Raw genomic sequence first — 66,434 nt, 5'->3', positions numbered from 1 at the left:
ACCTAGGGCGGCTCTGTTGGTTAAGCATCTGACTTTGGCTCAGTTCATGATCTCACTGTTCATGAATTCAAGCCCGAGTCAGGCTCTGTGCTGACAGTTTGGAGCCTGAGTTGTTGGATTCTGTGTCTCCCTCTCTCTGCCCCTCCTGCTTGCTCTCTCTCTCTCTAAGATAAACACTAAAAAAAAAAAAAAAATCCTCTCTCTCCCCCTCCCTCTGCCCCTCTCCCCCAATCACTTTCTCTCAAAAAAATAATAATTCTATTTCATCCTACTTTATTCTAGTCTATGTTTTTAATGTTTATTTATGTTTGAGAGGGAGGGGGCAACCAGGGAGGGGCAGAGAGAGAGGGAGACACAGAAACAGAAGCAGGCTCCAGGCTCTGAGCTGTCAGCACAGATCTCTATGTTGAGCCCAAACCCACGAATCGTGAGATCATGACCTAAGCCAAAGTTGGGCACTTAACCGACTGAGCCACCCAGGCACCCCTCTAGTGTATTTTAAACTTCAACCATCATCATTTTCCCTTCTTTGCTCCAATGTATCTCATCTAATATATTTCAACATACATATACAAGCCAAACTCAAATTGGTATACTTGAACCCGTAATATGTATTTTTATGCCCTCTTATTGTGTATGCATATACATTCCAGACAAACTCTTACTAATTTTATCACATTGGGCCAGTCTTAAAATGGAGAGACTGCTTCCTATATTATACTGTTTCACACATATATTCTAGAAAGGTCATAAATGAGAAAGTTTGTATTCATTTTTGGAATCATGAGATTGATATTTAGACTCCTTATTGGATGAATTTAACCTCACAAAATCCTTGGTCTTACACAACTTTATGATTTTTCCTCTGATTATATACAAGATTAATTTTGGAATAAATGTTTGACACCTAGAAGAGCTGTCTATGAGAAGATCTGAGTTGGGGGACATGAATTCAATGCCAAATCTGTTACTTAAATCACAGAAATCCAAGAGTAGAGTTTCCAGACCGCAGTTAAATCTTGCGTTGTGGGATCATGTACCAGGGCCGGAGTTGACCATAATGCTCTCTGTGGCTGCTGCAACACAATGGAATTGGACTAGAGTACTGGAATGAACTCAGCACTGTTTCCACCCAAAATTAAAAGGCTTTTAAGGGTTAATGTGTGGAGGGGCGCCTGGGTGGCTCAGTCAGTTAAGTGTCCAACTTCAGCTCAGCTCATGATCTCGGGGTTCTCGAGTCCAAGCCCATGTGAGGCTCTGTGCTGACAGCTCAGAGGCTGGAGCTGTTCCAGACTCTGTTGTCTCCCTCTCTCTCTGCCCCTCCCCTCCTCATGCTCTGCCTCTCGCTCGCTCTCAAAATTAAACATTAAAAAAAAAAAAAAAAAAGAGTTCATGAGTGGAGAGTCCTGACATGTGCAGCTGGAGGCAACGTGGCCAACGGATCAAAGCAGACAACAATTTGGAAATCTGTCTACCTACCCTGTAATTGTGAAGAGACACTCCATCCTGCCGCTTTTAACATACGTGTATCTTATCTCCACTTTAGTACCAAAAGTTCCTCAAAACCGGTATTTACCCATTTCATTTTTGTATCTGCCCTGAATCGATTCTATGCAGAACATACAACAGGTAGCTGAAGTAGCATCTGAGAAAAGGAGTCGTGATACACTAGCATTTAACACTGAGCACACTGTGGTTGCCTCCCTAGTACCCACTGTACTAAACGAGACCCATGTGAGGAAGGAGGTGTGACATGTATAATGGACGAGTCAGTTGAAACCTAAATATTCAAAGTCATGTACAAGGTCGAGGCCAGCGTTAGTCTCCGACCCCTCTGATCTGCCGTGTGAGGACCCCGGGACTGCTTAGGCTCAAATCTCCTTGCTTGTGATGCTAATAGGACCAGTGCTAATCTATAGCTAAGAAGGCTGTAATAATGATCCAGAAGAAGATAACACACGTAAAATGCTTAGCTATTCCCATATATTAGCACCTAATGAATGTGGGACATGCAATAAGCACCAATAAATGTTATTTAATGTTTTTGTTGCATCTACATTTAAAGTACTTTTGTATTTTGAAATGATGCCTATAATAAAAGATAAAACAATGGAAAAAGTAATACTCATTGTGAAAACTATGGCTCAAACTTCATTCCGTAAAACAAATGCTTTTTAAATGTAGTGGCCTGTAATAAAGTGAAAAGGAATTAGATAAATTAGAACAATTTATTCCTTTACTCATATTTCCAATCTCCAACTCTATTGCGCATCGTATCACTGCAGAGTTTAATGTAATAATAAAAATAATGGAATACTCATAAAGTGACACATTAATAGTCCTATCTGATTACTAGAGAGACCAAGCTTTTTGGAAATTTCCTTTTCAGTTTTCTCAACCATTACTGCATTCCACAGTCTCGGTTAATCACTCTGTACAAGGAGAAGAAACGCAACCACGGGCGTGTAGGAACCATTCCTCTATTCAAGGCGCATTCAAGTATTTATTCACTTGACTCCTCAAATAGCATTTTTCCTATCCTGACTTGGTTCATAAGGTCTAAAGGCCTTAGATCTGAAATCCTAAGGCCTATCCTTATAACTGCACACTTATCATCTGCATAATGCTAAGGCAATGGCTCTGTTTCCATATTTGTAAAATAAGATGCAGATCAGAATATACTTCAGGTCTAGATGCAAAGTCAAATGAGGAGGTGCTGTAAAAGGTCAACTTCTAGTCCCATAGTAGTTATTTGTATGCATGCATATATACAGTACAGATTGTGAAAATTTAGAATGTATGATCGACTCCTACTTCTCTGCATCTCACGTATATTTGCACAAAATACTAGTAAAATTGGGTTTAATGAACTAACGTGACAAGCAATAAAGGAAAATAGTTGGAACTAGAAGAAGAGAACTGGGCTCATGGTTGTTTGTTTTTGAAACAAGATTTTGGAAACCAGGAGCGTTCTGACGGACTAATAATTTTTAATAGCTTGTTTTATTTAATAGAAAAATAACAATAGCTGGTATTTGTGGACACTGTAATGAGATTCATGTGTTATGTGCATAATCTAATTTATTATCAAAATAATCCAGTGCAATGTACAATACCATGAAACCCATAATCATGAGCCCATATCAGGTTTAATAGCTAAGGTTCAGAGTGTTTAATTTTTTAATTTTTTAAAATATTTATCTTTGAGAGAGAGACAGACAGAGAGGGAGAGACAGAGAGAGACAGCGCACCGGCAAGGGAGGGGCAGAGAGAGAGGGAGACACAGAATCTGAAGCAGGCTCCGGGCTCTGAGCTGTCAGCACAGAGCCCAGCACAGGGCTCGAACCCACAAACCGTGAGATTGTGACCTGAGCCGAAACTGGACGCTTGACTGACTGAGCCACCCAGGCGCCCCTCAGAGTGTTTATTTAAATTGCCCAAAAGTGCACTTGATAAACTTTCACTTCAAACGTTGGGCTCTGTGGCTACAAAATCCATCCTTATAACTATTATGATTTCCCACATAAGTAACTATTTCTTGCCAAGTGACAAGGTGTACTATTGGGTGATCCTAACAGCTTTCTGAATAACACTTTCTCCAGCTCAGTCAGGAAATTTAGGTGTGTTACAAACACAGCTCTTTCTCTGGACTAGTGAACTCATTACACAAAATGACCCCAGACGATGTCTGGACATCTCTAATTCTCCTGTCTTATTCTTTCACCTTCTACTTCTGAACCAACATCTCCATCAGTTGTCATGTCGGTCGTGAGAATGCATTTCCATAAACACATTGAATAGAACCTTACTATGCCCAATAGAACCTTACTATGCCATTGTCTCCCTCATGGTAGTTACAAGGCACCAGAGAATAGAGAGAAGGAAAACTATTACTTTTTTTTTTTTCCTGTAAAACATGTGTGTGTTTCTTTTGAAGAAGGCATATGTCTTGTATTACTAAAATTAATTGGCAGGTTTACTGAAAAGCAGAACCAACAGATGTGTGTAAACATTATAAATCACATTAAAAGTGTTCAAATCAACCTGTTTATTTCATATCATAGCATTACAAGTCAAACTCCCCATAAAGCTGTCCAAATTGTATCTACATTCACACATACTTCATAATCCGACACTCAAACAGAAAGAGTCGTGTTTCTGGGACTTCAAAGACATTAAAAGGTAAACAACTGATAAAAAAAAATAGGCTATGTTTCACAAAGGGCTGTTGGCTTGAATATTTTTCATGTTTTGCTGGAACAAGACAGGATATTAAATATTCCAACTTTCATGCATTTCAGATGACCTAGCCCAGAATCAACTGAGAAGGCATTTGATCAGTCCACGTGCAAGTGATAGTTCTTATCTTACAAGATTATTGGATTCAAGCAGAAGGACACTCTGAGAAAGCCCCAAACTCATACACCACGAACGACAGTGGGCACCTCGAACATGTATGGTGAGGATATCAGTACAGACTCCGTCAGAAAGGAATGTACAATACCATGGGGTATTGGTCCTGGGGCGCCTGGGTGGCTCAGTCACTTAAGCATCCAACTTTGGCTCAGGTTACGATCTCCCAGTTCATGACTTTGAGCTCCACATCAGGCTCTGTGCTGACAGCTCAGAGCCTGGAACCTGCTTTGGATTCTGTCTCTCTCTCTCTTTCCCTCTCCCCCATTTGTGCACTAGCTCGCACGCGCACTCTCGCTCTCTCTCTCTCTCTCTCTCTCTCTCAAAAATAAGCATTAAAATAAAAGAAAGGAAGGGCTCCATCAGAGATTCTTTTTGACTCTTTCTAGGACATGACACACAGCTAATCCATCTAGGAACTGCTAAAATAAAATTGTTTAGGTGACTGGACTTATTCTTTAAAAGAACTTAATGGATTGATTTTTCCAATTACCTAATATTCTCTAGAGAAATGCATTGTCTGCTTCTGCTTTCAGCCATGGTTGTGATGCACCCATACCATGTTTCCGAGCCCCCACATGCACCCTGATCACCATCCGTGTGTGTGTGTGTGTGTGCACACACAGACACACACACACGCTAAAGCATACAATCTCTACCATGCAGCTAAGGAAAAATTAGGGTCAGTGCCATCTGGTTAATAACTGCCTAGTTTCTGTGTCTCTCTTCCTAAAATGGAGACTTTTCCACTGAGTGGATACCAAGTAATATTAAAATAAAACCTAGGGGTGCCTGGGTGGTTCAGTCGGTTAAGTGTCTGACTCTTAATTTCAGCTCAGGTCACGATCTCATGGTTCGTGAGATTGAGTTCTACATCGGATTCTGTGCTGACAGTGTGGATCCTGCTTGGGATATATTCTCTCTCTCTCTCTCCCTCCCTCCCCCCCCCCCCCCCCCCCCCCCCCCCCCCCCCCCCCCCCACTCATGGGCATGTGCACATGCACTCTGTCTCTCAAAACACATAAGCATTAAAAAAATAAATAATAAAACACGATAGTATCAGAAGAAGCATAGTTTTCTCTAAATGGTACTTTGATCAAAGACCTGGGATGTCAAAAGCAAATCAAGCATAATGCAGCAGAGTTTTCATTTACCTCAGATTCTCTTCATCAACAAAGCTTTATGGTAATTTTCATAGTACCGACTTATACGCATGAAGCAAATGGAAACAAAGATGTTTCAGTTGTGAGTGAAAATAACAAAGGTGCTAAATCGTTCTCATTTGAGACATCACAAGCACAGTGCTTATTTTTGGATGACTTTCTAACAGGCTCTGGAATCATTCTTACAGTAAACAGAAATTTTAAAAATATCTTAAGATGTGTTTCCTTCATCTTCAGTCCTATCCCTGCGCGCCAACAGCAAAGCATCTGGACGAAAGTAAAAATAATCAGCAAGCTAATTAGAAGGGGTGTCCATCCATAGGAAGCTTGCCAACAGGAAGTGCATCTATTGATTCAATCATGAGACATCAAACCATCAAAATCTCAAAGTGAAGTCAAATCATGTCACCCTCCCGGTTTCTTGCTGTATTCCGATAAATTCAAATGCCTTACCTGGTTCTAAACGCCCCTGTCACACGGACCTCCTCTCCACCACCTAAGCCCCCCCTCCCTTCACTGGCACTGGCCACAGGGGCCTGACCTGTCCTTCATATACGCCCACTTCCTTTTCCCCTGGAGCAGAAGGTCCCCTGCTCCTTTCCAGGCTGGGAACTCTCCCACAGAGTTGTTAAATAAGGGAAGTAAAAACTAGTAAATTCTGGAGCCCCTGGGTGGCTAAGACGGTCAAACCATCAGCGTCCAACTCTTGACTTCGGCTCAGTCATGATCTCACGGTTGGTGAGTTTGAGCCCCACGTTGGGCTCTGCGCGGACAGCCTGGAGCCTGCTTGGGATTCTCCCTCTGTCTCTGCCCTTCCCCCTGCTCGTGTTCTCTCTCTCTCTCTCCCTCAAAATAAATAAATAAACTTTCAAGAAAATAGTAAATTTGTAGTCTGTGGCTAATAATTCAAGCCCACTCAAGACGTTTAAATCAGTTTATAGTTCATGTTCTTTACAGTCTCTTCCTGCTTCAGCTTCTCCTTCTTAATCTTTAAAATTCTCTGGATTTGTCTGGAGCGCATATTATTTCAGGTTAGCTAAGAAGAACATGATCAAATCAAGGTTAAAATAATCCTCTTGTGATTGCTATTCAATTTCTGTTACTATCGGTGATCAATATCCGGGGGGGGGGGAGGGAGAGGTCACTTTATACAGATGAATCTTTTATCCAAAAACAGTATTTCTCCTGATTTATCCGTTTTCACTTACATTTTTCAGGAAAGGTCCTTTGTTTATATGCCATTTGCTTATCACAAAACCACCACTTTATTTTTTAGAAATTTTCTTAAGAAATCAACATCTCTCTGATTTGTCCTTTAATGTTCCTTTAATATGAAAAGTGCCATTTTCATTTTTAACTAAATCATCAATTGTTGAATGAATCAGTTCTGTTCTTCCCCATTGTAATTAATTGCAATTATTATTTTTTTACTAAATTTTTTCTTTTAAAAAAAATTTTTTAACGTTTTTATTCATTTTTGAGACAGAGAGAGACAGAGCATGAATGGGGGAGGGTCAGAGAGAGGGAGACACAGAATCTGAAACAGGCTCCGGGCTCTGAGCTGTCAGCACAGGGGCCCGATGCGGGGCTTGAACTCACAGACCGCGAGATCGTGACCTGAGCCGAAGTCGGCGCTCAACCGACTGAGCCACCCAGGCGCCCCTATTTTTTCTTTTGAGATAGAGTTATTTTCTAAGTCCTTTATGTGAATACAAATATATTTTATTTTGAATCTTATTCATTTTAATTTTTTTTTGAGAGAGAGTGCAGGTTTGTGAGAGAGGGGAGGGACAGAAAGAGGGAGGGAGGGAGAGGGTGAGGGTGAGGGTGAGGGTGAGGGTGAGGGTGAGGGAGAGGGAGAGGGAGAGGGAGAGGGAGAGGGAGAGGGAGAGGGAGAGAGGGAGAGGGGGAGAGGGAGAGGGGGAGAGGGAGAGGGGGGAGAGGGAGAGGGAGAGGGAGAGGGAGAGGGAGAGGGAGAGAGAGACCTTAAGCAGGCTGCATGCTCAGCACAGAGCCGGAAGTGGGACTTGATCCCATGACAGTGAGAGCATGACCTGAGCTGATATCAAAAGTTGGACATTCAACCAAGTGAACAACCCAGGCACCCCTAATATTATCTTTAAAATAGAGATAGTTCTGGGGGTGCCTGGGTGGCTCACTCGGTTGAGCTTCCAACTCACTTCATGATCTCATAGTTCGTGGGTTTGAGCCCCACATCAGGCTCTGCACTGACAGCTCAGAGCCTAGAGCCTGCTTCAGATTCTGTGTCTCCCTTTCTCTCTGCCCCTCCCCTGCTCTTTTTTTGCTCTCTCAACAATCAATAAACATTTCAAGTATCTGAGGGTAAAAGGATATACTGTGACAACTTCTCGAATGGTTCAGAAATAACGTTCCTTTTATTATTCTAGCTAATTTTAGATCATTGACAAAATTAAAGATTTTACCAGCCAAAAAGAAAGTTACTCTCTCGGGTGGTTAAAACATTTCTTGGGGTCCCACGTAATATACATGAGCAAATTGCTTGGGTGCTAATCCCATTAAAATACACTTATGAAAATACTGCAAATTACTTTAGATGGTATCATAAGATTTTAGATGAGCACATTTCCCTTCTCTGAGTTTTAGTGTCCTCTTTTACAAAGCCATAGAATATTCCATCAATCATTTGTTCACATATAAAATCATATACTCCTCTGACATCCTAAATCCATAGGCAGAGACAATTATTAGGACTCCCAAAGGGAACCGGCTGATCTATGCCTTAAAGACACCTCGAGAGGAAGAATGAATATGTGTGCAAATAAAGGGAGAGAAGCAGGAAATATCAGATGCTTGGCGGACAAAATAATTAGTCTGAGACATCCCAAGTTGTCAAGGGCTATTTTTAGTGAGAGGCAAGTGGAGACTGGTGGACAGGCATTGTTTATGCAGAATGTACAGACCGCTAACAGGAAACTGTTTTAGTCCTGGGACGACATTTTTTTCCTGCTGGGGGTAGGCTTGTCCCGATCACTGCTGCCACAGAGCAGTTCGAGCCCGTGATGGTAACCAGGTAACGGCTCTTACAGGGAAAAGCCAGAGTAAATTTTCAATCCCGCAATGGAAGAACCAGAAGACGCTGATCATTATGCTGGAAATGTAAGTAGATCACAACAGGATATCTGAGCCCTAGACATCAGAACACAGAGTCTATCAGTTCAGAAAGACCTCATAGTTGCAAAAAAATTTTTTTGACAAATTCAGAGAGGAATTTCACTTGCCATGTTTAATTTTTAAAATCTAATAAAGAACATGTGTTAAATAGATTAAACTCAGGAAATGTATGTATATGAGCTTTTTCAGCTCACTGTAATGATGTTTCATTATTATTACACAAATACTAAATGATTTGACATTAACTGGTAAAACCACTACGGGAGCATACATTAAAAATGCTTTTGTGTAGATGGTGAGATACTCAAGAAGATTGCCACAAAACAAGAATATGGTAAAAACTAGAATTTACATGCATATATGTACAAATATACATGACATATGTATCTATATTTATATATACATTATAGTATATGCTTAGGGTTATATGAATCTATATATGTTTAATACATAATAAAAACATACATAATTTAAAGGATGTACCTATAAATGTAGAATATATTGACCAAAAGAACTCTAAAGGTTTTTACATCCAATTTCCTAAAAAGGATCACTTTTCATTTAGAAGTCACTAATATTCACATCAATGTGAATTTTAAATATTTAGAAACTAAAGCAAGTATTTTTGAATTTGTATGCAAACCTTACCCCATTTACTCAGCTGATGTTTTGGGGAAATATACATTTTGGGAGAAATCAGAATTCTTCGATGGGGAAAAAATGTTATTTTGTTCTGATTAGATATTTATCCTGGGGAAATTTAAGTGAAGAGGTTAAGAAATTTGAGTAAGGTTATATGATTGAAATTTCAATTTTCCTCACATCTTTTTATGCTGTCCAGTAACAGGCTCCTTCACAAAGCCAAAGATTCTCTTTATTTGCTAAGGTTGGAATGTTCAAGTAGTAAAGTATATTATTTTGCAACTACAATCAATAGAAACTCGAATCTAGTTCAAAAAATAATGTATGACAAAGAAACAGACGCAGTCCTAAGAGAGTTCAAATCAACTTGTCATTTTATAACTTTAGCAATAACTTAAGTGACCTTAATCGCCCTAATAAATAAAACTAAAAGACACAAAACAATATTACTTTGTCTTCTTAGAATCTGCCTAAAGTGATGTACCACACTGTTTTTTTCCAAGTGTCCATCAAAAGTTCCGATGAAACACAAAAGCAAAAATGGAACTACTATCTGAAGTTTGAAATGAATCCTGGGGCTAAGCTTACTCTGCCTTTCTCCAGGATGGAGGACATTCATTAAAATAAACAAACCCTGCCCCTTATGTAGAGTCAGAAGAGTTTATATCATTCCAAATTAAAAGTAACGAGGACTCCACTGCCTCGCTGAGTTTCTTGAAAGTAATGGAGCATTTGGAGAAAACCTTTGGAAACCAAAGTCATTTTATTGTAGAGTCTGCAGACTGAAACTATAAGCTGAGCTCTGGTCTGTACCTTCATGATGAAGTCTTTAGCTCATGGAGAAAGAACGCCCCATGCCTTTCCAAGAGGTCTGTTCTCTGCACCGATATTTCTTCAGAAAGATGATGTGAATATTGCTGGCTATCTACAAATAATAATCTCTTCTTTTTTTTTCCTTTTTTTTTTTTTTTTTACAACTCCAGAAGTAATTGTTGAAACTTTTAGCTAACTCTTATCAATGGGGGTGGGGGATAGTAAATGCCACATTTAGAGGATAAAATTCTAAGAATACATTTAATTGCTGTTAAAGACATAAAAATCATAGACTATTGCTTTAAGAAAAATAACTAGTATTTCCACAAGTAAGTTATGCAAGTAATGCTGAGGTCTACAATATTCTGAATAATTATTTTGGTTTAATTAATTTGAATATAAAAAAAATGAATCTTTCACTGGTGGCCACAAAAAAGCATCAAGCTCTTAAATCTTCTACCAGTTACTGGAGTCCAGCTTAAAAAAATACAAGAAGTGCAATACTCATTTCAGCAGAGAGTAGAGGTTTTGGGAAAATTTTGGCAACAATAAAGTCCCATTTTTTTGGCTGCCATTTAACAAAAAAGGATGATGTCTTAGGCTCAAACCTTCCCGGGAAGCTAGCAGAGAAGAGGGGGGCTAGAATCCACCCCCCCAGATGGTGCCCTGGAGCTAAATCTGTATTTAACCACAGAGTAAAGCTGTGTGACTGTGGGTAGCAGCTTCGAGGGCACGTTTAAGTGAGACAGACAACACTTTCAGGAGCTGCAGGAGAGGAGAAGCAACCCCTTTAAGGAGAGATCTTTGTTTGATGTTGTCATTCCATTATCACATTTAGCTCTTTGACCTTACACACTCCTGCACCTACATTTCAGCAAAAACACAATGTGGGGGCGCTTGGATGGCTCAGTCGGTTAAGCGGCCAACTTCGGCTCAGGTCATGATCTCGCGGTCTGTGAGTTCGAGCCCTGCGTCCGGCTCTGTGCTGACAGCTCGGAGCCTGAAGCCTGTTTCGGATTCAGTGTCTCCCTCTCTCTCTGACCCTCCCCCATTCATGCTCTGTCTCTCTCTGTCTCAAAAATAAATAAACCTTAAAAAAAATTAAAAACACAGTGTGGAAATCAGAGAGAGTAAAACATTTGGAGGATTTGAAGTGACACAGAGGTCACCATTTTCCACATTATTTCTACAGCATACTGCATGCAAAAATCCCGTATTAGATTAACTTGGAAAAGACCACATTCCACATCCTTCTCACACATTAAAGGTGCTAAGACATGTATAGTAAAGAAGCCTTTTAAACCACTTTCAAATTCTACTATTTCTCTCTTTTTTTAACCACAGTACTTTTTTATAGGACTTTAATACCACCTCACAGAACTGCTCTCCATATGGAACAATGTCTGATCACCATAGATAGTAGTTTCTTTATAAGGTTCTGCATTCATTCTTTTGACTATAATTCTACCACTTTCTAATATTTTTTCTCATAACTTTTATTTATTTTTTTAAATTTTTTTAACGTTTTTTATTTATTTTTGAGACAAGGAGAGACAGAGCATGAACGGGGGAGGGGTAGACAGAGAGGGAGACACAGAATCGGAAGCAGGCTCCAGGCTCCGAGCCATCAGCACAGAGCCCGATGCGGGGCTCGAACCCACGGACCGCGAGATCCTGACCTGAGCCAAAGTTGGACGCTCAACCGACTGAGCCACCCAGGCGCCTCTCTCATAACTTTTAAATGCAATGGACAGTTCTTTAAAAATGAAATAGTATCACAATACTCCTTGACAAAGAATCATAGTAGGCCAAGATTTCATAATAAAATTATTTGAAACATAATGACTCTCAATTACAGTTCAGGTGGAAAAAACCAGGTAATGATTTTATGTTTTATTTACATGACTGTCCTTAATTGCACTGAATATTGAAAAATCTCATTTGTTATGTAGAATTCCAAAGAAACAATCTGGAGTTTCATTAAAGTAAAAAGCAGAAAGGGAAAACAAACAAACAAGCAAAAAAGCAAGAACAAGAAACTATGCCGAGTTTTTCGTTCTACATTGTTTGTTCATAACATTTGACATAATCTCCTATAGTGCCCCCATACTGAGAGTCTCGTGATGCACTTTTTAAAGATGCTGAGGCTATCGTAGCAGGTCTAAAGTGAATTAATCCTTATGGTAATGACTTAAGTAGATCAGGCACTCATTGGTGCATATCTCTGACAGTTAAGCTACAAAGGGTGTAATTACTAAAACAAATATAACTTCATTTCAAATGACAGCTTCAAGTGTTGAACTTTTTATTTCCCTACTTCTATGAAAAGTAACTAGGATTTAAATATAAGGAGTAGTTACACTATTTGTCGTATTTGCCACGCAGACTAATTCACTCATTCAGGATTTTTGTCAATTACTTTTACTACCTGTTTCCTAGGAATACGAAGCAACACAAACAAAATTTAACTCTTAAAATTCTTGCTTCACTTTCTCACTTAATTACCTAATTTGGTTATTACTCCTCTAATGGTGATTCAAGTTCTTAACTTGAAAAAAGGGACCTAGAGAAGCAGACTCACAATGGCAATCTATGTCGCCCACTAGGGGGCGGTGCCAGTGCATGCCAGAGACATCACGCCAGTGCCCAGAGTCCAGCTGGCGTGCTTGCAGTGTGATCCTAAAACATGAAAACAATTGACGGCATTACCCTCTCCATCCTTCAGAGTATTATGTTTTAAAATGACTCATAAGAGTACGGATACATATTTTTCATTGTATATTACCCCTGAAAAAGCACAGCTGCTAACATCTGAATGCATGTGACAGGTAAAAAAATAAATAAATGTCTTAATTTTTCTTGCATTCACATTAACTCCAAAGGAAACTATGCAGATAAAACCATCAAGCTATCCTTCCCTCCATATAAATGGACCCCTTGCATGTGATCACAATACTTTTTAACCATCAAAACAGCTCAGCTTCATAACCAGGAATGGTAAACAGACTCCTCGGGGGTCTACAGGAACACTATACCACTAACAAAAAAAAAAAAACAAAAAGAGCTTGTGAGAATTCACTTAACTTTCATAGAACCTGGAAGAAAACATGCTATTCTTAGGGTAACTATAATATATTAATATCAGGAATATCTTAAGCAAATCTCAATTCTAAAACAATCTGTGCATGAAAAATGTCTATGTCATATTTAGACTGGCATGCTCTAAGACTAGAAACGTTCAGAAAGTTGTATTAGCATTTGGAATTACCTGCCTGTTTCAGCGGAGAAGAAAGTGGTTCAAGGTGGACTTGAGGGACTTGAGAAGAAATCATTGATAAAACACAGAATAGAATGCATCAATCAATCAATCCATCAGTCAATAAGTAAACTAAACCGAAGATTTATTTTATGGAACATGCTTATAGGGCTATGTATTTATACACGTCTATAGTGTAAGGTTTGAAAATATGTTTAGGTAATAAAAATGAATAAATAAAAACATAAAGCCAAGAGGTACATACAAAAACACCACTACACACACACACACACACACACACACACACACACACACACACACACAGGCTAGATACTGGAAGAAGTAATCTCTTGTCCAATGTAGCTGTTATCCACTAATAACATATATGTCTTAATATTATTGATAAATACATGTTTAAATATAACAATGAAGCATCCTTTGGATAAGAGATGCTATTAATAGCATAAGCAGATAAGTAAATGCAATCTTACAGTTACATAACACAATGAAGATAAACTGGGGTACCAAATAAAATCTTCCCGAACAAAATTTATTTTATGTACCATGCAAAGGTAAATGTGAAATAGTCAACCACCTTCAAAATCAAAGGAATTATGTATGACGTGTCATAAGACAGTCAGATTTAGCAAATACAAATCTCGATCAACATTTGGAGACATATTTTTCCTAAAAAAAAAAAAAGTTGCTTACCTAAAATTTAAAATTAGGTACTATCAACAAGAAGAGAATGTGTGTTTTATATTACAGTTAACAGTAGTGTTTTGTAACATCTGGTGACTTACATACTAACATATATTGGCAAGCTGTGCTCACTGCGATGTTTATCTGTGAGAATCTTTTAGCCCAGGGTCATTTTCCCAGGGCTAATGTCATGTGACTCTGATTTTCTTTTTAATCTTGAATTTAATTTTAGAGTGCAATTAGGTTCAACTTATACCAGTGATTACCTGATAGAAATTCCCTTCCTGACTCAATATTATTAGCATCAGGAAACCTCGTCACCATGGACAAAACCAGCCATTTTCCAACATCTTTTACACTTGCAAGTATTTTCTTAACTAAAATCAACCTTTCTGAATTTAGCTCAGTGGTTTCAGTTTACCTCTTTGGCTGTATACTTGTTATACTGGACAAATACAGTTTAAAACATACTTGTTTTTAATCTCTCATCTTTTCTGTACTAGTTTTTTTTTAAATATAAATGATAGAAAACTAGCAAACTCTCAATATCTGTTTAAATTATACATGGAAATATACTGAATATTGTAACCACCAGCCCATGATGTTGAAAGGTGAATCTGCTAGCATATTCTCACAAGATAACACACATCTCGTTACTATCTCCCCGAAACCAGCCAGTAGGTGATCTAAAGGATAAGCAGTCATTATTGTTATGTCTCTTAGAAAGAAAACTTAAGTCAACTAATGTGTAAACTTTTATTATGTGCCCAATACTATACTAAGCATTAAAATGAACCACTAATCTATATGCACAGTCTAGAAATAGAATGTACATATACTAAACATAAACACGTAGACCATGTATATTTTGATTCTAAACTATCATCATCAATTGTTTTATTTTTGCTATATACTGCCCCTATGCTAAGTATTGTGTCCAATTTAATTAAAATAATAACACTATTAGATGGGTGTTTTTTCAATCATTATGCCTGATAAGAAAACTTAAGAGGTGGATAACCTGCCCAACGTTACAGAAACGGGGTGCAGATAAGCTAGGAAGTGAAAGCAGGTCCTCAGACTCCATGGTTCCCAACACTGAAACCATTTATTTGTAAGTGTAAGTGCATGCTGAGATCAAGCCTGAAGTTTTAGCCCCCACTGGTATGGATTTGGTAGTGAAAAAGGATAATATTCTATAAATTAAGGAGTAATTAACAAAAGGCGTATTTCTTGCAGTATTCAGTAACGTGAAACCCACAGCCCATTTAAGATTCCACCTTCCAGAAGAGATGGGGGGGAGGGTACAAAAAAATAAATAAATAAGTTATAGCAAGGTGTGGAAGAGTCACATCTGAAATGTTTCTGCTGACATTTTCCTAAGGAGGAAACAGTGGTTGTTGAACTCTTTGTAGCTGAGATAAGGATGTTCTGTACTTTACAAAATGACCTTCATTATTTACAGAGAAATGGAGTTCTTGGTAATACGTGTTCTTGCAGTATGATAGGTATAATTCAAACAATCAACATTACTCTCAGAAGAAGAACAAGCTGATACAAGAAAAGAAAGTAGCAAGAAACGACCAGAGGTGTCGCCCCGTCATTCGCAACAAACGGTTTTACAGAGAGGAAGAACCAGAAGGGATGCTACAGGATTTTTATTTACGGGCTATGCTTATACCAAGTCTGAATATTATTTCACACGGAGATGGGATTAACTATGTACCAAGAATGGCTTGAGTAACTCATTTCAACCTCACAGAAACCAGAGGAAACAGCATCCTAACCCCCATTGCCAGATGAAGAAATTGAGATGCACAGAGTTTGAGCAATTTGCTGAAGGCCATGGTGTCTTCCCCTTCGCAGAAGACTTGCCATACATGGTCATCCATTAATTGTGAAGTAAACTTACGTATGGCTTCCTCCTACTCCAAATGTATGAACACAAAACATACACAAGTGGAAAATGTTTTCGACAACTGCAGGGATTTGGGGAAACACAATACAGATTAGAGAAATTGGTTTTATCATAAGCAATTACCAAAAAAAAAAAAAAAAATCTGAATAAGTATGTCATTGGAAAACGAAGAATTTTAATTGTAAAATATTAAAGGGATGTCCCATCCCTTGGTGAATTATTACAACAATATATTAATCATCTGAAACCATATGTATCAATGACAATAGGCACCAACTTTTGAAGGACGGATGTATTGAGGTGTTCTGTTCATTACATTACAACAGGTAAAAATGAGAAGCCTTCCTACTTCTATCCCCTGCTAACATTAATTCTATGTAACAGAACCATGTCCTCGATATCTACAATATTTATTTGCTTATTGTGAGAAATTTTGTCTATGTGAAAAGTTGCTTTTGCAGCTGAAGTAGTAGGAAGCGAAAACAGGGAAAACAAAGCTGATAGCTTAAAGAAACAGTTGATGATAATCTATCAACTTTCTTTACTGACTCATAGAAGTGGGTATATGTAAATCCCTTTAGGAGTAAAACCTGAATGAAATGTAAACCAAATACCAAAGATAATCATTTTCCTCAAATATTCTGCAATGACTTTCCAGGTAGCATTCACATTCCTCAATTTATAATACTCACCAGTGTTTGCTGTCCTTAATGACTTATGACAGGCAAGAAACACAGACTCAATATGATTTCCTAGAAATTAATTTACTATATGCCTAATGAATACTAAGAGTGTTTACATAGAAACTACAATGATGAATAAAGAGGGTTTTTTTTTATCTCATTAGAAACTATATTACATATGCTTTTATTCAACATATTTTTTTTTTCAAATAAGAAAGTTTCATATGTAAGGATTCAGGCTATTTCCCAATCATGAGTGTTAGTGTCTCTGAACAACATTTGTACATCTTTCAAAAAAGTTAATATAATTAAATGAAAATTTCATTTAGATATCAAATACCTATTTGAGGAACATTTAAACAACAGGTTGCTTCAAAGGTATAATTCCTACCCATGTTTTTTGTTCAATTATTACTGTGCTATTTGATCTACAACTTTAAAGGATCCTCCCTCTGTAAATGTAATAATAAATCGAGATCTAGAAAAACGATTGTAAGACAAGGAGAGCAAACTTCATGGCAACTCCTAAAAAAGAAACTAACTCCTTCCACCTTCTGTATGATGTATCTGTAAAATAGAAAACCTGAAGTCTCTTGAGTTGAGAGTTAGGAAACGTTTACTAACCATCACTTCTACATAATTTGTTTTATTTATGACTCAATGCTTGGTATTAAACATGTGCTTATAGGTTACTCCTTTCAATCACTGAAATCCACCACTAATATTTAATAAATATCACTACTCTACAGCCACACAAAATAAGGCAACAGGCTACTGCAAATTCTCAGTCTTAGCCACCAAGATCAGGATAACCAGATTGTGAATTGGTACATTTACTAGTACCTTTTGATATTTTCAAATCTGAAAAGTAAACTTTAGCTCTTATTTCTGAAGTTTCATTTTGATTCCCAGGGTTTCTGCTGTTAAAAATATATATGTAATATACAGTAACAGCGTGTACACACACACACACACATACTCTCTATAGTTTTTCTGTTGGTTTTCACACTGTATTCCACTGACCAGGACATACAGAATAATTTTAAATATTCATTAAATGTACTTTGACCATCTTTTGAGTAGATCTACATTTTTCTTAGAACTACTTTTATAACTATTTATGTCTCTAGATTTATCAATATTAAATAGCATGTACATTTGTAGTATGTAAACACTATAATATGGTTTATATCCATTTTCACATATTCGATTTACCAATGACCTCTCTTATTCAATTGTTCTTACAGACTTTTAATTTTAGTTGTTTTAAATTTTAATATAATTTCATAAGGCAGGAAATTTTATCATGGTCATCTTCATTGTGGAGTAAATTGCTATCATTATAAATTATTTCAAAAGCACACTTAAACCTATATGTTTTTCTAATTTTTCTCAATAGTTTGGATTGCCAATTCAATGATTATTTTCAACATTTTTTTTTCTCTTCATGCCAAAATTGCGATGTTTTTATTTTTTATTTTAAAAATGAAAAAAAATGTCCTTGGAAATTCACTTAAAATTATCTGACTTAACTATGAATATCTTAATCATGTACTCTGCATTTCGGTTTTGCTCGCTTATTTTACAGAGTGTTTATTTCTGCACTTCTCATGTCAGAAGCCAGACATTTATTTTCTCCTGTAATAAATTCTACTAAAAATTAGGATGTTTTGCATCCTGGGTACAACGTCCATATTTTCTCTTGCTGAAGGGTATTTTTAAAGCTCTATCATGAGTATCTAGTGTTAACATCAATCTGCTCTATTTCCTACACAAAGATAGATGGATTCTCTGCAGTCCATCTGGCTGTTTGGGAAAATTTAAGTTTTAAGCAGGAATCGTTTTTATTTTTCAAAGCTCAGAACAAAAGGTCCACTACCTACTAATGCTTTATCTGGTATGGCTCTGCTAAACAGAAGAGTGATCTCCTTCTGGTGTGTGTTTAATCTGCATATGTACCAGGAAATTTAATATTTGATAATGTGAAACAGTTTGTCATTTTCTCTTTGAAATACAATCAATCCATGAAATGGTTTTTTTCTTAATGTAAAATGGGCATTCGCAGAGGATATAAAAAGAGGAAATCCCAGGAGCCCTGGGTAAGTGTTGAATCACAAGCACTAACTGATAACTTGTCAGGAATTCTGCAAAGTTACCTTGGTAACTTGAAATCAGCCACGGTGAGGGTATTTACACCACCACGTATACCAGTCAGATCTACAAGTCACAGCCAGCCCTCGTGACTATGTCCACTCACAAAGCCCGAAGAGAGTAAGGGTTTTGTCATCAGACAAAATTAAGCTAAAAGGACACTAAAGACATGGTTAAATAAACAGAACTAGACATGATTAATTGTTCAAACATGAACATACATCCCACATTTTTTTTAAAAGACTTCTCAACTGAAGTGCAACAAGCCCAAGTACAACAGAAACAGACCGATTCTCTCCAAAAGAGAGAGAACTCTTGAGTTTTCTCCCATTATCAAATTGATCTCCAAGACTGGTATTTATTCATGAATTCCCCTGGTGAAGTATGAATTTAGCTCATTATGGATAACCCATCAATTTACCTGACCCCATCGAATCATGGAGTACATTTGGTAACGAAGAGAGGGTAAAAACACATAGAGCAATCTCTAGTCCTTAAGACAGACTAACTCCTTTCAGACGTAGCAAGTGCCTACTGTCTGCCTTTGCAATGAACGCTGTCAGCCTCATTAGCTCAAGTTCAAACCCTGGAAAGGTATCCTTTATCAGATATACTAGGCCACCTCCCAGAGGTGAATCTAAAGGGATTTTCTCTTAGAGACTGTAGCCCATTAGCAGCATACTTTCTCTCTGCATGAATTAAAAGGCATGGAGATCACTCTGACTGTTGATTAAACACAGACCTAATGATGAGTGTTGGTTCCTTGAAGGGTGCAACTGCCCAGCTGCAGGCTGCTGATGGATGATTAGATAAAAGTGAAGCCATGAGTTGAAAGACAAATTGAAACATTGATAATAGGCTTATCAGGACATATTATTAGATCATACATGAGAAGATTTTATAATATTGGAGTAAGACCAGATAAACTATGGATTTTAACCACTAATACCCACGGGGTGGAGAAAAGCTAATGTTTCACAGTAATGTGGAAAACATAAATCTGCTTTCTGATAGTCTTTCTGTTTGCTTAGTAAATGCAATATACTTCTAGGAAAATTATCCAAGGTCAAGACCATAAGCATGCATATGCTCATTTTGGCATTATTTATATTCAAGTGAAATACTTAAATATTACTACTGGTTACGGATATATTAAATTTTCTAAGTATTCTCATAATTTTCTAACCAAATAGACAATTCTAAAGAGTATGTAGCAAACAAAATATAAGGTAAAACATGTAATAAAAAGGCAGAACACAAGTCAGTAAACATGGCATAGTGTAGCTATGTAAAATACATACAGAGTTTCGGTGTTGCAAATAGCTGTGATGGTTTTTCTTCTAAAAATAGGCTTTACTGTTGTACATTGCATTTCTTTAGCAAAATAACCTGGCAATCAAACTTTATACCGTATAGCTAAAGTTTAATTTTCAGTAGTTTTAAAATTAATATACCAAAATATGTAAAGCATTATAGTTGGCTAAGTTTCCTATTGAAATGACAATTAAATTTTCAGTAATGAGAAATCATGAGCAGTCTATAGGTCCAGGGCTAAAATATTACTTCTTTTCAAATTCCACTGAAAAGAACTTAGTCACATATTCATACACATATGGAAGGCATGTCTGGAAATGTTGCCATGTGCCCAGCTATCATCGCATCATTAGGAAAGAGGAGGAAATGAGTTTCAGAAGGTAGACAGCAGTCCCTACTTTGATAACGTCCCCATGTTCAAGTGCTGCGTGGAAATAGCAGATGGAGGCAGCAGAATCCTTGGAGTGGACAGACTATGATGGCCGGTGGATTAATCAACAACCAACAAACAGAGACCTCTGATGTTTTGGTGCTAATACTCCAGAACCCTCACTCACCACCATGTGGAGTGAATGAGATTGAATTTTCCATGCACTCAAGATCATAGTGAGCACCATTCAGATTTAAGTTAAATTAAAAAAAAGGGTGTTATTCATGGAATACCTGTGTTTATAGGCTACTTCATAGAGTTTATCAGAGAATCTGTAACTTGCACAAGTAGTTTTGTCTTTGGAATATTTGTTTTGCAAATTTCTTAAGTGTTTACACATTTGCTTATTAATAGATTAACTTCCTAATTTCTTCACAGGGTCCAATTTCACCCAATAAAACACTCCTCTTACCGTGATCTGATTCCTATGCAATTCTAAAATATGCCCAAAGCTTCACAAGGGATTGTGACTGTAAATGCTTCACATCATTTTTTCAAATCCATTGCTTGAATATCTGGAGATAGGCTTTCAGTCATAGGAAGTAACAGAAAGAAGGAAAATCAGTATTTACAAAAGTATCTTACTGGAATGAGTAGAGAGTTTATCAGCCACCCCATTCTACTACAAAAACAATGTCTCTCTACCCCAAACAGTGAGAAGGTATGAGGCTGATGAACAAAATCTTAAAACACTTCTCACAGTCTAGTAAATACATGCCTTCCCTTGTCTTCAGCTTTCCAGATTAAATTTACTATTCAAATGTGTAGAATTCTTAAAGTTACTCCCAACTCCATTCATTAATAAACACATTAAGGGAAATAATTATTTCCAAATATAAAAGTAAAAAAAAATAGCAACAAGTTGTGTTTTACATATTTTTGATATTTATTATACTTTCTTTTCCTATTTTACAAGTTTATATATATAATGTAATGAATGGAAATTTCACCAAAATCAAGCAAGCAGGTAAAAAAATAAGCACTTTCACGTCAGTTGTCAAGAGATAAGCACCGTGAGGGGCGCCCGGGGGGCTCAGTTAAGCATCTGACTCTTGATTTCAGCTCAGGTCATGATCTCACGGTTCCTGAGTTTGAGCCCCACATCTGGCTCTTTGCTGACAGCATGGAGCCTGCTTGGGATTCTCTGTCCCCTTCTGTTTTCCCCCGCTCATGCACACATGCTCATTCTCTTTCTCAAAATAAATAATCTCAAAAAACTTAAAAATAAGCACTGTGAACCTTTGTAGCTGTTCTTTCATGTATTTAAGGTATGCATATACGCATACATATTTTACTCAATATATTCATTGTACAATAGTGATCACTACTTTTTCATGCATCCATTTTATAGCATCAATGTTCTGCTATTAAATATTTTCACTACAAATTTTGGTGACTGGCTGCGCACCACATTCCAAGATATTTCCAAAAACTACTTCATTCCTTAAGAAACCAGTAGGATCTAGAGGACAAGGACTTTGTTTCTTCTGTCCTGGCTCCACCTCCTTCCGTAATTGTGAATTACACTTTCTAATGGAATGCAACCACAGTAATAGTATTGGGACCTACTTCATAAGGGTGTGGGAGGCTCTAAGGAGACAGTGTATTCTGGAACAGTGTCTGGCACACTGTGAACATTCAGTAGATGACGACTATTATTGTTAAGAACCGACAGAGAAAAGCTGAGCTGCATCAGTGCGTGCGCTGGAATGAAGGCTGATGGCATCGTCGCGTATTTGCCCCACGTAAGGCCCACGTAACTGGGCTCTTAGGCTCGGGCTTGCTTGCAACCTGTTCTGATTCTATGACAATTGCATGAATCTATTTTTCCGCACTTTGTGTGCTCAGGGTAACTACTCTTCTGTAAGGTTTAGAATATTTGTATTTATCAACAGACCCTCCATTAAACAAGAGAACTTAATAGAGTTTCTGTCCCTTCAAAGCAAAAACAGCCTAACCAAAATATAAGCCTTACCTAAAGAGTTTAGTAAGGATTTGACCTCATTCACTTGAAGAACATGCATGCTCGTATTAGCATACGAGAATGATTTAGAAAACAAAATGAACTGCATGTACAGAATTCACAAGCTACCGTTAGAAATTCTGCTCGAATTGTGACCATGCTGTTGCAGGTGCTGCTTCACATTTAATTAATGCAACCCACTCCATACCATCCCGATCTCACAAAACACGGTTTCCTTTTCTTACGGCGATTAGATTGTAAATTTAGATGGGTTCACTTTTTTTTTAATGTGATAATAAAATGCGGTAATGCGATAATAAAATTAATGTCAAACATAGTCTTTTCATTACTAAAATGGTTTCATGAAATAAACTGCTTTCTGGGGCACCTGGGTGGCTCAGTCATTTAAGCATCTGACTCTTGATCTTGACTCACAGTGCATGAGATCAAGCCCTGTGTTAAGATCTGCACGGATAATTCAGAGTATGGTTGGGATTCTGTCTCTCTCCCTCTCTGTCCTCACCCAGCTCACATGTGTACTCTCTGTCTCTCTCAGGATAAGTGAAACTTAAGAAAAATTAAAAACAAAACTGTTGTTTCTAAGAAGCAACATTTTAAATTTTCTTGTTTCTACTGAAATTAAAAAAAAAAAAGCCATGCACATTGACATTTTTTTTCTTCCCTGGCAATGTTTTTCTTCATTTGCAGTTTTTTCTTCAAATATATGTCTGAAGACTCAGGAAAGTAGCATGGGTGGGTTAATAGCTTATTAAAGCTAGAACAAAAATAAGAATTATATATTTTACATTTAGTCTAGTGGAGAAAGTATATTTTAACCATATAACTTTTAAATAAAGATGGGTTGGTTTTAAAAACACAAATGAGCAAAACAAATTATTCTTCTCAATTTAGCACAAGCCAGCTTATTTGAAGGGGAAACTCAAGCTAATGAGTACTTGGCATTTCATCATTCTATGAACCATTCGTTTCATTTTTTTCAAATTTACGGATTTAAGTATTTATATATTTATTTAGAAACTGAGTGCACATGTGGGAGCAGGGAGGGGCAGAGAGACAGGGAGAGAGAGAGTCCCAAGCAGGCTCCACGCTTTACACGAACCATGAGATCACGAGCTGAGCCAAAAATCAAGAGTTGGATGCTTAACTGACTGAACTCTTCAGGTGCCCTTAATCTTCATTTCATTTTATCTTTTGCTATTTTATATTTAACTCAACCTGGAGTCCAGGAATATTATCTGAAGCTAGTTCTTTCTCAGCTAGCTATTGCACTGTTACCTGTGTTTCACAGCACGCTTACGTCCTGCATGTAATAAGGTAAGCAAATAGGCACTTAATGCTCGGCAATTCACATTTATTTTTATTAACTTTTCTAAAGCAACTTTAGATTTCTAGAACAATGCCAAGACAGTACAGAAACTGACCGTATTGCCACACCGTGTTCATCTTGTTAGTGACATCTCACATTAGTGTTGTACATTCGTTATAGTTAACGAGCTAATGTTGTATACCTTTATTAAGTCAAGTCCACATGTGCTCCCATTTCCTGTTCCATAGCGCCCTGTTCTGCTCCTAGGTTGCAGTCTGGACACTGTATATTACATGTTGTCATCCAGTGCCCTCAGGCTCCGGTTATGTGTGGTACACATTTATTTTTAAGGACCTCCATGCCATATGTGTGTTCTATTCTCCTCTGTGGCGTAAACTCACCAGAAGACATGGGATGAGACAACTCCAAGCCTCCAAACCCCAGGCTGGTATGCTCTATAAGGAAGGAGAGTGACAGTGACAGAGGCCACCAGTGCCCGCTGTGGCACCCCCACCCCGGTGGTGGTGTAGCCAGCCTCTGTAATTTCAGCAGTTACACCCACGCAGCCAGCCTCTGTGTTTCCAGCCCCTTGGACTAGAGGGGGCCACGTGTCTCAGCCAGGCCAACTGGACAGGAGAGGAAGTAATGTTGAAGCAACTTCTTAGTCACCTCCCTCAAATCCACGCCTGGGGGGTGGGGCACCTGGGGGCTCAGTCGGTTAAGCATCCAACTTCAGCTCAGATCATGATCTCGTGGTTTGTGGGTTCGAGCCCTGCATCAGGCTCTGTGCTGACAGCTCAGAGCCTGGAGCCTGCTTCAGATTCTGTGTCTCCCTCTCTCTCTGCCCCTCCCCCTCACATGCTTTGCTCTGTCTCTGTCACTGTCTCTCGCTCTCTCTCTTTAACAAATAAACAATTAAAAATCATTTTTTAATTCAGAATTTAATTGCACAAATTAAAAAGATCAGATTTAAAAGTATTAATCAGGGGCACCTGGGTGGCTCAGTGAGTTAAGCATCTGACACTTGATTTCAGTTCAGGTCATGATCTTACAGTTCATGAGTTCAAGCCTTGCATCAGGATCTGTGCTGACCATGTGGAGCCTGCTCCGTCTCTGGCCCTGCTCTGTTCATTCTATCTCTCTCACATACAAAAATAAGAAAATAAACTTTAAAATAAATAAATAACATAAACATAAATTTATATTAATCAGAATATTGCCCAAGATAAAAAAAAAAAAAAAAAAAAAAAAAAAAAGAGCTAACATTAAGTTCCATCATAACAGGCTCGATTATGGAGCTTTGGAAAATAAGCTTAATTTTATGTAAATCCTCATATGTGAATTTTTATAAGTGAGGGATTTTCAACTATTTATTGCTTTTCTCTTATTATTAACTGTAAGTGAATAAAACACAGGTTTATTTTGAAATTGATTCCAAAACTTCTCGGTATTTTTTAAATTAACTTGAAAATGTCTGTCTACAAATCATTATTTCCCCTAAAGTAAAAGACACTCTCAGCAGAAAGATCTTAAAGCAAGAGATCCTCTTAGAAGACCTTCCGCACCAAAAGAATCTACACAGCTTTCTAGAATAGAAGCCTCCTATGACTTTATTAAGTGTGTACTTTTGACATAAAACACAATGATTGCAAGCGTTCAGACTTGCAACAACAAGCATGAAAACGGAGGCATATTTTTGTGTGTAGCTATTAAGTAGACCGTGTATCGCAAGTGGAGTCGTTGAAAATCCCTCCTTAGTGTGACACTGGCACTGTCCCCGAGGCTACCTAACGGGCGTGTGACCCGGGCATCAGCTGGGAGCGTCCTGCCCCCTGCCCTGGGAAACCCCGTTCTGCAGTCCATGCCAAGTCCTCCCCAGGACCCACTGTTTCTGGGGACACGAACACGCAGCCTAATCTGCTTGCAGGGTGACTTCAACTTCCGTCTGCCCTTTGCCAGTTGGCACAAGAAACCCCTGTATGTCTTTTGAGTTTTATCCCACTTTGTAAGAGCCGTGGGAACATCAGAGGGGGTCTGCTAGTAGACTGAACGTCCTCACTGCAGCAGCCCCAGCTCCCCTCACCTCAAGTGCACAGTCACAACCCTCACACCCAGTGCACACGCCAAACACATGGAGGCTCCCTGAGTCTTGCAGGGCACAGCATCCCTCCGACTCGGAAAGCATCCGGAACCAGAAACAGCACCCTAACCTCTGCCCGTGGAAACCTAACTAGAGGACTGTGCAATCTTCAAAGCTTCTTTGGTCAGGAGCAGAGACTTTAACTGAAGGGTCTGCACAACAGATGTGACGGGTGGGAAGCGGCTCAGAGATTTTGAGTCCAAACAACTGGGGGAGGGAGACGTGTGCATAACTACATAATGGCTTATGTATTATTATTAACGTTACCGTTTTACAGAAACATAACCTTTAGCTCACCTAGATTCAGTGGCTCAAGTCTAATAAAATTCTTCACAATAAGTAGGGTATGTTGTTTGTTTGTTTATTCACCTCCATGATATTTAAATGTCATTTTCGAATGTCAGAGTATTCAAACAGCAGGAACTTCATATGGTCCAATCCAATATGGAAACCAACCTTCCTTTATCTTCTAACCCCTAAATGTGCTTTTACGCGTCTGCTAATCTATCCGTGCGTTCCAAAGATTCGGTGCCCAAAGTGCAAAGACGGAGATGGAGGCATCAGGATGAGGCGAAGGTCAAGGGGATGATGGAGAAAGAACTGGCAGTGGACAAAGAGAAGTGATGCAGGTCAAATGCACGCTGCGTTAATTCTGCTGCCAGAACATCATGTCGAGCACATGCTCCGCCCGGCTGGCACGCTACAACATGGAGAAGGGAAAGGCAGGTCCCCCTTTATTCGATTCAGCATTACTGTTACTCTGCCAGGAATCCAGCCTTCTACTGTATTCAACAGAACCTGCAGCCAGTCCTACAAACCTTCAACAATATCCTTATTTTTCAACAGGCAAAGAGCTATTAGCCTCTATTTGTCAACAGAAATGCCGAATGTTATGCCCTAGAGGCTAAATGAAAACAAGGGTCCTTGCAGTCATAGACCAATTACTGTGGCCTATCAAAAATAAGGCTCTTGTGCTCTCATTTCCCGGGAGGTGTGAGCGGTTCAGCTGCATTCTGGCAGTGTCCTCACCTGAACCTCGATGTCCTGAGGGAAACAAAAAGTCTTTCCCACTATTCAGAGTCAAGAATCAGTGTGGAACAAACATCGGTACCTGACACCAGAAAGGGCTTCTCGGGGGATAAAGGAGCCAATTTGCAAAGGTCTGTTAGGAAATAGAACCGAGCAAATGGAGAAAACCAAACTGAAACAGAGCAGGTATCAACGGATGAGGAAGTCATAAAATACCATAGCAGGTGTCATAAACGGGCTGCTCTGCAGAGGTCAATTTTTATTGTGTCTCATCTGTTAGGAAAAGTGTTCAGCTGAATTCAGGCCTAAGCAGGAACAGAAAATCACCCTGCAGTTTTCTCCAGTGCTTCCTAATGGTGAAAAAAAAAATACCTCGAGCAGTTTTTAGTTATGCAAATGTAGGGCCATTTTCCTAAGACTGTAACAAGAAATTCTATGTTTTAGTGGTTTTCCCCCAAAACAGAAGTTTACAAGAACCTAGGAAGATTGCAACCAAGAAAGGAAGGGATCAATCCCCTCGCTTCCATTTTGTGAGATTAGAAGCTGGGGCGTAGGGTCAGACAAACGCTGTTTTAAGCGAGACCAGAGCGCAGAGACACTGGACAGAGATTAGCTACAGGACTCAATCTGAGATGGAATGCTAAGTAGAAAAAGGTTAAATGAAAGTTCTGGGTTCTTTAGAAAGATGATCTGCCTCTGCCCCCAGCCTCCTCGTCCTACCTTACATTCTATGAGGCAAATGGAAGGAGAGAAAGCTAGTCCCTGGGGCTTAGGGGCTCAGCCCCCTGGTGCCTCAAGAATCCATGCTCTAAAGCGGGACAGGGGTTCAACTTCCCTTACAGTGATTCCCAATCTCAACTGTAAATTAAAATCACCCTGGAGGGGGCATCCTAAAATCCCAGTGGCCAGGTTCGATGGACGTGGACCAGTGCTGTGGATATGGGACTCAGCAGCCAGGAGTCTTAAAGGTTTTTTAAAGCAATTTCAATGAAAGACAAGATTGATAATCACCTCCTTAGAATATTCCTTCTCAAGGGGAGGATTGACAATGTCATGTTCTGATTTGAGGAAGAGGAAGAGAAAGAGGACAGCAGAGGTGGGGAAACAGAGAAAGAATATTTTGCTTTGTTTCAGGAACAAATGCACCTCTCACATGACTATGTGCAGTCAGCAAACAGATAGTTGGATATCGATAGTTGGATACAGGAATCTGGAATTCAAGGCAATGTGAAGGCTAGATATAAGTTTAGTAACTTGGGGCTAGATAAGGTGATCTAAAAAGATGATGGAAGTTAAGCAGGGGGCCCACCACTGAGACCTGGACCATTCCAACTTTGGGAGAATGGACACAGAAGGAGAGCTGAGGATGATGAGTCAGAAAGAGTAGATTGAGACAAACGAGAAAATTCAAAGGGTGCAGCAACACAGATATCAGAAGAAGAGTCTGTTTTGACACAGAGAGGAAATGCATGTGTCAAACATAAGATTGAGTAAAATACGAAGAGAGAAGTGATTGCTACATCTGGCAACACAGACATCATTGGAAACTTTGACAGAAACAACCCAGCAGAGAGATGGCTCTATCTAGAAGGCCAAGTCGAGTCAGAGAAGGACATGTCAGATGAAGAAATGAAAACATGAAGGGGAACAGGATTTGTGAAGTCAGTGCACGTTTTCTCCTTAGAATGACCAGAGCTTACATGAATGCAGATGGGAATGGTTCATCAGACAAGGAAAAGAGCCTCACGATGCAGGAGGATGTGGGAGGATGTGTGTTAAAAAGAAATGGGAGATTCATTTCTAGACAACACACCAGTGGCCCTTGAAAATACAAGGGACAAGTAATTGATTTGTATGTAAGTGTAGATATTCCTTGGTCTTTCCTTCTAATGACTGCAAAGGAGGGAGTCTGGAAACCTTCTCAATGTAGTATAAAGTAAGACCATCACGAGAGGAATGGGGGGGGGGTAAGAAACAGTAGAGGAAAGAATAAGACTTTAATTGTCACTTATGAGGCCAGTAAAGCATATTGTAAAGACGTATGAAACTGCTGGACCTTACTGAATGTGTGTGTGTGTGTGTGTGTGTGTCTTTAAATTTGAGTGATACTGGCTGGTGTGGTGGTGGGTTTTCTCTCCAAATGTTCTGATGCAAAACATGGATATTTGGGTGTGACGAGGCAAGGGATTGTTCGTGAGGGTAAGTTCAGGTGTTTCCAAAGCAGAGGTTTGATCTAAGGGATAGAAATCTTAAATCGCATAAGGAGAGATGTGCAGGAACAACAGGGATTATTGAGGGTAAAGACACAATTGCATAAATTATTTTAAGGTCTCAAACATGCTGGGGTTCAATATTAAAATAACCACAGATTGTTGAAGGACAAGATATAGGACTGAGCAAGTAAATTAGGGATGGGGATAAATTCCTTTTGAACTAATGGAATCAGTTTATGGATGTATTAGCCACAGGAATGTTGAAATAAAAAAAGTCAATGATAGGAAAAAGTGGTGAAAATAAAGGGATAGTGTTGTGCTAAACTTATCCATGAATAAGTGGAAGGAATCACAGGAGTTTGGGGAATGATAACCATAAGGGTGTTGTAGTGGAATAAACCTTAAGGCATGCACATAAAAAATGGTTTCTGGAAGAGAATAGGTGAAAAATACACAAACATACACAAGTACAGATGCTCAGACATTGGCATAAAATTATCAACTTGCAGAAAATTATAAGAAAATATCCAGAAAGGCACATAAAGATAAATAAATGCTCATCAAGAGTAAAATAATGAAACAAATGTTGATGAAATCATGCAAACAAATGATTTATCACCGTTAAAAAATTACACTTTTCTAGAATATTCTACAAAGTGAGAAAATTCTCATGGTGTGGGGGTGTGGAAAAAGGCAGGATATCTATCTGCACAAATGTATATGGTTCTATTTTTGTAAAACACTCAATTTAAAAATATAAAAAATAAAAACACCTTGATTGTCAAATTAGAAATAATTTCCCTGCTTTATGTCTCATATTATTGAAGTTATCTATAAACATGTATTGTATTTATAATTTTTTTCAAAATAAAGAGTTTAAATTATGAAACCCCTTTAAAATAATATTAGAAACTAGCACATATTCATTCTTTTTAACATTTCAATTTTCCTTTTTCCTTTTAGAGACCTCGTCTTTTCTGGATTTGAATTTCACAATCTCATATCTATAATATAAAAGATACCACACAGTGAAAAAAATAATTAAGGATCGAAATTGTTCTTATGAAAGATGTTTCCCTGTTAACTGAACATTTGTTGTAAATATATGTGCTTGACCACATTTTATATCATTATAACCTATTGAAAAGAAAAAGCACTATCTATGGACAACTTTAAAAATCTCCGTGCCCTAGACCCTGAGGTGCCAGCTGAATGACCCATATTTTATTTCAGGGGGGGAAGGAGGCGGGGGGGGGCATCGAAGAGACATGACTAGGCTGGGCCTCAACAGGGATGATGGTTGGCTCCATCCCACAGAAACACACACAGAGCCACATGAAACACTGCTGAACCTTCTTGCTGGGGGAATTATGGGAGGAACAGTTAGCTCCTGATCTCCACTGGTCAACATCTCATTCAACAGATCGCTAACGCTCCTGAAACTCTAGGTATGTGCTTGGTAAGGCATCCCAAATGTGGGTTTCTCTTTTTGGCATCAACAGTTCTGGGGCAAGAGGAAAGAGGCACGGAGTCAGAACCGTGGGTAGGGACCACACAACATGCACCATAACAATGTCTAAGGGAAGAGACAGACGTGACAGGTGAACCGCCCAAATAATGGAGTCATGGTGGGCTTTTCTTTAATCCCTGGTAATGTGGAGATGAATCCTAACTGGGGACTGTTTCTAGCTACCATTTCTGAAGACAAAGCCAAATTTGAAAGTGATATATAAATATCAAAATAGACGTTTTATGAAAAATGTAAAATACTTTGAAACAGCTACTTCATATTCTGTATTTTCCCCAAAAGAACAAGGTATGAGATTACAGCATCTCTGCTAGACACAGATTATGTGATGTTCTGGAGCCCAACTAAGCTATGGTGGACATGTCACAATTCACAGGCTATGTGACAATAGAGTTTTAATGATCTATAAAGATCTACAAAGTAAAGCGATTCACGATTTTGAATTATGTAAAAAAATACAATTTCTGCATCAAAGCTGCTTTTATTTAACACAATAGGACTAAACTTTCACCATTACTATAACATTGTGACCAAAGAGGCACTTTGACACTTCTCTTTCATCTGTGATCCTTTCCCCATACTGCCTGAACTGTCAATAGACATAAGCTATTTTCAACAGGACATCCCCTTCTCCTCGATCAGAAGCTCCCCCTAACGTTGAGGGTGAAAATGTATTAAATATAAGGATTACGCGGCTGGACCTCAAAGACCATTTGAAATAACAGGTGAAATAATTTTTTTTTAACGTTTATTTATTTTTGAGACAGAGAGAGACAGAGCGTGAATGGGGGAGGGTCAGAGAGAGAGGGAGACACAGAATCTGAAACAGGCTCCAGGCTCTGAGCTGTCAGCCCAGAGCCCGACGCAGGGCTCGAACTCACGGACCGTGAGATCATGACCTGAGCTGAAGTCGGCCGCTTAACCCACTGAGCCATCCAGGTGCCCCAACAGGTGAAATAATTAAAAGAAGTTTCAGTACATTTGATCTGTTCTAAAATGACTAATGTGGCAAATCTCTGATAAAACTTGACATACCCTTAGATAGGACAGACTTCAACTACATCAATTTGCCGATGACAAAACAGGTTTACAGAGACTGAATGGCCAGTCAAAGGTAATATAGCACAACAGAAACTGAATTCCAGAAATAATTCTGATTTCCTCATGAAAATTTATTTTGATTAGGACTCCCGGTTTGCATGTGACACAAAATGGATGAAAAAATCTGTCCCCAACAGAGAAGACAAACAAGAATGCCTTACCTAAGAAAGGTAATTATTGGCTCAAATGATCTCAGCCTCTAGAAGTGACTGCCGGCACTAACTTTAGGCACAGGTAGACCAGCTATTCAGAGTACCAGCCAATTTCTCAGTAGGAAACAGATGCCAAAATCAGATTCATATACTTTAAAAAATATTTTAATGAGGTGATTTAAAAGTATATTGAGGCGCCTGGGTGGCTCAGTCGGTTAAGCGTCCGACTTCGGCTCAGGTCACGATCTCACGGTCCGTGAGTTCGAGCCCCGCGTCGGGCTCTGTGCTGACAACTCAGAGCCTGGAGCCTGCTTCAGATTCTGTGTCTCCTTCTCTCTCTGACCCTCCCCCGTTCATGCTCTGTCTCTGTCTCAAAAATAAATAAAACGTTAAAAAAAATAAAAGTATATATGTTAGGCAAGGTAGAGGAACCCACAAGAACTAATGTAATACATCATCACTACACCTAAGTTATGAAAAGTAATTGTTACTGGAATCCCAGAACACACAGAACATAGAAAGTTAGAACATTAGCTTGAGGGACATGTGCCAGCCTTCCCCATGGAGGTACTCAGTTCAAAATACCCAGCCACATCTACTCCCTTCCTCTGTTCACCTGCAAAGTCTTCTTTCCAACTTCTAATACAAGGGGAAGACAGAGGGTATACAGATAAACCTCCTGAGCAGGGTTGAAAAGGTCATGAAGTCTACCTGGAGGCTCAGACAGAAGCTGGCCAGTGTTGGCCACCTTTGTTTTCTTCGGGATAAAAAAAATCTATGTCCCCCACAGAGAAGACAAAATCTCCAGCTTGATCATATCTCATTCCCACCCTTGAAAATTAAAACCTCAAAAAAAAAAAAGAAAAGAAAAGAAAATTAAAACCTCATCTTTTTTTTTTTTTTAATAGAATGACATGGAGGGAATGGAAGATGAGCATCACCATAGTTAATGAAGCTACAACCTGTGCTTCTGCAGCTTGTTAAAACGTTACATTGATAGGCAATTTCCATATCCCACCATGCATTTCCTGTTCTTCTTAACTTAGACTGGTACCTTGGCTAGAAGGTATTCTTTACCCAGCAGAGAGAGCCAAGCCTCAGTTCATACAATATGCTTGGAGGCTCTGTCTTTATTAAGGTGGAGTATTTCTCCATTGACCCAGACTTTTGGGCAAAGGAAGACAGGTTCTAGTGAAGCCCCTATATTCTAAACATAGTCATCTTTACCTCAGTGTAGAAGAGCCAAATATCTCTTTCCTTTCCTGACACAACTCTGGATTGACTTCCATTGTGATCTCCCTATACCTTGACCCCCTCTTTTCTACTAGTCTGCCATTTCTCCTCTTGTACCATCACAAGATCTTCCTCTTTTTCCTCCTTCTACCCCTTCCTAAGTACATCCTTCTTACTGGACAACATCCCCTCCTAAAGTCTGTAAGGTAGGTAGAGGTGAGAAACAGCTGATGATGTTGTTAGCTATAAACGTTGGCCAAGGTGAGAGGTGCACGATGAAAGAGTGTCAAAGTAGGACAGGATTCCTTAGAAGCTATCTGGAAGACCCTCTTGAACACTGATTGGTGAAGAATCCAATCTTGTAAACAGGAAAAGGAATGACTCCATCCACAATTTCGGTCACTGCTTAACTAACACCTTCCAAAATTATTCAGTTCTTGATACAGAAAAACATACCACACCTGTCCTATCTTCCTTCTTTATTAGTGGCCCTAAATGTGGAGTGACAGATTTAGTTGGAAAGTAAAATATAAAATAGCCAACTGATGACTTGGAATTATAAGACCTTGCTGAGGAAATGGAAGATACTTTGACTCAGAAATAAGAAAAATTACTGATGAAATTAATAGCTCTTCAGATTAAACAAATAGTTAAGTTCAAGACAAACAATAACAATATGTTTAAACACAGATACTTGCTGATATTGGAAATAAAAGGAACATTAGAAAAATACCTATCCTATTTTGGTTAGAAAAGGTATAATCTAAAACACAAAAGACACAATTTATATAACATAGCATTCTTCCAAATAAACCTATCCACTATAGTTTTCCCACAATTGCCCTAAATATAAAAGGGAGACATATTCATGCAATTGCAAAAACAAAGTTTCCATTTCTAGTGGGTACTGGGGCCACATTCTCTACCATAAAGCTTAACATCTTTCTACCATGCCTTCCTCCCTTGGGCATAGAAGAAACCAAAAAAAAAAAAATTAAATGGTAGGCATTTCAAAGTCTGTCTGATGCCTCCGTCTTAGCTGCTTTCTGTTTTCTTGGCACTAGTCAACACTCTCACTATTCACATGCTTTTCCATCATGGTTGTTTTCCATCATGGCTATTCCATTCTGGGAAATTAACTGAGACAAGATCCACCTTGTTAATGGGATAACACCATTAAATGTGGAGTTTCTGGAACTCCCAGAAGGGACTCACTGGTCTATAATTCAATGATGGCACAGATTAATTAACCACTACCTGATGCTTCCCCTTCTCAACATTTTAGATCTTGAATTTCCTCCCTATTGACCGTATGCCAAATATATTTAAGAGTTTGGACACATCCTAGAAGCTGAACCAATTCAGCAGGATCTGCCCTTACCATAATTATCTCAAAACCAAAGAAAAATTAGTCTCTTACAGGACTGTGGCCACCATATCCACATATTTTCAAAACGGATTCATCATCTCCTGTTGACTAAAATATCCTTGTTCTACCCCTCAAAAAGACAAACTGTCACGGCTACCATCTTGTGCGAGATTTAAGGCCCATTGAGAAGACTGACTGTCCTCATTTCCCTGCAATCCCTCCACCTAATCATATCCTTTCTTCATCCCCACAGGTGCTTACTTACAGTGTCAGATCTAGATGTTCTCCATACTACAGGATCTACTTGTACTTAGCTGAGAAAATCAACTGGACAGTTATGCCCCAAGGTTTTACAGAAATACCCTCTTACTTCTTCAAATTATTTAACATAACCTTGGAAACATTCATTTGGGACTCCAATCTTACACAGTATGTGGGTGACTGTTTTCTGCTGGTCTCAACCTGCCCATAACCAATGTTGTTACTAGATCAGCCCTTGTACTTCTTACTACGATTGTAAGGCATCCTCAGCAACAACCACTAGGAAAATTTGGGGGGAAATGTTTATTACTTACAAGCCCTGGAAATTCCATATACTTGGGACTGCACAGCCAGGTGTGGAGAGGGGGCATGGAGCTGGGGTTCTGCTTCTGCTTTTATTTAAAATGTACGAGTGGGAATTTAAAACTCACGAAGAGAAAAAACAAGCAGCCCAAATGGTCAGTTGTTGAAATCAACCAAGATCTCTAGAACAAAGCAGAAAGCTGAGAGACCTGAGGCAGGCGCAGCCTGGCTCTTTATCTAGTCCTGTGGCTGGCCTTGTGTTTATTTGTACAGCTGTCTATGAATCAGATGCCTCTTTGAAGTGGATGCCTCAGCAATCAAAGCTGATATCAGGTACTTGTGTTACAAAAAGTAAAGCCACACTGTCAGGGTTTATCCAAAGCCATACTGTCAGGGTTTCTACTACAAACATTTTCCATCGTACTCTCCAGATTGAGTAACTTGCAGGCTTGATTCCCTCTATTTGCTGACAGCATTAACACCGAAAGGATGCTGAATCTCGAAAGATGAATTTTAAATTTTATCAGGCCCATCTACATTCCATGATATCACATAAAATGAAAAGCTTCTCTTTCCTCAAAGGTTGGAGACTATTATTCATGACTCTCCCCAGCCAATGACCACAGAACAACTTAGTGGATTTCTCGGTCTCATAGGACACTGAATTCCTAACTTCTTCAAACTGGGTGACACTTTTTTATGATCTGACTAAAGCTGTCATGTGTATACCTTCACAGATGCACTCAAGTTGTCTTCTGAAGTTCAAGCTGTCCCTTTCAACACTTACCCAACTCCATATACTTGGACTCCCTAAATACAATCCACCATTCTTTCTGTTTGTGTATTAAAGATTGGGATAAGCTTTAGGGATTCTAACTCAACAGCACAGAGGACATCACAGACCCAGTGCTTATGGGTCTCCGTCTCTCACTCGATCCTACAATAAGCCTACCCTATATGTTTGCCAGCAGTGGTAAATGTCGTGGAAACAACGAAGCCAGCTGAGATCTCTGTGTATTTAATCCTCAGGCCCTCTTTTTAAAATCAAGTCCCTCATGTGGGTTGGACTTTACTTCTGACTGAACACATCTACAATTTTTATGCTTCTAACATGGCCTCCTATGAAATTACTTCTCTTTTCACTCACACATACGTCTATCTTTCATTGCAATGCCTTAAACTGCTATTTTCTTCCTCTCTCAAAAGAGGGAAACCTCACGAGTGCCCTACACTTCTTTGGGACTCCCTCTTGCCTTACTTGGATCTCCTCTCACCTCTGTGTTCCCTACAGAATTGTAAATGTGTCTGTGCAGCCACTCACTTGATAAATGATTTAAATTCAATTACAAAGTCAGACTCCATGGGAAGCTGCGATGGTAGCCATCACTAAAGAGTCCAAGACTACAACCAAGACTCTCAAGAATGTTGAAGGGAATGAGACTTCACCCTACTTGCAAGCTTACAAATTAGCCTGTCACAGTGTCACGAATGATGGCTGAGAACACAGAAAACACTCCCAGGTCAGGAGGAAAGGGCAGTTCATTACTCAAAGCAGCAGCAGTAGTCTGCTTATCAGCATACTTCGGTTACTTCCCCTTGCCCCAAGTCCTCAGGGATCAAGACGGATGCAATCAGATGGAAACTTGCACAGTTAACAGTTCCATTACAGAAGAGAAAACCTGAGATTAGAGCACCCCAATTTTTTATAAATGGACAGGAAGCATGCCATTCTCTTCTCCAAAAGGTGACAGTACTCTCTTCCTTGGCTATCTGCTATACCAACATCCTTGCAAAGACAGTCTAGAACAAATGCATCCAATGCCTCGCTTTTAAGATGTGCAGAAGCAAGAGACCAAAAAGAGTCATCTGTTAAAACACACGAGAGGTTCGGATCTAGAGAACTGAACAAACTAAGATGGAGGTCACCTGAGACTCCGTTTCCCTCATGACCAAGAAGAGGGACTGTGAGAGACAATGAGGGCTGAGAACTCCGGATGGTGACCTCCACATACCCTGGTCATCTCGGCTCTTTCCCTAACCCCAACCTCTCTTACCCATGACTAGCTTCTAGAGCTCTCATCTCCCCTCTCCCCTGATAAAATCCAAGCTCACCACTCGAAGGCCACAGATCTGCACACACACCCTTTTCTGAGAACAGTCCTTGCCCATCCCTTCCCCGCCCCCCAACTAAATGAGCTTATTTTGATGGCTTCCTTCCTACTAAAGCCCCACAAAAAATTCCACCCGTTTCCCCAAGTCAGACTGTCCCTTCACGATATCCTCATGTCTGACATTTTTGATGGTAACCTTACACTAATGGTGCTCTGGTTGACTTTCTTGCACACCAAGCTTGTTTATTTATTCAACAAATATTCATTCATTCATTTAACAGGTATTTATGCACCCTGCTTGGATCCAGGCACTGGTAATACAAAAGCGAGTGATCTTGTACACCTAGACTATATACACCAGTTGAGGAAACAGATGTACTATACAAATAAATATACCATGGGCACCTGGATGGCTCAGTTGGTTACGCCTCCACCTTCGGCCAGGTCATGATCTCACTGTTCATGAGTTAGGGCTTGGAGCCTGCTTCCGATTCTGTGTCTCCCTGTCTCTCTGCCCCTCCTCCACTCACACACTCACTCCCTCAAAAACTGAATAAATGTTAAAAAAAATGAATAAACAAACAAATATGCCATGTTATAGGATATACAATAAATGCAAGGTACGTCCCTGGCTGCATACTGGAATTACTGGTAACTTTTAAAATATTCTCTCTGCCCAGTCACCTTCTTAAATGAATTAGTGTCATCTTACATACCTGCTCTGAGGATTTGGCTGCAGGTGAGGCTTGGGAACCACTGAAATAAGCAGTATTGGAAAGGTGGACGGTGACTGGGAGGATGTGCATGCAGGTGTGTGCTCTGTTAGGGAGATGGTCAAGGGACCTGGGCAATTTGAAAATTCTGAAAGGGTCTGAATGAGCCAGTCTGTGTTTCAGGAATAGGGAAACAAAGAGTCCAACACCAAGCTGCTAGAAATACTGAAGAAAGAACAAAGAAGCCGCTGTGGCTGGACTCACCGGGAGCGGCACAAGTGAGCGGGTCGGCCACGCGGACTGGTGCCGTTAGCTCAGAGCACAGCCCCTGCAGCCGGAACCCCTTGGAATGAGAGCCCAGCTTCTTTAGCAGCAGAATGCTGGGAAAACCACCACGTCCAAGTGGCGGATACCCCCCACGCAAGGTGGCGAGAGTAAAAGTCCTGATCCTTGGGCTGTTGTGAGCAACACACTAGCTAGTTCACATCTCCCAGGTGAGACAAGGTCATGGGACAGAGGTCCTCAGTGTGAATTATCCTAATTAACGCGCAAGAGCCAGATCCTGAAGATCCTTGTAGAACCCGGCAAAGACACGTTTTCACAGAAGTGCCTTTACAGGTCAAAGAGAAATCTGATAGTGTGGAGATTCTCTACGTTTGCTGGGTTTTTAGTATTCGATGTTAAAAACTCTACAGTGAGGAAGTGATAGTGGTACATTTAAGAGAAGGAAAAAAATGATTTTCCAAAAATATTATCAAATAGATTTCATTTAATTGGCTAATTTTCCAGTTAGTCGGTGGGTCCAGATATTTCAGAAATCAGGTCATCAGGTGTATCATTCTTTGGAAATATACAAATTTTAAAATTGTCATTTTGATATGGAGATTGCATTTTTAATATTACTTGATGTCATCATTATAGTGTTCTGACAATAAAGTATTTCAAAATACAGATAAACTATTAGCTAAAGTTGACAACGGATAGGTTCAAAGGTTTAAAAATTAAACTTTCCTTAAATATAAGGTATTTGTAATAACCCGTGTCACATGAAACAACCAATAACAGTTATTTTGAAAAGACAACTAACATTGAACAACCCCTGAGTTTCATCCTTGGTAGCCTACTAATTTACTTTTGAATTTGGTATCGCATTATGGAAATATGCGTTACTTAAATATTGTTATATTAAAGGCTGAAAATCTAGTACCATGATACTTAATAATTATAAAGAAATAATCAGAGGTATAACAAAGGACATGAGTTCATTTCTGATGCGTCACTGATGGGCACTTTCCAGCGGTACCCCTCTAGCATTCTGCCTTCTATCTGGGCAAGAAGAGAAAGGAGCTAGGAGCCTCTTTCCTTCGGAGCTGGTGGTGGGTTCCAGCCAGGGAGCGCTGGCCCGCATGCAGGTGTGGGTCATTGCCGCCTCTGCCCTGAGCACAACGAAAGCCCTCTCAAGCCATTTTTGATCTTCCTGGTGGCCTGCCCTTGGGAGCCTGTGGTGCATCTCAACATCTGAACAAAATTTGGTATAGGGGAGTCCATACCTTCCGCACAGATGACCGTACCAGGACGCAGAATGCATAATAACGAAGTAACAAGAAAATTGCTCTTCGTAAATGTCCTATGTGGGCCTTTAAATTAGTAACAACCACAGAGCAATCAATCAATCAATCACAGCAATACAGAAATCATAATTCTATCATAAAAAGTAAGTGCATTTCTGTAAATGTAATAAATTAGTATCATTCTGATGTGGCAGAAAGACCAGCAGGCTGTAGTTCAAAAACCCTAAGCCTGCGACTAATCAGCTATGTGATTTGGGGCGAGGAACTGCATTCGCTAGCAAATGCTTTCTTTTATGTTCAAGGGAATGAACTAACACCAAGCTTCTTTCCAATCTTAGGATTTAAAAAGGTGCTTTTCATTTTCAAGGAGAATACATTTTGAAGAGCCCCCAAACCTCTTGCAGTATTGACAATGAAAACACTCGTAGCAGCGGACATTGAGAAATGACAAGTTTCTGAAGAATTAGGATGGCATTTTGTGTCCGGAGGAAAAGGAATATTGTGGAAGATACGCTGCCTAGCATACAAAATGTGTAGTTGAGTACGTGACTGGGCCAGATTGAGTTGGATATATGACAAATCAAGGAGTTAAGGAAGGAAGATAAATAAGTCCCTAGTTGGCTTTCAGACTTAAAATTTTAAGAGGAATTTAACTTATAACTGAGTGCTTCAGTTAATTTCTCCAAGCCCAATTTTATGAAAAACCTCCAACACCCACAGTAAATTACAAATATTTCAATCAAAAGACAAAACACTGTAAAAAAAATACAATGCTTCAAGCAAAACTATAACCAATTTGGTCAGTCACATCTACTTTATGGGAAGTCTTACACAAGCTAAAATAAACAGGTATTTAATATCAAAATTGGAGAAGATGGTCAGCGACTGACCTCCCTCATGAAGTTCTACAAAGCCTTTCACATAGTAGAAAAATGTTTCTAGGATTTAATAAATAAAATCCATCATCTTGAAGCTTTGACCATATTTGTAAGAAGTAATACATGACTTGGGCTTATTTAACCCTGATAATTGCTACATTTAATTCTCCAAAGTCTTCTGGAAAACGTGAAAATTAACAAAATCAAACTAAAAAAACCTTTGCTTCTTATTAAAATATATTCTCAAATACCCAAAGACACTTTTAAATTAAAATTTACAATTAATGGGTTCAGTGACCCTGAGGATAGCTAAGGCATTAATGAGAAATAATTTCTAAGGAATATGAATGGAAAATAGATTCATTCACTCAATCAACAAGAATGTATTAATTAGCTTACACAGGTCAAATGTGGTTTTAGGTGCTGGAAATGAGAAAATAATGAATGTTACTCACTGAGAAGATACCAAGAGTATACACTCTGAGTGAGAAGCAAGCTTTCCAAGTTCAAAGACAGCAGCAAGGACAATGGGCTTGTTGGGTTGGTTGGGGTTGTCATAAAGGAAGTGACTGAGGGCTTCTGCAGCCTTCAAACTCCCTCAACAGCCTTCAGGCCTGAGGGAGTTTAGGGTTTTATTCTAAGGGGTGAGAAGCATTTGGTTTGGGGGTAGGGGTGGGGCACAGTAGTTGCCTAGTTTTCCTCAGCACCATTCCAACAGACTTCTATTGTGCTGTATTATGATGCAAAGCCTGGGAAACCATCACTTCTATCTTGCCATTATCCTGCCTTGCAGCTAAGACTGTATGCAAACAATGTTTTCCCAGTTAGATGCACCTACTTGAGAGCTGAGGTTTGGAAATAAGGCTGGGTGTTGTTGCTTGTAGATGGTGCCAGCCTCACCTGGGAGCGGGTCAGCAAACTTAGCCAACAAACATATGGGAAACTCAGTTATACTTGAGTCAGATAAATAATGTTTTTTAGTGTTAAGTACATTTATAGCACAACTTGGTAATTATCTACCCTAAACAAAGTATTCACTGCTTATATTAAACTCAAATGTTACGAGGTATCTTGCATTTTACCCATGCATCTCATACTTGGAGACTGTTTTCTACCTATCCAACCACAACCTTTGTGGGTGTTGAGAAGTAATTGCCAAGCATGAAGCAGCCTTCTCTTCCCTGACTTGCAAGTACAGTAATATATTATTGGACTAAATAAGCCCAGTGACTACCTTCTGTGACCGGTGTAGCCACAACACGTGGGGAAGTTTGTATTTCCCTAATGACTAATGATACCGCAACTCCCTCGGTCGGCCAGCTCAGTAGATGTGATCTGGCAGATGCTAGAGGCCAGTCTAGAATTATCCCTTCCAGGACTTCCACAGAGTCTTTAAGGTAAGTTTCATGGAAGCATTAAAGCACTAAAGTACAATATACCACACTCATTTAAGGTGTGAAATTTGAAGAATTCTGACATGTATATGCACACACACACCATATATATATATATATATGTATATATATATATATATATATATATATATGTATATATATGTATATGTATATATGTATATGTATATGTATATATATATATAGGTATGTATGTATATATACATATATATACACACACACACACACATATATATACACACATATACACATATACATACACACATATATACCTCATATACACACACACACACACACACACACATAATTACTTGGCATATGTGTGTGTGTGTGTGTGTTTGTGTGTGTGTATCTTAGTGACAACACTGAGATATAGAATACTTTCGTTATCCCAAAAGTTGTCTGCAGAGAGCTCCTGCAGGGAACCAGTTATCCACTTTCTGTCATTATAATTTGTAGTTTCCAGAATTTATATACATGGAATCACACAGAATGTCCTTTCTGTGATTGTCTTTTTTAACCCAGCACAATGTTGTCAAGATCCATCTATAGTGCTATGTGTGCTGGTCATTTGCTTACTATTTACTGCAGAATAATATTCTATTGTACAGATACATCTGTGTATTTGTTCACCTACCTATTGGTGGACATCTGGGTTGCCTAAATTTTGAGATTATTATGAACAAAGCAGCTATGAAAATGTACATACAAATCTGTGTGTGTGTATACGTATTAGTACTATTATTGAAGTATAGTTGACACACAATATTACATTAGTTGCGGGTGTGTAACACAATGATTTGACAAGTCTATACATTATTTCATGTCCACCTGATAAAGGAAATTTTCGACTTTTAATGTTTGTGGGCTTTGCTCCTGGGCAACTAGGGAAACTATACGTTAACATTTACCAAGGTCAGAAGGACTTGGCAAAACTTCAAAGCATGGGCTCCATTTCTGTCCCAACACACATTGCATGTCTGTTTTGTTAAAATAAATGAATAATTTAATAATAAAGCAATAACCAAAAAAGGAGCATTCTGAACACAAGGCAAGAAAAAGAAACTTCCCTGGTTCCCATAAGATTTAAGTCATACAGCCCTGCATGTACTAAAAACATAAGATAATGTCTCTAACTTTCTGGAATGTCCCTTGTCATGATGATTTGTAACTCTCTGCAAAAACATATATAACACTGCACCAAACGCTCTTTCCCCAGAACACTCTTCCCTTTGGGAAGATTGTGTATCCTCGGCAACTGTCCTAACTTGAGTTGGAATAGAACTCTCTTCCCTTTTATTGTTTTAATTCTAAAAGGTTTGTTCATTTTTCATTGACACACCATAGGTATAGCTACCGTTACCATGTTCCACTATTCAGGTATCACTGATTATAGTCCCTGTGCTGTACCTTTTATCCCTGTGACTATTCATCCCATAACTGGAAGCCTGTGTGAATATGTTTTTAATCTGTCTTGGGTAAATTCACAGAAGTATCATTTCTAGGTCATATTGTAGTACATTTAAATGTGTATATATATATATATATATATATATGTATATATATATATATACACACACACACACACGTATATATGTATATATATATACACACATATATGTATGTATATATGTATGTACGTACATACATACATAGGTATGTATACATATGTGTGTATACATATGTATATATACACATATATATGTATGTATATATGTATATATACATGTATATGTATATACATATATGTGTGTATATATATATATATATATATACACACACACATATATATGTGTGTGTGTACATGCACACACACACACACACCAAGTAATTTTCAAAAGTGGCTGTACTTTTTACATGCCACTAACAGTTGGCATTGATAGCCTTTTACTTTTGGCCATTTCATGTATGTTCCAATAATATTTTTTTTCTTTCTTCCTCTTCCTCTTTTTTAAAAACAAAATCAAATACCTGTATCATAGCCAGAGGCAGGATAGAGACAGGAGTGGCTGCAAGGATGCCTCAGTTCAGTGGCTCATCCCACCGTCCCCACAGCCCACGCCTCTTGGCTTTGCCCTTTGACGGTTCCCTCTGATGTATACATGCTGCAGTGATCCCGGCATCGTATCCAAACATGACTGTGTCCACGTAGGACAGAGAGAGCAGTCATTTTATCATTCAACTTTCCTGTTAAAAGTTTTCGATTTGAGATAAACTTACATTTACAGATAAATCTTAAATCTCAGCTAGGTATTCAGTTGTAAGGTCTAATACAGGGATATCCCGCGTGCCTTCACCTACTTTTCTCAAATGGTAACTTCTTGCAAACCCCCAAGTACAAGAACAAAACCACGATATTGACATTGATACATTCAAGATAAGGGACATCTCTGTCCCCACAGAGATCCTGCATCTTGCTCTTTTATGGCTTTATCTGCTCTGATCTCACCCCCACTCCTCACTGGCAAATACAAAACTTCTCTCAAGTGCTCTAATTTCATCATTTCAAGGATTTTTTTTCATGTTTATTTATTTTTTGAGAGAGTGAGAGAGACACACAGTGCAAGGGGAGAGGGGCAGAGAAAGAGAGAGACACACAGAATGCAAAGCAAGCTCCAGGCTCTGAGCTGTCAGGACAGAGCTCAAAGCAGGGCTGGAACCCATGAACTGTGAGATCGTGATCTGAGCCGAAGTTGGACCCTTAACCGACTGAGCTACCCAGGCATCCCTTTTTAAAGAATGTTTAAATGGAATCCTACCGTATCCAACCTTCTGAGATTGTATTTTCACTTAGCATAATTCTCTGGAGTTTCACCCGGGGTTGTGCCTGTCAACAGCTCGCTCTTTTTCCTGCAGAGCAGGATCCCTTGGTCTGGCCACATCACAGCTTTTGTAACCACTCACTTGTTGCCGAACATCTGTGTTGTTTTTAGCTTTAGGTGTTATGAACAGAACTTCTATAAACATCCATGTCCAGGCTTTGGCACGAATGTGAGTTTTCATTTACCTCAGATAAATGTCCGAGAGTGAAATTACTGATGAGTCATAATATCATTGCGGGTTTCATGTTTTTTGTTTGTTTGTGTCTGTTTTCAGAAACTGTCAAACTATTACCCAGAGTGGCTATATGGCTGAATATTCTCATCAGGGAAAGATGGATGGATGGATGGATGGACAAACAAATGGATAGATGGAGCAACAGACAGACAGACAAATGTATGTATGTATGGATGGATGGAACGACAGATGGATCGATGGATAGATGATAGACTGATATAGATCTATAGACATATATATATATCTATATCTATCTATATCTATCTATATCTATCTATATCTATCTATATCTATCTATCTATATCTATATATCTATATCTATATCTATATATCTATATCTATCTATATATATTCTAATAAGTACATGGAACTATTTCATTGTGATTTTAGTTTGCATTTCCCTAGTGGATAGAAGTGTTGAACATCTTCTCACGCTCTTGTCACCTGTGTATGCTTTCATACAAAATGCCTCTCTCCATCCAGCACAGTGCTGGCTGCAGGGTTCCTGCAGATGATCTTCCTCATGTTGCACGTATTCCCCTCTATTCCTATTTTTCTGATTTTTCTTATAAATTGATGTGAATTTTGTCATTTTTTTCCCTGCATCAGTTGATATCATCACACAATGCTTCTTCTTTGGTCTGGTTATGTAACAGATGACTTGGATTGGTTTTTGACTGTTGAACCAGGCTTTCATCCATGATATAAAACATTAAGAATTTTTGTGTCTGTATTTACGAGATATATTGTCTGTAGTTTTCTTTGTCTGTACTGTCTTCACCTTGCTTTAGTATCAGAGTAATGCGAGATTCATTAAATGAAATGAGACTGTTCCTTCCTCTTCTATTTTCTGGGAGAGTCTTTAGACAATTGGTGTTAATTCTTCCTTAATTAGGTAGAAATCTCCAATGAAACAATCTGGACACAAAGATGTTTTTGCGGGGTGGGAGTTAATTTTTATTTATGAATTTGGTTTCCTTAAGAGGTATAGGGCTATTAAAGTAATTTAATTCCCTGTGGAAAGTAATTCCCTGTGGATAAATTGTGGTAGTTTGTGTTCTCTGAGGAATTGGTCTATTTCACCTAGTTTGTAAAATTTATGTCGTTTGTATTATTCCCTTACTACCTTTTAATGTCTGGAAGATCCGTGGTGGTCCTCGGAGGCTTCTTTGTTTCTGAAATGGCTAATTTATATATTTTTTTCTTTACCAATCTTGCTAAAGACTTGTCAATTTTGTTGATATTTTCAAAGGACCTGTTGTTTTTTTTTACTTTTCTCTTTCCAATTTTATTAACTTTTACTCTTTACATTATTTCCTTTCTTGTGCTTCTTTTAGATATTGTGATTTATTTATTTTACATTCTTGAGGAAAGCACTTAGATTGTTGGTGACTTTTGTTTTTATAACCTATGCATTTAGTGCTGCAGATGTTCCTGTCAAACCTCTGCAGTTGTGCTTGGTAAAAGTTGGGGTAGGGGAGGTAGAAGAAATGGGTGAAGGGAATCAAAAGGCAGGAATAGTAATAATAAAAAGTCAAATGCTGTCGACATCTGCTAAATGTTAGTTCAACTGGATTAAAACCATATATGTAAAAAAAAAATGCTTATTGGGTGTAGAAAAAGAATGGAATATTGTACTTAATTTAAAGTATTTATGAACCTGTTCTATTCACTATGCATGGAAACACTGATATCTCAAATGGAATCTGTGACTAGAACTGGATAAACTTATGACTAGAAGGAAATCATTTCCTGAAGTGTCTATAACAATGTTGCTATAGGTCAGAACATGTAAGGTCATCACACCGTACTTCAATACCTTTCAACTACTGAAAACTAATTATTTTCATAGAAATAAATTCCTCATACCTTGAGAAGACTTCTGCCCATGTTTGCTAATTAATAGCATTTTACCTTGAAATATGCTGTGAGGAACATGAAATATAATAAAGGGTTCCCATATGCACACAATTGAGGATTAATCATAGAGACTAGCCACACACAATGAGAAATTAAATACGGATATGATTTTGAAATAGGAAAATAACTGCTTTGGCAGTGAGTGATGTGATATTAAGTCTTTAAGAAATCTGCTAAGCATTTATTAGAAGATTTAGATAGTACAAGGAATTTATTGGAAGATTTAGTGCAAGGAACCATGTCAGAGGTACTATGGACTGTAGGTAGAGAAGTACAAAAGGGGTGCCTGGGTGGTTCTGTCAGTTGAGTGTGTGATTCTTCATCTCAGCTCAGGGCATCATCTCATTAGTCATGGGATTGAGCCCCATGTCAGAGCCTCTGCACTGACAACATGGAACCTGCTTGGAATTCTCTCTCTTCATCAATCTCTCTGCCCCTACCCAACTTATGCCCTCATTCAAAATAAATAAACAAACTTGAAAAAAAAGTACATGCAAATTTTGCTTGTTAAACTTAGAAGCTGTAAAAGAGAATTACAAATAATGACTAAAGTCAAATAGTATATGATGATTCCTATAGAGAAAGGGCAAAGTATTTATAAGTATCCACAGGGCCAATCATCTAACAGTGTATACATGACATTTAATTTGAAATTGTATGGAAAGGCAACATCTCAACAGCCTGAGATAAGGTATTGGCACTGCAAGTAGAAAAAAGGCATGTCAGACCCAAGAGAACACTACTGCCAATAATCACCATCAGGTTTTGGAAGAGGGAGGTCAATGAAGAAGTTAGGGATATGCAGAATTAGGATAAAATAGGTAATTATGAGAGGTCATGATGACTTACGTATCATTTTTGTTTATTTGGGGCTGAATGTTAAGTAACGGGCATGCTTAAGATAGAATGCGAGACCAATACCAGAGAGGGAGAGGAGGGGCTTCAAGTTTGTGACCAAAAGTTAGAAAAAAAAATTAGGGTCACATTGGAGGAATTTAAAGGACAGCCTAAAAGTAGGGAATTTTTATTGGGAATTAGGAGCCTAAAGTTTTCTGAATAATAAACTGATATTTTCTATGTTCTGTTAAAATAGAACAAAAACAAACAAAAATATATAGATGTATTCTCATGTCCATAGTCTTTAATTTTCAGACTTTTGTCTAAAATGTGTCTTGGTATGGATTTCTTTGGATTTATCCTCTTGTAATGTTATTAAGCTCTCTAAATTTTAAGTTTTTCCTCTGCCAAATTTGGGAAATTTTCAGCTATTATTTACTGAAGTATATATTTTTTAATTTATTTACTGAGAGAGAGCCCTCACACAAGCCGGGGAGGGGGAGGGGGAGGGGGAGAGGGAAAGGGAGGGGGAGAGGGAAAGGGAGGGTGAGGGGGGGAGGGGGAGGGGGGGAGGGGGAGGAGGGGGAGGGGGAGGGGGGGGGAGGGGGAGGGGGAGGGAGAGAGAATGAGTATATCCCAAGCAGGCTCCACACTTTCAGCACAGAGCCAAACATAGGGCTCGAACTCATGAACCATGAGATCATGACCTGAGTCGAAATCAAGAGTCAGATACTCAACTGTCTGAGCCACTCAGGTGCCCCTCAAATATTTTTTTTAAGACTTCCCATCTTTTCTTCTCCCTCTGGGACTCCAATGACACAAAATGAAATCTTTTGTTATAGTCTCTCATTTCTTTGACAGCCTGTTCATTGTATTATTTGTTTTGTTTCCAGTTATTTATTTTTGTTCAGATTGAGTAATTTCTATTGTTTTACCTTCAAGTTCATGAATTATTTCCACTGTCTCCATTGTACTGTTGAACCTACCTACTCAGGTTCATTGTTTCTGTTTCATTTGAATTTTGGTTATTATATTTTCCAGCTATAAAATTTCTACTTGGCTCAACTTTACATCTTCTATTTCTTTACTGAGACATTTTAATGTTGTCATTTGTTTCAAGCATGTTTATTATTGCTTGTTGAAGCATTTTTACAATGGCTACTTTAAAATCTATGTCAGATAACTCTACCATCTCTGCAATCTTGGTGTTGATATCTCTTGATTGTCTTCTTAATTGAAGATGAGGTTTTCCTCATTCTTAATACAACAAAAGATGTTCAATTGAAACCTGGACATTGTAGGTAGTAGGTTAGGAGACTCTGGATCATTTCAAACCTTTTGTTTAGCTGGTTTCCCTCGATACTCCTCCAACAGGTAAAAGGTGTTGCCTCATGATTGCCAAGTAGGCTTAGCCATCCCCACTCAGTGATCTTTACTGAAGGGAGCAGGGCTTTTCATTAAAGCTGGGTGAGGGTCCAAGTCCCATCTCCCTGTTAGGTCTCTGCTTATACCACTGAATTGAGAGGGGTGTGTCATTATAGCTCACAAGGTGAAATCCACTAACACTTGGAGACAGTGACATCATTATTGCTGAGTATGGTGAGAGTCTTAGTTCCCCAGTCTTCCTCTGACACTACCCAGAAAGCAGGGGGAAAGAATAGAAACGGTGCCCTGTTACTACTGAGGGGGAATGAAGGTCCAGCTTCTTTCTCTGCCTTCCCAGATAACACACTTGTGTGTGTGCATGTCTATATGTGTGTGCCCACGCATGTGTGTACCTGCTGGGGCTGGCGGGGTTTGCACTGCCTATGACACCCTGGAGAATTTGGAATTCTAGAGTCCTTAGTTAGCCCTCGCGGGCACTTACGGTGATGAGGTCAGAGGTTTTTCTGTGACTCTGGCTGAAGTAGAGTGATTCCTGTCTAAAAGCTGTCTCTTTCCTCTTCTTTTGGCCAGAGAGAGCAACATTTTGTTTGTTTCTCTCACCTGTACTTGTTGGTGTTTATGAGTTGGTTTCTTTTATCTCAGACGTGGAATCCACATCTGGAATATAAAAGGTAAATGCGGAAACTCATCATGGTGCTCTTCCTTGGGTACTGAGATCACTAGATTATCTGCAGTCTTCCCTCCTTTTTTCAGTATCTTATTATCATTTTATGTACAATCCTAATGGTTTTAGTTGAGCTTAGTGGAAAGAACAGGGAAAAGCGTGTCTACTCCATCATTCTTGAAGCAGAAATCCCAATAGTGCTAAGTAGGTACTTTGCCTTGTTTGATTTCTTTCTTTGTACAATAGAACGCTTTCAATACCCTGCAAGTGAGTATCAATTGCTATCAAGGCTGAGAGCAGGGCCAGGGTATAATTTTATGTTTTTGTTTTAAAAGAACCATTTTGACTGATATATGGCAAAAATAATATAGATTAAAAGTGAAAGCAAGGAAAACAGGGAATTGCTGAAATAGTTTGGGTAAGAGAGGAATAGATTTCCCCTAATGGCTCCGCAGAAAATGGGTAGTTCATTTTTTGTCACACTTTCTTACTTAGTTGCTAAACGTTTCTTGTGCTCATATTAGTGACTAGATATTGAGTATTCAGATATAAAATTCCATAGTCACTGTCTTCAGAGAACAAAATGGGAGTGGGGACACAGAAAGAATGCATATATAATAACACCCGTTTTCATCCATCTATCTATTCATCTGCCTATCCTTTTTTCCCCCCCCCTCTCTCTCTCCACCCCCATTCCATTTCTTTTTTCAGATCCTCCACTAGAGAGTTTCTGTGGACAACTCTTCCATGTACAAAGTACATAAAGCTGTTTCAGCAGACGACAGTAAAATGCTTTCTGTATTTTAATATAGATTCTGAAAATAAAATAATGAAATAAATACACCCTGTTAATCCCCTACATTAATTTTTTTTTTTTTTGGTAAATCATTCAACATTAAGGGAGAAAAATAAATGGTTGTGCAAATTGCAAAAAGGAAGTGTCTTTGAGCAAATCTAAGCTCATTAGAAGAGTTATAGTCAGCTTACGGGAGGAACTGCTCCTCAGAGCAAAAGGTCTATCGTCTCTTTATACCCCCCTAATATTTTTTCAGGACATGTCTTTTGTGGACAACAAATCCAGTTTAACAGCATTGCACAGGAAAGCAATTATTCAAGAAGGCCACATTCTGACTTTTATTGTATTCAGAGGTTTTATTCTTCGCACATAAGAGTAAAACCTCATGCTACACGAGAGATGGCAGGATGTATTTGTAAGAGTTATGACAAGGAGACCACTGCATGCAAACCCTCACTGTGACTATAGCCCAAGGCAATGAATGTAAAGAGAACCACCAACAAAGCTATCATCTTTGTCTCTTTATATATTTACCTTGGAGCCTACTTACTGATTCATCCCCATCCCACCTGCTGTCCATCCTTCTAAGTATTGTGCTATCTATTACAGAAATGAAGGGGGGCACCTGGTGGCTCAGTCAATTGAGAATCTGACTTCGGCTCAGGTCGTGATCTCGCAGTTTGTGAGTTTGAGCCCTGCGTCGGGCTCTGTGCTGACACCTCGGAGCCTGGAGCCTGCTTCAGATTCTGTGTCTCCTCCTGTCCCTGCCCCTCCCATGCTTATGCTTTGTCTCTCTCTCTGTCTCTCAATAATAAACATTAAAAGAAAAAAAAAAGAAATGAAGGGAACAAAAAGTACTGATCTATAAATGACCAAAGTCATCCTAGGAGGGGCTAAGGTTAAGGTGGAGATGCATTTATTCACCTGCAGGCATATCTAATGATAATCTTACCTGATAGAGGAAAAGAATTTAGGGAAAAAAAAAACCAAACACAAGATTGATGCAGATACGGTTCGTCTCCTTGGATGATGTTGTTGCGGAAGAGGGTCAGAGCCAAACTAGGTTTGGGAGTAAGAGCATGTCGTGCAGACCATAAGACCTGTTGCTATTGTCAATGATTAAAATCAGTCATCGTTTTTTGGAAGATCCCAAAACAAATATTACAAGATTCTAATCTGTGAGAGGTTGTTGATATTCTTCTCACAAAGATGGGTATATAGTTACTTGCCTCAAACTTATTTTCATTTGCCAGTGTTCATTTTTAATATATTGCTTAACTAACTTTTAATGTGGGCATTCATTACAGTGCTCCAAGTTTTATAAAAAGACGTAACAAACTCAATATTTCTTTCCCCAAAAGCATATCTGGAGCTGTGTGAGAAAAATTAGAGCAGTTCTTGATAAGGAGAAGGGAAAAAAGAAAGAAATTCATTTGGATTATAAGGAGAGCAACCTTATTTTTAAGTGGCATATATAAACAGAAGACATCTCTTTGTGGAAGTCTGTAAATAACTGACCTTGAACAAATTATAATACGGGAGGATATTTTAACATCTGACCCTTTCTAGCTTATTTCCTCTGTGGGGCACGGAAAGCATATTTACTATTCTCTAATCCCAGCGCCCCCACACCATCTGCCACCAACTGCTCGGAGGAGTACCAGGGTTCACTGGATATTCAGATGAGCAGATGGAGACTCAGGAGGAAAGAGAAAGGGGATCTCTGAGGTAAGCAGGAGAGGACTCGCAAAGAACTTTCCTCAGGGATGTTGAATAAAGTGGTTGGGATCTGTATGATGAACAGAAGAAAAATGGATGAAGAAAACAAAAACAAAAAGTATTGCAGGTGATTACATATCCCTTTGACAGTGTTCAAGGACAACGATCAATATGAAATCGCATATTGGTTCTTCCGGTGTGCTCTTTAACTGTGATAGGACTGTATGTAGGCCCATAAATATTGGGGTTAGAATCTCTCTCCAACCTCTAAAGACAGGAAAATATATACCTTTGCCGAGGGGGACTCAAACTGTCCCATGTTCTGGAAACAAATGACATCATTTGTTATTGGAGATATTTCCATCACTTAACAGTTGTATCCATAATCTGGTTAAATAAGTTGTCAATATACATACAATTCCAGAAAAATAAATAAATAGCCAAAATAGCAATAACTGTCTAACTATGGAACAGAAAATAGTTTTCCTAGTTTATAAGATAAATCACTGAGGTGTACACGTGTGGTTTATAAGAAATCAACTGTCTTTAAAAAATAATAATCCAGTTAAGTATGTAGTCTTGCAAATTCTAAGACTATAAGCCACCCTATCATCAGATTGCAAAATGAAAAGAAACAGAGTGACACCTGGGTTGCTCAGTCAGTTAAGTATCTGACTCTTGGTTTCAGCTAAGGTCATGGTCTCACAGTTCGTGAATCCCGCAAAGGGCTCAACGCAGAACCTGCTTGGGATTCTAGCCCTCCCTCTGTCTCTGCCCCTCCCCAAATTGTATGTTCTCTCTCTCTCAAAATAAGTAAATAAACATTTTTCAATGAAAGAAACAGAAAAACACACTGACCAAAGAGGAAGTAGAAATATAGAGTAGCTATAAATTATAAAACTATAAACAGGAATATTTTCTCCATTTCCCTTAACAACTTGAATAAAATATCTAACACAGCATTTCTCTGTGTAACCAACTGACCCCGGGAACACAGCAGGTATGTTCTTCTTTGGCTCTCTATGGCAGACATTTCGACTTTCCAATGACTATCTACTATGCCGTTTTAACTTATTCATGAACTATTTTTGCTAATGACATTTACTTGGTTAACAGCTCTGATAACCTCGACTTGCCTGCACAAGTTGAGCCAAAAGGCTCACCTGGTAATAGGTTCTAGGCAGAACTCCCTTGGACGTTAGTGGTTATTTTACTCGGAGATGGGCTCATCTTGCTGGCGGCAAGATTTTGCCTTTCGTCCTGTGTACGATTCACAGGTAAAATTCTGTGGTGCAGAAGCTACCTTGTGAGTCTGAGGAAGAGAGCCACACACCAAAAACAGCAAAGCCAAAACAGGAGAGTCTGGGTTCTCAGTGGCAGCCTAATGGTAATTTACAAGACTTTTAGTAGAACAAGACTTGTATTAAGTTGTCTGTCAAAAAGCTTCAGAGTTTACCACCTATCAAAATATTTGAGTTGGTATCTTTCACTAAAGAAGATAAATGAATGCTAATAAATAAAAGATTAGAGATATGTAAATTATAAATACAAAAAGTATCAAAAATATTACATAACAGCCAAAAAAATTTACTCTGAATTCTGTATATTTTATAATAAATGACATGATCACAACCAATTGCTATCAAAGCTTTCCTTTAATTTTTCCAAAGTTAATTTATCTTGAGAGAGAGAGAGAGAGAGAGAGAGAGAGAGGGAGGGAGAGGGAGAGAGAGAGAGACAGAGCACAAGCAGAGGAGCAGCGGAGAGAGAACCCGAAGCAGGCTCAGCACAGAGCCAGATGTAGGGCTTGAACTCATGAACTGTCAGATGATGACCTGAGCCGAAATCGAGAGTCAGACACTTAACTGACTGAGTCACCCAGGCCTGCCACTTTCTATTAAACTCATATTGTGTTTATAACATATAATATATAAATATTCTAAGTAATTTATCACGGGTACAAAAACTACAAGTAAGCAATTATCCCAAAGGAGCAACTGTACATATGTATTGCTATGCACTTGTTATACTTACAAGATAATACACACAGCATTTTTTTTTTTTTAAATAATCGTCAGATCTTTTTTTTCTTTTTTCCAACGTTTTTTTTTTTTTTTTTTTTTTTTTTTTTTTTTTTTTTTAATTTTTGGGACAGAGAGAGACAGAGCATGAACGGGGGAGGGTCAGAGAGAGAGGGAGACACAGAATCGGAAACAGGCTCCAGGCTCCGAGCCATCGGCCCAGAGCCTGACGCGGGGCTCGAACTCACGGACCGCGAGATCGTGACCTGGCTGAAGTCGGACGCTTAACCGACTGCGCCACCCAGGCGCCCCTACACACAGCATTTTAAATAGTAATTAAAAGTCATCCTTCTGAGCTAGAAGAGAAAAAAGTCCAGAAAGAAAATCTCTAAGAGAGAATCTCTTTTAAAAAGCATCTATTGTGTTATTTTAAAATTCTTTGGGCTCATTGGTCTCCAAATAAGGCCTTGTATTAAAATACAACTATGACCATAAAGCAATAATATGATTAGAATAATGTACTTATAATCTGCCCCTGTATCCCCTTAATTACCTGTGGAAAATTAATTATTTTAATTTTTATTTTAAAAATATTTTCTATACAGAAAATTCAAATAACAGTCCTAATTACAAAATATTCAAAACTGAAGATCTGTTCCACGAGAAATATGAATCAAGAAAGCCCTCATACACTTTATATACCAAGCATTCTAATTATGATATCAACTTACTTTAATAAACTTTGAGATTACTTAAAATCATGACTCTTTTTCAGAGTCACAAAACCTACATTTAAAATATATTTGGGGGCGCCTGAGTGGCTCAGTCAGTTAAGTGTACAACTCTTGATTTCAGTTCAGTTCATGATCTCGTGGTTCACTGAACGGAGCCCTGTCTCTGGCTCTGTGCTTACAGTGTAAAGCCTGCTTGGGATTCTCTTTCGAAATAAACAAACTTAAAAACATTTTCTTAAATGATAAAGTAAATTATATTGGCAAATCGTTCTATCAGAGAATCAACAAATCAATTGATATCCTCTTATGAAATTAGTAGCATCTTTCTGTCAAAGTAACGGGACAACATAAAAGATGATTTGGAATTTTTAAAATTTTTATTCATAGTACAGGTTTCTAGACTCTATAGCATGTTAATTTTTACCTATGATTTGGTGATGCCTGAAATAGATTTCATGCTAATTCTAGTGAATTCCCAAGTATTAACACACGAAAACATTCTGAATCAATAGTTAACTAAATCTGCACTTGAACAACATGTATATTTTGAAGTAAATAGGACTCTCTCAAAATACTGACTCAATTCATCTCTTCATGTAATTACTTTTGAGATTAATTTATTCAAAAGTATCAGTATAATAACAAAAGGAAATTCCTGCTTTTAGGCATTAGGCAGAAACTCATACCAGACTAGCCTGTTTGCCATAAGCAATTATAAGGCAATGAAAAAAAAGTACTAAATTATGACTTTCCAATGTTAGACAAGAGGTAGTAATAGCACTTACCATGAATACTCAGAAAAAAGAAACAAGTGGGATGTGCTACATCATCGCCCTAACCTTCTTCCTGGAGGTTCTTTCCAGACAGGGACATCGGAGAGGGTGTTGAAATAAACCAGAGGGGAGGAAGCTAGGGAAATTGCGAAGGTAGGAACTGGGGCTCCACGTTAAAATTTGCAGGTACGTGCAAGAAGGAAACTGTGCATAAGGACCAAGTTTGAAACTCTGATAATCTCCCACACACTGGGAGAAAACATGCTTAGCGCATGTATGCAATCCATTCAAATCAATGGGTGGCTCAGTAGGATAAGTGTCCGACTTCGGCTCAGGTCATGATCTCACCTTCCGTGAGTTCAAGCCCCATGTCGGGCTCTGTGCTGAGAGCTCAGGGCCTGGAGGCTGCTTCTGATTCTCTGTCTCCCTCTCTCTGACTCTCCCCCATTGATGCTCTTTCTCTATCTCAAAAATAAATAAAAATTAAAATAATAATAATAAGAAGAAGAAGAACAACAACAACAACAACAATTAAAAAAGGGCTGTGCACTAACAGGCACTTCATAAAACAATATACGTTAATGATCAACAATCACATAAAAAGGTGGTCAACGTTTTTAGTCATCAGGGGCGTGAAAATTAAAACCACAGTCACTACACTGCACAACCATGAGAATGGCTACAATTTAAAAAACTGACCCAATAAATTTGTTGGCAGACATATGCAGCAACCTGGACTCTCATATACTCCAGATGGGAATGTAAAATGGTACCACCACTTTGGAGTAGTGACAATTTTCATAAATTTAAACATATATTTTCCTTAGGACAAAACAGTAAGAGAAATGGGAAAAGAATTACCACCTAAAGACTTAATCATGAATGTTCATGAGCAATATTCCTAATAGTCTCGAGCTGGAAAAAACAGAAAGCCCATGAGCACGGGAACGTGACCCGCTGATACACTGGGAATAGCACAGTTACAGGAAAGCGGGCATGACTGATACATGCGGCAAGGTAAGTGGGCCTCAAAGACATGCTGGGTACATAATTCAGGCCCGAATGAGGATAATCTGCATGCTTCCATTTATATGTCATTCCAGTTTGGGCAAAAATCACAACAGTTGCTGCTTGGCAAGAAGAGAGCATTGAAATGGCAACGTTCCATACCCTGCTAATGGCACGTGTGATGTGGCGACACGGGTGATGTGATGCAGTTATGAAAACCGATCGAACGGTACACTTACAGCTGGAGTATTTCACTGAATTCAAAATATACATTAAATTTAAAAAGAAATACAAGAATAGAAACTATATGATGCTATTGTTAATGGTTAGCTTTTTGTTTATATATATATATATAAAATATATAAATATATGTAAATATAAAATATATATAAAATATATAATATAAAATATAAAATATAAAAAATATATATAAATATATAATATATATATTTATATAAAATATATAAATATATAAAATATATAATATATATTTATTAAATATATAAATATATAAAATATATTTATATAAATATATAAAATATATATAGTATATATATTATGCATATAAATATATAAATATATTATAAATATATACTATATATATAATAATATATATATTTATATATATAAACAAAAAGCTAACCATTAAATAAAAAGTGTGTATATATATATAAAAAGTATAAATATACTTTTTATATAAATATAAGTATATATATATATATATATATATATATATATATATATATATATATATATATATAATTTGAGAGAGAGAGAGCGCATGCGCGCAAGTGAGCACATGCAGCAGGGGAGGGACAGAAGGAGAGAAAGAATCCTAAGCAGGTTCGAAGATCAGCATCGAGTTTGACACAGGGCTCGATCCTTTGACCCTGGGATCATATCATGAGCCGAAATCAAGAGTATGATGCTCAACTGACCGAGCCACCCAGGTGCCCCTTATTGTTAATGGTTAGAAATCTGTTCACACTTTTCTTTCAGTTTTCACCTTGAACATTTCCCCAGGAGAGAAAACACTATAGAGCTATCACATCATAACTTTAAAAGCAGAGTTTGAATTATTTTTTATAGTTTTCAACAAGGAATATTTTATATATAATGAAATATAATCTATAAATCCAAGTGTGAGTTTCATCAATAAAATTATTTTCTAACATTTTGCTAGTTGCAACAGGTAACTGGTCATAAAAATGTTACTTCTTTTTTTACAGACTAAATATAATTTGAACCATCAGGATTATGAGAATGGTTGATTTTAAACACATTAGTAAACGCTAAACACAAATGAGTCAACAGCTAAAATGAAAAACTACAATTGGAAAAAATAAATGTTAAATAATATTATTATACTTTATTTACCTAATGATATCTAAGTTTATAAAAAGCAAAGGCCATTGGTGTCATAAGATATATATTAAACATACACTTTTTCTCGTTTATAACAAAATTTTTCTTCCACATTCTATGGCCCCTAATAAAATTAAGAACTTCATTTTAAGAGTAATTTGAGCCTGGGTGGCTCAGTCAGTTAAGCGTCCAACTTCCTCTCAGGTCATGATTTCATGGCTCCTGAGTTTAGCCCCACATAGGGCTATCTACTGTCAGTGCAGAGCCCGCCTCGGATCCTCTGTCCCCCTCTCTCTTTGCCCTTGCCCCATTTGTTCCTGTGCTTTCTTTCTCACTCTCTCTCTCTCTCTCTCTCAAAAATAAATAAACATTAAAAAAAAAAGTAACTGGCTCTCTCTTTTCTTAAGGTAATATGAGTGTACCGTGGGTTAATCTTGGAAGACAGATTGCCTATTGCAAGGGCATGCCTTCTACCTACTACTGTGGTTATCAACTGGAGATGACTTTGCTCCCCAGGAAACATCTTGCACTATCTAGACATGTATTGTATTGTATTGTATTGTATTGTATTGTATTTATTTTATTTTTTTTTTATTTTTTGAGACACATTTTTTTTAAATTTTTTTTAACGTTTATTTATTTTTGAGACAGAGAGAGACTGAGCATGAATGGGGGAGGGTCAGAGAGAGGGAGACACAGAATCTGAAACAGGCTCCAGGCCCTGAGCGGTCAGCACAGAGCCTGACGCGGGGCTTGAACTCACGGACTGAGAGATCATGACCTGAGCCAAAGTCGGCCGCTTAACCGACTGAGCCACCCAGGCGCCCCAGAGACACATTTTTTTTTTTTTATCCCATTTAGGCGGAGGGTACCATCCTACAGGCATCTATTGAGTAGAGCCAGGGGTTACTGCTAAACATTCTATAATAGACAAGGCATCTTCCTTCCAGAATTATCTGGCCAAAAATATCACTAGTGTCAATGTTGGAAAACCCTGATCCGTCGGTACTGTGTGGCTGTATTATTTTTACCAATAAACTTTACTGATACATAGAAAGTCATCTCATGGGGCGCCTGGGTGGCGCAGTCGGTTAAGCGTCCGACTTCAGCCAGGTCACGATCTCGCGGTCCGTGAGTTCGAGCCCCGCGTCAGGCTCTGGGCTGATGGCTCGGAGCCTGGAGCCTGTTTCCGATTCTGTGTCTCCCTCTCTCTCTGCCCCTCCCCCGTTCATGCTCTGTCTCTCTCTGTCCCAAAAATAAATAAAAAACGTTGAAAAAAAAAAAAAAAAGTCATCTTGTATTAGGAAGCATTATAGACCATTTGTTAGAGGATTTCAGTATATACAGAGGATTCCATAAGGTACTATACCATTTTTTTTCTTATGTCAGTGGATCTTCCCCAGAAGGAGGACACTTGTCTATCAGCAGACAGAAAAACATACAGATGCAAACATTTAACTATATAGTTTTACATGCACATGTAATTCAACTATTATAGGAAATCAAATTACACTAAAGGTTATTTTAGTCAAATCTGTATTAAAATGTATTCATTATCAAGATAATAAAGATTTAAATGACTTTATCAGTATTTCAAAGGATTTATAAAACACCCTTGGGCTATCTTCTCCAACATTTGAGAAGCTGAGAAGTATAATTATTAATTAGACAATGGTGTACGGTCCCAAAACTGGGGACAGCAGTTGGCTGCACAACCAGATGAAGACATCCGTTAGGTCAAGGGAAGGTTAAGAGGGCAACTAAGCACCTTTCAAAGGAAAGGTCAGATTGCTACTGTTCATTCCCCTCCGCGCATGCCCAGCGTGCTCCCACCCACACTTCTTTTCAACAGATGCTTATGACTTCTGAGGTTGTTACCTGAAATACTTGGAGAAAATTCAAACAAAAACACTGATATCTAACAGTGTATCCTTTGACACTTTTACACCAGTTTAAATGTAAGTAAAAATAGAATTACAAAATTAGAAGAAAATACGCTTAATATAAACAGAAGACATTACATGATTGGTGTGTTTACCCTTTTTTGGATAAAGTGGCAAATGCACCTTCTTGGTTTGCTATTAGTTGAGGTCAAATAATCCTATTAATTTGAAAAACAAAATTATCAAAGGAATGAAATTAAGAATTTTCACAATAACTGGTCCAGAGTAAAATCTTCACATATATGTTATACACAGTTGTATAACAGAGGAAAAATAAATAAAATAATAATTGAAAAAAAACTTATCAAGTGTGCAGACATGATATGTCTTATTGTCCATAACAATAAATAGCAACTAATTTCAAACTAAAAATAAGTTACTTTAGGGATAAAAATGTTCTGCACGTGTCAAGGAAATACAAAATGCTAGGGAAATGTAGCTGTAGCTGCTGTAGACATATTGAAGTAAATTTGTGTATGTCCTTCCTGCCTCTCTGCCCTCCTTCCTTCCCTCTTTCCCGCTTTGTCCACCCATTTCTACCCCAGTCCCCTTTCTTCTCCTCTGTGTCTTCCTCTGTCTCTCCCACTTTCACGGGAGGCTTTCAACCTTGGACAACAGATTTCCATTTTCCCGTTGACTCTCCCTTGGTAACCCAGAAGTAGTAATTACTGCTTTCTGACATATAATCTCCTATAGGGTAAAAAGTAACCTTTCTTCTCCAACTGTACTCATGTCATCTTTTGCTCCATTTAATCTTACCACTTAAACAGGTTTAAAAGCTAAAGAAAATATCTTAACAGGAAAAAAAAAATTCTGTTTCCTACAGAGAATGATGGGCTTTTCACTTTCACTCTTCAACCATTACTGAGAATGTTACTTATTATCCGTTTCTTCTGCTTCAACATTGTCTCCAACAAAGTCCTCTACTGCATTTTAGGAAAAGAATGACAAAATACTTTGATGTGAGGTGTTAATATTTATGAACAGATTGAGTTTATGTCAAAATGTAAGAAGAACATTTACGAACTGACCCAGAAGATAGTCACAAATGTATTAAAAAATGAAGTATATAATTCAAAAAAAGATTAATCCACATTGACAAAAGTGTTAACGTATTTCAGACATGGTGGACTAGATCCTACAAGGTACATCCATTACTCAAGAGATATATATCATCATATTAACTCATTTAAATTAATGGAGAACATTTCAATTTACAACCCAGGGAATAGTTGAACTTCTTGGCAGAACTGACCTCATGATTTCTTAGTAGCTGGTTAAGATTAGTATTAAAATTTAACCTTTCAGATCTACGATTAAAAATAAATTGCAGCCCTTAAATTTGGTAGCGTATAAAGTTTCACTATGGAAAATGCAGTTCAGCATTTTAGTGATAAACCTATTTCAGTAAATTTTCTGAAGGGCAGGTAAATAGCAATCCCTTTTAAGATTTCACTTTAGCCCTTATTTTCCTTAAAGAAATCTTCAAAAGTCATACCATTACACATAAAACATGATATTATATTTATTAAGCAGCCTACCCCCAACAACATTGTGTATATCTTTATGAAGATATACACAATGGGTTCTGGGCAAAAACTCTGGAAAAGCAGCTCATGTCCAGTTAATGATAAATTTTAAGAAAAAAATACTGATTAAATTTTAGAAACTATAAGAATAAAATCTAAGGTAACTTGTCTGTTATCACTGCATCAACATGAGCTTTATCATGAGAGCAACACGGGTTTCATTTTAGCTTTTGCTCTTAATTATCTTAGATTAGAAATAATAGATATAAATATAAAAGTAAGGGATTAAAATAGGTAATAGTGCTTACACACATTTCAGTGTATTTAGTCAGTTTATATTAATTGAATGACAAAAAAATGACTGATCACTTGAAAGTCTTAAAAATGGAGCAGTCTCTCCATGAATACTTAATTGGTTGAAAATAAATATAAGTATCACTAATCATCCAGGAAGTGTAAATCAAACCCACAATGAGATACCACCTCACACCTGTCTGAAGGGCTAGAATCAAAAACACAAGAAACAAGGGTTAGTGAGGTCGGGGAGAAAAGGAATCCTTGAGCACTGTTGGTGGGAATGCATACTGTGCAGCCACTGTGGAAAACAGTGTGGAGGTTCCTCAAAAAATTCAAAATAGAAATACCACATAACCCAATAATTCCACCATTGGGTATTTACCCAAAGAAAACAAAAACACTTACTTGAAAAGATACATGCACCTCTATGATTACGGCAGCACACGACATGTGCACTGAGAGATGAATGGAGCACGGAGAGATGGCATATACACATAAGGGAGTATCACTAGGCCATTAAAAAAATGAGAGCTTGGGGTGCCTGGGAGGCTCAGTTGGTTGAGCATCCAACTCTTGATTTCAGCTCAGGTCATGATCCCGGGGTCGTGGGATCAAGCTCCGTGTCCAGCTCTGTGCTGAGCATGGAGCCTGCTTGAGATTCTGCCCCTTCCTCTGTCCTTCCCCCACTCATCTCTCTCTCTCTCTCTCTCAATGTCTCTGAAACAAAAACAAAAAGAGCCTGCCATTTGTGACAACATGGATAGACCTAGAGGGTATCATGCTACGAGAAATAAATTAGAGATAGACAAATATCATATGATATCACACATGTGGAATCTAAAACAAATAAATAAACAAACAAAACAAAAACAAACAAAACTCAGAAATCGACTCATAAATACAGAGAACAAACTGATGATTGCCAGAGGGGAAGGGGTAGAGGGATGGGAAAAATGGGTGAGGGGTGTGGGAGGTACAGGTTTCCAGTTATGGGAGGGATAAGTCATGGGGATAAAAGTTACAGCACAGGGAATACAGTCTATAGCATTTAAGTAGTGTCATATGATGACAGATGGTCACCACACTTGTGGTTAACACAGCAGAACACACAAAATGTTGGATCACTATTTGTACACCTGAAACTAATGGAACAGTGTGTGCCTGCTATGCTTCAAGTTAAAAAAAAAAATGTCCATAATAGAAAACATACAAAACAAATTTAAAAATACTAAAAACAACTCTAGCACTTAACCACTGTTTTTGCATGAAATATCAATGTATCTATATTAGTGAAAATCTTAAAGTCTTACCATATAGAAATGGTAAAATCTATCAAAGGTATACACTTACAGGAGTAATACTGATTCCCAAATTAGGTGACAGAAGCTATAATAGCTATAAAGAAAAATCATCTTATGAACACTTATTAGAACAGACATTATTAGGTGGTGAAAAACCCACCTCCTTCTTTAACAGTTAAAAATCTATATTGAAAGTGACAGAAATAAGCAATTGAAATTACTTCAGACAATCAAAGTATGGCTTCATACAATTGAAGATTCCAGTTGTAAGTTTTTAGAGAACGATTTATCACGTAGTTTTAAAGTTGTGACCTGGGCAAAGTACCTTTCTTTTCTTTTCTGGGCTCTCCTTATGTGCTGTTAACGTCCATGAGTTCAATGGTTCATTGAGTTACTTTTACATTCTTATTCCAGAGTCAAAACCCCACAATTGAGACCAGTTGGTCTGACCGACCTGAAAGGCATCATGTTCTCATTCTTGAATTACGGCCAAGAGGATGCTATGCAGCTGCTATATTACACTCACTGGTTAAACTACTCAGGGCCCCGCACGTGACACTGGGAACATTCTCACCCAAATCATGTGCTGACAAAGCAGCGTCTGGCTAGGGCAGGACAGAGAAGGGCCGAATGGATGCTGAAGAAGCTACAGATACGTCCTAAAGTCTGCCAACCTGCAGGCCCTGAGGACAACACGATACTGGAACACAGTATGAAGACAATTGTGCACAAGACAAATGGCTTGCAAAGCAAACTTTCTGAAAGCCCTCGGACACCATGAAGCTTACCTCTAATTTTTAAGTTGTGTGCTTTTTGGCAATAGCAAAGTCGAGATAAACAGTAGCTAAAAATTCAGTAACTTAAATTTCAAAATATAAATCCGGAAGTGCTTGCAATTAAAAATACTGCTCCTTATCACTGTCTATTTGCACACACAAAAAATATTCCACAGATAAGTGATTCAATTAAAGGCACATAATAAAGATATATATTCGACACGATATCATAACTGGAGGGGAAAATCTGTACTGTTAACTAGCAGCTTACATAACCACCCAGTATCAAAAAGACAATACGAAACATAAAAATGAGAATGTAATATTTCACTTAAATGGGATGACTCCTTGAGGGTACAGAAATAGAAATAAAACCCGAAATATCTTTTAAAAATGTTAACCATTGGTGGTATTCAAGTTTTACTAGTTGTTCAGAAAGAAAACAGAAGCAGTGAATGTGATATTGTTAATGCTTTACACAGCAGGAGTGAAAAGCCAAGAGCCCTCAGTGATATTTTGAAGCTAATGAATATTAAAATAAGAAAATCAAATGCACTGCATGTCTGAATGGTAACTGAGGCTCTTCAGAATCCCAATTTCACATTTGCAGTCAATTTATCTCTTCATCCTTCTGAAGTAGATAAATTGAATATCACAGTTAATCGCGGGATAGTGCTTTTGAATAAAGCCAAGCATTTGTCTATTCAGCAAAGATACGTGTGCCATTTTGTCTTCCACAAGATCCTACCATATCTTCTTTTAAGGGTAAAAACTCAAAAGAAGAAACAAATGTCAAATTTGACAATTATTTTTCTTTCTCAGTTGCCTTATATGGTGCAGAGTAATATCTATCATACATAAAGTCCAGAAGAGATGGACTTTGATTACAAATTCACATTTAAATTCTAATGGGTGATAGATTTTTTTCCATTCAAGTGACAGAAAAATGCAACTGACTGATTTCTTCAATAATTTTGACTATACAGGTATTTTTTAACATTAAAAAGATGGTGAGTTGGGAGGGGGAAGAACTAATTATTCTGTCAGGTGACTTTAAATATGAAAATCTTAAAAAAAAGGGAGGCTCTTGCTCATATAATCATTATAAGTAATAAGCGTTAGTGATATAAAAACACACGACGAAGGTGAATAGTAGTCATTGACTCTTTCCACCTTGGTGGGATGGGCAGCAGTTAATAAATAGGCAAAACATACAGCCAGGCATTCACCAAGGTAACACCCAGCCGTTTCACATCTATTCTGGGAGAGCTAGAGGTAAAAATGTATTCGTGACCACCGCAGGGCCCGGTCTCAGATGACAGTGTGGTCAAATGTTCTGGGGAAAGATGGAACTTTTATTCTTGCTAACGTTAATTCCCAATGCTAACCAACATTGATTAAGTCCCTGCTGTTTCTTAAGACAATGTCCAGAATGGATTGTGAGGCTATAAAGATGGGAAGCCTACGAATCCGATTCTCAAAGACTTTAGGATCTCGTAGGAATGACACGGGTGCATAGATAAGCACCATTCCGGCGGCGAGGATAAAGACGGGATATACAAGGATGAGTTTCCACATCAGGAAGGATGAGAGGACATTTAGGAAGAAGTGATGACTGAGAAGGGTGTTAGGGAAGCGAGCCCGTAGGGGGTGTGATGGAACCCTTCCAACAACGCACAAGTGCACACACGTTGTCCTGGACCCGGCGTTGTTGCACTTGTAAGTGTGCATCCCTCTCCTGAAAACCTTGCTAACAGGCGGAAGCCAAAACACAGGTATTTTTAAATAATTTACTCCATATGCAGAAGATGACATAAAATCTCAGCAGGGTCTGGAGCTGCTTCTCATCATCAAAAAAATCAGTATCTGCAAAGAGGGATTAAACAGAGTCAAAATGAGCCTCATGACAGGCCGGATAGGTTTTGCCATCAGATAAATTACAAAAAATAAATTGTGTTCAGAGTTTCTTTTAATTTTAAAATTATAAATAAGGACCTATCTACCTGTAATTCTTACACCCACATTTAATTGGCTATAATTCATTAGCAGGGAAAGCGGGATGATCAAAGATGAATGGAAGAGATCAGCAGAGGCTAGAGTTTATAAAGCTCTTACCTGTTAGAGCCAAGCCATGAAAATGACACAGATTAGCACTGAGGGCCTCCTTCTCTGCCAGATAGCAGGGTCATTCAAGGGGCCCAGGGGCTCAGGTGATGGCTCTCTAGGGCACTACAGGAAACAATCTCAGTGAGCAAGGACAGGAGCTTGAAGTGTGACACAGGAAGACAGGTGCAAAAGAATGAGAAAAGTATCTTAGATTTTTTTAAAGAAAAATTCACATTTGTCCTAAGAAAGCAGTTAGCACA

General features: G+C 38.3%; 1 long non-coding RNA gene across 2 annotated transcripts; it reads right to left on the bottom strand.

Moving 5' to 3' along the window:
• Positions 1-8,462: 8,462 nt before the first annotated feature.
• Positions 8,463-41,206, bottom strand: LOC122202334. 2 transcript variants are annotated; one of them, XR_006194600.1, is made up of 5 exons: positions 40,986-41,206; positions 26,366-27,112; positions 21,051-21,164; positions 13,453-13,500; positions 8,463-8,744 (listed from the first exon to the last, which is right to left on the bottom strand). It is a non-coding gene; the product is annotated as an uncharacterized LOC122202334 (long non-coding RNA). The 2 variants fall into 2 exon arrangements; XR_006194599.1 differs by lacking the exon at positions 26,366-27,112.
• Positions 41,207-66,434: the final 25,228 nt, after the last annotated feature.

Source organism: Panthera leo, chromosome D2 (genome assembly GCF_018350215.1).
Source record: "Panthera leo isolate Ple1 chromosome D2, P.leo_Ple1_pat1.1, whole genome shotgun sequence".
Taxonomy (NCBI): domain Eukaryota; kingdom Metazoa; phylum Chordata; class Mammalia; order Carnivora; family Felidae; genus Panthera; species Panthera leo.
Note: the sequence above shows the minus strand (reverse complement) of the source record. Positions and strands in the feature narration are given on the sequence as shown.